Source organism: Diospyros lotus, chromosome 13 (assembly GCF_014633365.1).
Source record: "Diospyros lotus cultivar Yz01 chromosome 13, ASM1463336v1, whole genome shotgun sequence".
In the NCBI taxonomy this organism is placed as follows: domain Eukaryota; kingdom Viridiplantae; phylum Streptophyta; class Magnoliopsida; order Ericales; family Ebenaceae; genus Diospyros; species Diospyros lotus.
In genome coordinates, this window is record NC_068350.1 from 22,952,811 (window position 1) to 23,024,899 (window position 72,089).

Genomic DNA, 72,089 nt, shown 5'->3' on the forward strand with positions numbered 1-72,089 from the left:
CACTCAATCTTATACTTAATGATCGAACATGCCTTTCATGTTTCTCTTGGGACAGAGCTTTAGTCAAGGAATCTACGACGTTGTCATCTGTTGACACTTTCTCTATATATGTCACCTCAGCTGATAATCTCCATTATCATATGGTGATGCCGCAATACAAGTTTGATCTATTGATGAGACCGTGGTTCCTTCGCTTACGCGATGGCTCCATTGTTCAATAACTGTTATTGGATCAACAATGCTAGACACCACTTTAAGTTTACCGATGAACTTATGGATCCATACAACCTCCTTAGCTGCTTCAAAGACTGTTATGTATTCAACTTCAATTGTTGAATCTGCCACTATCTCTTGTAGGAACTCTTCCAAATCATGGCCTCAACATTTAGGTAGAATATGAATCTCGACTGTACATGATTTAAAATCATCATGGTCGGATTGGAAACTGGCATCCGTGAACCCCTTCACAGTAAGCTCTCATTCTCCATATACCAAAAACATCTCTTAAATCCTTCTCAAGTACTTACGGATGTTCTTAACTGTAATCCAGTGTTTCTCACCTGGATCAGCCTGATATCTACTACATATGCTCAAAGCATATACAACATCAGGCCTCGTACATAACATGGCATACATGATCTAGCCAATAGCCAAGGCATATGGTGCTCGACTCATCCTATCTCTCTCATCTTGTGTCCTCAGACACATAGCCTTGGAGAGATGTATTCCATGTGACATGGAAAGATTCCCTCTCTTTTAAATCTTTCATGGTAAACTTCTTTATTACCTTGTCAATGTATGCGCTTTGTGAGAGTGTTAGCAACCTCCTGGATCTATCTCTATAGATCCTTATTCCCAGAATATAGGCTACTTCTCCCTAATCTTTCATAGAGAAAATATTTTGAAAGTCATCTTTTAACTAATTGCAATATGGGAACACCATTCCCTATGAGCAATATATAGTCCACATATAGGATTAAAAAGAACATCACGCTCCCACTAATCTTCTTGTAAACACAAGGATCAACTTCCCTTTTGTGAAAAATCAAACCTTTTGATCTTTTCATCAAAACATTGATTCCAACTTCGAGATGCTTGCTTTAGTCAATAAATGGACCTTTGCAACTTGCAAATCTTATTTGCATGTTCATGGGTAACAAAATCGCCAGGCTATGTCATATACACATCCTCAACCAAGTTTCCATTAAGAAAAGCTATTTTGTCATCCATCTGCCATAACCCAGAGTCAATGTCAGACATTGCCTTATCATAGGTAGTAAGCTCATCGTTCACAGCTAGAAGCACATCTCCATATGCCGATATGAGAAATTCATATCTCTCTTGCTTGCGACAAACCCTTGTCTACCTACGAGGTTCTTGTGTAAAAGGTTGGGGATTGACACAACATCTTGTGTTTGATCTCTCTCAGGTTCTTAGAGGGGAGTATTTGTTTGTGGTTCGCCTCAAATCTCTTTGAGCTCAACATTCCTCCCACTAGCCACAACATCTAAGAATTCATTCTCAAGAAATACCACATGCTTGGCACAAAGCACCTTTTGTTCATATGGATGGTAAAAGTAATATCCATTTGTTTCCTTTAGATATCCCATAAACAAACATCTCGTCGATTTGGGTTTTAACTTATTATTATCAACACGTTTGACATAAGCTTCACAACCCCAAATCTTAAGGAAAGACAGATTTGGCTTCTTTCCTTTCCATATCTCATATGGAGTCTAAGTAACTGATTTACTTGGAACCCTGTTCAAAACAAAGATTGCGGTGAGGAGTGCGAATCCCTAAATTGAAATGGGGAGTTTAGTGCGACTCATCATAGACCAGACCATGTCTAATAAGGTCATATTCCTCATTTCAGACACATTATTCATCTCTGGTGTTCCAGGTAGAGTCCATTGTAAGAGAATCCCATTCTGCTTCAGATGATATAGAAACTCACTGTTCAAGTATTCACCAACTCGATCTGATCGAAGTACTTTGATGCTTTTCTTAGTTTGTTTCTCTACTTCAAATCTGAATTCTTTGAACTTTTCAAAAGCCTTAGATTTGTGTCTCATAAGATACCCATGACCAAAACGTTATCTATCATCAGTAAAGGTTATGAAGTAGACATATCCACCTCTAGCTTAGGTGGACATGGGCCCACACACATTAATGTGCACAAGCCCTAGCACTTCTGTAGTCCTCTCTCCCGTTCATTTAAAAGGAGATTTAGTCATCTTGCCAAGCAAACAAGATTTGCAAGCACCATATGATTCATAATCAAATGTGCTAAGATATCCATTCTTATACAAGTTGGATATGCGAGTCTCATTTATATGGCCAAGGCGACAATGCCATAAATAAGTGCTATTTAAATCACTTGATTTAAGTCGCTTAGTATTTATGTTATTGATAGGAGTATCAACATTAGGGACATACAAACCGTTACGTACTGTTGCTTTACCATAAAATAACTCATTTTTATAAAATGAACAACTATTGTTCTTGAATAAAAATGAATATCCATCCTTATCAAACAAGAATTAGAAATTATATTCCTAGTTAAACTAGAAATGTAGTAACAGTTATGTAATTCCAATACTAGCCTTGTGGGCAATGTCAATAAATGGGTCCCTACAACTAATGGAACAACTCTTGATCTATTTCTCATGTGCAGGTACACTTCTCCCATTATTAGTCTCCTCGTACTCCTAAGCCCATACACGAAAGTGTAAATATGAGCACTAGATCCAATATCTAATACCCATGTGGACTGATAGGAGTAGATAGATTAATTCCAATAACATAAATACCTGAAGTGCCCTGAGCAAAACTCTTCTTACTCTACACCTCCCAGTTTATCACAGTGGAGATAGATTGCATCCTCCTTGCCCTTTCGGGTTTTGGTCTTTTAGACTCTTCCAGATGATGCTATGGAAGAACTTTTCTTTCTTTTGGCTTTCTTACTCTTGGGCTTGCCCCTGTGCGCCTTGGGCTATTCAACTAAGAGAACACTTCCCTTGGCCTTTATACAATTTTAGGCTCGACGTCCCTTAGCATGGACAACAACTCTCCAAGAGTCTCTTTCATAACTGTTTGGGAGGGACTGTAGCACTAAGTCCAGGGTAAGTATCCATACCCAAGTTCAGCTCAGACAACCTGTCGATAAAACCTAGCATCTATATGATATGCTTCTCAACAAAGGATCCTTGAGCCTAACCATGATCTCATAGGCATCATAACTCTTAATGTTGCGACCTATGTTTCGGGTTCATGGCAGCTAAGATGATACACCAAGCGATGATCATATCACCCTTGTGCATCGTCTAGGCCTTATGTGCTACTATTTACCCAACTGGTGGCTTCGCAAGAAGATAGCTCTCTATCACATAGAGAATCTTATCATACGTGAGGACTATTCTCAAGATGATTTTCCAGTCATAGAAATTAGTCCCATTGAAGGTCTTATTGCCCTCGAGTATCGATCTTATCGACATGTTTCCAGACATTCTGGATTAACAATCGAATATAGAGATATAATTATAATCATATTGAATTACGAAATCATAAATTGCAAGAAGTAACATTTTATGATTACTCCCACTATTTTCTACGAGTTCGCCACCCTCAAGACATAACTCAAGAAATCTCGTTGGAAGGTTTCCTAATAGATTAGGATCCCATCTCCCCTCGCACAACCTTGAGTGACTCAACAAATTGTGCTAGGATCGATTAGGTAGGTACTTGCTACCAATTGCACCTCCATCCAACTCCTAGATTCATTGGGTTGATAACTCATTGTCAAGCACATCTTATGTGACTCCTAATCTTTGCCTTTACACTCAGTAAGGCCTTGAGTGACTCAACAAACTCCACCTTTCTAGTTAAGTCGGACCCATCATTCAGGGACATTTAATGGCTCATGAAACATAGGAATCATAGGTGACACATGACCTTGAATGACTCAACAAATCAAGTGCCAGCTAGAAACCTAATGCTTCATAATGATGGAAGGCAAGTTGGCTTAATATTAATGAGGGATTTATTATTTATTTATTTAGGTCTCATCAAATGCAATTAATCAAATTAATAATGCATAATAAACGACTCAAACTGGTGTATGGTATGGATAACTATGGCAAGCCCCCTCGAGCAATAGAAGGGAAGCTAGCGAGTCAAACCTAGATGAAGAATCACAACTTGCTTCTCAAGCACATTCTTCAAGCCTTCGTTGGTCTTCGAATCTTGTCTTCTATTTGGCTCTATCTCTTGCTCTTCATACAAACTATAACTATCACTACTCTATTCTATTCTCCATACATTACATAGAATTAGAAACCCCGAGTTATATTCGGGGGGAGTGAAATGAGAAGAGAATGTACATCAGAGTATAAGAGAGGTAGGACATGCATACCCTATTTAAAAAACCAAATTTACAAGCATTCATTCCCAACATAAAATAAATGATCGACTCGATCCATACCATACATCTACGCAATCAATCACATTGATACATTCACAATTATGTTAATTAATTGTTGCATCTATTTCAATCTTAATGAAATATTTTCAATAAATTAAAAAATTGTATAATTTTGGATAAACAAAATTGTTTTAATTGTGTTGGGCTTGGGCTCCATCCATTAGTCTAATTAACAAGGCTCAACAGGCCTTGGATCAACCAATGCACTTATGGATCGGATAAAAATAAATAATAAATAATAAATAATCCAATTAATGGCCCCGGCCCATTTTTAATCACACCCTTATGGATCGGATAAAAATAATAAAAAAATTATCAAACAATTTGGCCAGGCCCCACCTAAGGGAACGGACTGCACTGGGCCATCGAAGGGTCGGCCCGAGTGCTTCACATGGACCCCAAGGAAAGGTCAAACTGAAGCCCAAGGCAATGGGAGGGGTTGGGAGGTAGCTGGGTAGCATGTCACAAATGCTGCCAGGCCATAAAGGCCAAGGGGCACGGGTGGCACGCTTGGGCCGCGACTGGCATGCGCGAGCCGCTCGTGGGGAGCGTGACAGGGGCTGCGCGTAAGTTGCGGGTCGCACTCGCAGGCCGCGAGCGGGACGTGGGTCACGCATTTTCCCGTTTGTGCCATGCGTGCGCACGGCCACGCCTGTGTGAGGTTATGTGCGCTTGTGGCTGTGCCTGATAGTGCCCCCCACGCACGCAGCTGTGCCTAGCCACTCCCTGTGTGAGCATGGGCCACCCCTTGCATGCCCAACGCTCATGGGCCCCGCTTGGCTGCGTCTTTTGACCCCCCGGTGCATCCATATGCACCCCAATTTTTGTTTTTTGCTTTTTCGTGTCATACACGATCTTTTGCCCTTTCACCAAAAATGTTTTGCAATCTAAAAAAAATACAAACACAATAATTATTTAAGTATTTCACAAATAACAACATAATCGAATCCGCATGTAAGGAATTGAAATATTTCAACGACGACTCTGATACCACTAAAAGTAAAGCAAGATCGCTACGGGGCAAGCAACATAGTTAAAAAATTTTGAATCTTACCCCGATCCCGACGATTGGATCAACGTCGAAGTTAAATCATTCACATACAAATAAAATAAATTTAACCTTTAGATTTTGGATTCGTTCGCAGATTCGGGCCATCCAAGCGTCCGACCTCTAACTCGCGATACGCGGCACGCATCCATTGGGAAGGAAAGCGGAATAGGAGTGCTAGCTCTTTCTCCTTTTTTGCGGCTTGTGTATGTACAAAAAGAATGCCCACGTTTCAAATCAATGCCAAAAAGAAACGGGGGAAGAGTGAACGACAATTCATTTTTCAACTCTTGAAAAACTACACAACCATTAATTCCTCAATTTGGGCAACCCATAAAAGGGTTGTTGTTGCCAAAATTGTAACACCCGGTGTTACAGGTGTTAAAAGAATGAGAAAGAAAGTGAAAAAATTCCAAAATTGCCCTTGAGAAGGTGTTGGATCCCTGAGATTGAGGGTGCCCTATGAGAGGGGTATTTTGGTAAATTGGATAGTGAAACCTAATATAAAGGGTATTTTGGTAAATTGGAAATAATTCCTATGTGGAATTAGGTATGTAAGTGAATAAAATCCCAATTTGGTGTTTATGTGGAGATATATGGGATTAATAAATTCACAAGGAGTATTTGGGAATTTAGAATTTAATTCCATAAAGAAAATTTAATTTTGGAAATAGGAAAAATGGTGGATATTAAATTATTTGAGGAGAATAATTATATTTTTCCTAAGTTATGAATTAATGTGGTAATGCCACTTGGAGAGATGAGATTAAACTTGGAAGCCAAGGTTAGTGTCTTGTTGTGACACTTGGCATTTTGTGGTTCAAGTATAAATGGGAGATTTATTAAATGCAAAAAGAAAGGATAATTGGTTTTTCAAGCATTTAATGAGAGACATTATGGAGTTGGATTAAAGAAAATCCAAATGAAATGGGAAAATAGTCACCATTAATGTTTGAAATTATGGTGAATTAAATAAATGAAAAATGAGGAAATTATGTCTCTCAAGTATGATGGATGTGAAATTAGTCCCATTAATTTAAATGGGAAAGAAATGGAAATTAGTCACTCATTTATGAGTGAAAATGGGAGAATTTATTTAAATGAGAAATAAATAAAAATCTCCAAGTGATCCAAGGGTTAGGATCAAGTCTTGAAAATGGTGAAATATATCCAATGGCTTGGATTAAGTCTTGGAAATGGCATGTAATAGTCTCATTTAAGTAAATGAGAAATAAATGAAAAATGCAAGTGATCTAAGGGCTTAGATGCATTCTTGAGAGATAGAATGAATCCAAAGGTGGGGATTCAAAGAGAAGAGATGGCATGGATTGCCAAATATTAAGAGATGAGTGGTTGAGATTAAATCTTTCAAATTCACTTGGATTGTGCTTTTATTTGAAGGTTGAGATCTCCTCTTGAAAGGTGAATAAAATCCAATGGATGAGAGCAATCAAGACCAAAGCACATGGATTGTGCTTTCTTGTGTGGTTGGGATTTTCTTCAAAAAGCAAATGGAAATCAAGGGCTAAGATCAAGTCTTGAAATTGAGATTTCAAGACAAGAGTAGTATTTAAAGGGAAAGTAAGCCCTTGTCTCAAGTTTTGCCATTTCAAAGAGAGAAAGAAAATGAGAGGAAGGAAGAGTTGTCTTCCAAGAAGAAGAAAGGGAGAGAATGAAAGAAGAGAAAGAAGAAAGAAAAAAAATGAAGAAGTCTTCCATTGAGAAGAAAGAATGAAGAAGAAAGAAAGGTAAGAAAGTATGTGTCTTGGCTATTTTAAGGCTAAATTTCCTTTCTTGAAATTTCATTAATACTTGTGATCCATTATATGGCTAGATTCTTTCAATGGGAAGAGTTAGAAGTGAAGCTAGGAAACTCTTAAAGCTTCAAAAGAAATGGAAAAGGTAAGGGATAGCCCCATGGGATGGTGGCTTGCAAGTTGTAAGTATGATGCATGAATTCTATGTGTGCATTGGCATGTTGTTGTGCTAGGTCCTATGGCCATAAGGTTGAGTGGGGTAGGGTAGATTAAAGCCTCAAACCAAGGTGGTTGTGAGGATGTGGAAGCCCTAACCATGTTGCATACATGCATTGGCATCACATTTATTTTCATGTTCATACTATTGTCATTGCACCCTTATTGAGCTTAATAGCTCATGAGGTTTTTATCCTCACCATGTAGGTATCTCATGTGCAAGAAGGAAGGGATCTTGGAAGGTTAAGCATGCTTGATGAAATGAAGACCCTAAGGAATTCATGTAATTTAGCTTGGGTTTTGGAAGCCTAAGCATGTTGTAAATTATCTTTTTATTTGATGTTTGATGTAGCAAACATATTGTAAAACTATATTTTTGTAAAAGGGAATTTAAGCATCAAGAGGGTTGTGTAAGCTTTGGTTGCAAATAAATGGATGGTTGATGTATGTTATGGAAACATCAAGAGCATCACTTTAAGCCTTAATTTTGGAGAAAAGAGGCAAAAATTAAGGGAAAATGAAGTTTATTTGTTCATTTTAAATTCTGGAAAATTTGGGGTTAGGAGGCCCCAAGAAAGAAAAAAAAAAGGGGGGAGAAGAAGAGAAGTGAAAAAAAAAAAAGGGGGGGCAGCAGAGGGCTGCCAGCAAGCAGCTGGCCGTGGGGCAGCCGCGCACGCGCGCGGCCAGGCGCGTGGCGTGCGGGCGCAAGGCCCGCGCGGGCGCGCGGGCACGAGGCCCCGTGTGGGCATGCGGCCCCGAGCGAGCGCGCGGCCCGCGCTGCGGGCGCACCGCGGGGCCCCGGGCACGCCAGTGGGCCCCGCCGGCCAAATGTTTTTTAAAAAATTGGAATTTTGGGAGAAATTGGGGCATTTCTTAATTGAATTTGGGCCTCGGAGGAATTTTCAAAATAAAGGGATTTTTCGAGCATTTTGGAGATTAATACCGAAATTTTAAAAATTTGAAATGATGAGTTTTCCTCCAAAAATTTGGTGATCCATGAATGGATTGGTTTAAATGGTGATTTTGGAGCCCGGTAAAATTCTTAGTCGGAAAGAATTAAATTCAGTGAGAAAATAATGATTGGGCGTCTTCGCGAGGTTTCTTTTAACCAAACGCGGTGTGGTTTAAAGCCCAATTCTGCTAGTAAATCCTGAGGTTTAAGGGAAGGGAAGGATGAGCCTAGTTCCCACCTAGGGCGTTTCTTCTTGAAACATGGTCCGCCCTTCATCAAAGGCCGGGCAGGGTGGACAATTCGGGTAATTGTTCACGAGTAGCACCCGTAAGTGGGAGCGGGGCGTTACAAAAATACAACAATTTATTTTATTTTATTTTTTTACGTGGGAGAATGTAAGGTGCGTGGTTGACCACGGGAGTTTCTAGAGATTTGTGAGTCTTGAGGGTTCCGAGAGTCAAGTGTCTCGAGAGTGTTGTCGCTAAGGTGGGTTGAGAGTAGAATCTCGTATCCAACGTGCACGTGCGCTGAGGGTCTCGTGACCAAGGTGAGCTGAGGGTCTCCTTACCGAGGTGCGCTGAGGGTCTTCTTACCGAGGTGCGCTGAGGGTCTCATCATCGGGGAGTGCTGAGGGTCTCGTCACTGAGGCGTGCTGAGGGTCTCGTGACCAAGGCGCACTGAGGGTCTCGTGACCAAGGCGCGCTGAGGGTCTCGTCACCAAGGTGAGCTGAGGGTCTCGTGACCAAGGCGCGCTGAGGGTTTGATGATCTGGTGGCTCAAGATAACCGAGTGGCTTTGGATAATTGAGTGGCCTCATAACCGAGTGGCCTCCATAACCGAGTGGCCTGCAAAATGAGAGCAATGTTAGGGCGCGGGTGGGGGTCTCCACGCAAACCCTCTGATGCCTAAGTTCGTTATCGAGAGCCAAAAGTATGGAATTATGTTGAGGGGCCCAAGAGTGCATACCTTGTAATGAAGGCATGGTCTCCTATTTATAGCAGAGGAGAGAGAGGAGACGTACGACAATCGGGGCGAGAATCTCGCAGCCCATTTCGACGATTTTGCGGCCCATCTGAGAGGAAAAGATGAGAGATTGGCCCAAGCCCACTTGACCATGACTGAGTGGGAGGCCACTCGGTCATGACCAAGTGGGGGGTCACTCGGTCATGCCTTCTTTTTCCCTTTTCCTTGGTTCGATTTTGAGTGGTTCCCATACCTCAACTTCATTCCAAATTTACACATTGATTCCTCTAATCTCTCAAAACTTAAAATATGAAACTTATAGATAATTCTCTTATCTTTGCATAGGACTTTGAATCAGCTGAATCGAAGGTCGTATGAGAGAGTTATACTCAAAAAACCAAAGTAGTGTCGTACCCACTCGGCATAACCGAGTGGGTCATGAAAAGTGAGGGGAAATTGGTCACCCGCCCACTTGGTTATGACCGAGTGACCCCCCACTCTGTCATGGTTGAGTGGGTCTTCATTCCCTTGGATTTGAGGGCCTCTTTTTCCTTTTTTCGTGGTTCAGATTCATCTTCGCTCCAATACTTGACTCTGAGCCTTAATAGTGCAGGTTCAACAATTTAGAGCCCAATTTCAGCCTTGATTAAGCCTGAATCTGTAACACCCGAGATTTTGTTTATTTCCTTTCTCGGTTCAAATATGTAATATCCAAGAACTTTCAATTGTGATATATACCAAGGATATTTAAGTTCAGATATATGATGAAATGAGACACTTTCAAGTGGTTACGAAAATCCTAAAACAAAAGCTTAGTTTTCAAAGTAGTGGCAAAATTGTAAATACTAAGTTTCGGTAAAAGCGAAATTCTTGGAAAAACTCGGGCACAAGTGTAATGTTGGTAAACTAGCCAAAATATCAACCAAAAATATCAAGGATTAGCCAATGAACACTCTCCAAGTGTCCTTGTGAGGTGGAAGCATCCTATTGGGTGTTTAAGGATAAGATCAACGATGACGTGGCACAAATCTATTGGCCGAATTTCAATTAAAGTCTTAAGGTGGCTTATCTTGGAAGTTGTAATAATTAACTTTGCCCCAAAAGTCTTAGAATGACTTACCTTGGAAGAAAGAGATTGGCTTACACTAGAAGCCTTAGAATGACTTAGCTTGGAAGTTGTAATGATGAACTTTACCCTAAAAGTCTTTGTAATGATGAATTTTACACAAAAGTCTTGGAATGGCTTAACTTGGAAGACTTGACTTGGAAGACTTAAATTGTAAGAATTGTATTGGCTTACAAAAGAAGTAGAGACTCATCTTGGAGGCCACGTGAGAGTTTGGATTGGAAGAGAATAGAAGCTTGTATGGGAAGCTAAAATCAAAGAAAGAAATATTCAAAGTTTGTAATGATTATTCTTTATCCTAAAAGTCTAAAGTTGGAAGGTTAGGATTGGCTATGATTTAGCTTGCAAGGGAAGAAGATGATAAGGCTTATCTTGAAGGTGTATTTGGTGACCTAGGATTGGAAGAGGAAGAAGCTTGCATTGGAAGATTGAAGAAAATTCAAAGTTGTAATAATTACTAGGATGGAAAATGAGCAACTTGGAGGCCTAGTAAAATCTTGAGGATTTGGGCATTTAAAGGCTATTTAAAGGGAAGGAATTAAGGCCACTAGAAGCTAAGAAAAGAGGAAAGAAAGCAAGTGCAAGGAAAGAACAAAGAAAAAGCAAAGAAGAAAGGAAAAAGAGACTTGATTGGAAAGTGGACAGCCGCGAAGATCTGCCATAACAGTCTTCTAATCGGAGAGTTAAGTATGATTTCTTTCTATAATCATGTATAGGACTGAAATAGGAGTCCGTAGGTTCAAACGGAAGTCGATTCGGAGTTAAAATGAGAAAGATATGGCAAAAATACTAAAGGGTGTCAAATCTGCCCCCAAGACGCGAAAATAGGCGCCACCTCTTCTTGGGGCGCGTGAGGGCGCGTGGAGGCCTTTTTTTCCATTATATTTCACATATAAACCCATTATTTGATTACCTACAATCCAATATAGATTACATGAGTTTTAGTTCACGAAAATACGCGTTTTGTCTACAGAAATACAAATCCAGTAAGGTGTGAAGCCTTAAACATTCAAATCTTGTCCAACCAAGTTGAGGTAAGTACATTATGAACTATTTATGATGTTTAAGCATGCCCATGAATTATGTTATGTGGTAACTTATGTTATTTTATATTCACACAAGTTCCGGGACCGAAGCTCGGTAGCGCTACGCACGAGGGTTCATGCCCCCGTAGTTGGTGGAACCTCTCGTGTCTCCATATGATATGTTATGTTATGTCATGACTTGTTTAAATACATATGATAGTTCTCTTGTACTTACTGAGACTCGCAAGAATCTCATCCCATATTTTTCCCCCCAGGTGATTATGAATGAGGAGACTGGAGAAAGGACGTGGAACATGGTGGCTCCTTTAAAAAGGATTTATGTAAATCTAGTGGCTATTTGAAGATAAATTTTAATAGTTAAAATGACGTTTCTCTCTTCTTGTATTAGAAAGATTTTCAATATTACACTCTTATGATAGATGTACACTATTGCTACACCATATGTTCTTAAACCTTATATAAGTTTATGAATAGAGCCAAGTCTCATTTTAAGTTCGGTTTTCTCGGTATGGATGCTATGATATTTGCTAAGTCCTTCTCTCTTCTATTGAAGCCATGTTTTCAATATCAAACTTTATATTTACACGAAAAATACTCTGAATCTTATTATGTTTGAAACTTTACTTAAGTTTATTAAAGTTTTGTTTCTCAAGTTTTCGTCTGCGCTAAACTTTGAATTTCATATGGATATTATTATTGTTAATCATGCTCTTAAGATTACGGGTGTCACAGAATCTCTCAAAACTAAAAACATGAAAGTTGTAGATAATAATCTTATCTTTCCATAGGACTTTGAATCAGATAAATCGGAGCTTGTATGAGAGAGTTATACTAAAAAAACCAAAGAAGTGTCATAACCACTCGGCATAATCGAGTGGGTCCTCCCCACTCAGTCTCGGCTCGACCTCTTGCTCCTTCGGCTTGTTTCCTTGATCTCCTACAACCCGTTGGGCCTTTGGGCTTCATGTCCATGTCTCGCAACTCTTTTAGGTCTTGTGATTCTCCAAGTTTGCAGAGCATATCAAGGGTATTTATAAAGAAGCCTTCTAGGGTTTCTTAAACCTTAATGTTAAACCCTAATGGATTGAGTTAGCCCATTAATCCTAGTTCAACTAGAATCTTAAGTAAACTTATTCTAGTCTAACTAAAAATATAATTAAGTGGCCCAAATCCATCTATAAAATATTTAGCCAAAATCTAATTAAAGTCCAAATATTTATTATTTAATATTTGGTCCAAATATAATTTAACTTAAATATAATATTTAATATTTGGCCCAAATCTAATTTAGTCCAAATATAATATTTAATTTAATATTAACTTAAGCCCAAATATATTTTATTTCCTATTTTTCACTCTAACAAATAGAAAATTATTAAATTAGAAACTTCTTCCTAATTTAATCAATTGCCGTTTTAGGAAACTCTTTCCATTATGACAACCCCTCGTCATATCGACGTCATTACGTCTCGTTGTTCTTTTTTTGTGAGAACCTACGACTGCACAACTTCTTGCCGAAGTATCCCACTTAACCAAACGTTCGATCTCTTGGTTTAACCCAGGGACCGTGCCTATTGCGTATGACTTATTAGGCTTCTGAATATGTCGACAACGTGTCGGTATGAACACATAAGACAAGATTGGCCTCTAGCAAGGCATCATGCCTACCTAATTATTCAGAAGGATTCATAATCCGCAAATAACATTTCACGAGTATGGTTACCGTGTAATTCGATCCTTTCGTCAATGTATCTTATGTGATCTCAAGTCTGACAATGTGTTGCTTGATTATGATCACATGAGTTTTTCTTCGGTCATCCAGATATCTTTACTTAATAGAAAGTGAATCAATAACTCACTATTGATCTCTTTCACTATGGCCATGGATTTAAAGTGAATATCCACCGAAGGCGCCTTAGATACATCATCCTCTATCAAGGGATAGACGAGTCCCATCTTGGTTATGCACCCATCTCCATAAGCCTCATGATATGCCCAACGATTGACCACGTGTAGCCTTTATCTAGGCCCATCGAAACGATTTCAAAGCATACCGGCCTTCTTATGAGATGACCGCGACAACCTCAGGTCCAAGGATTAGTTACACCCATCTCGTATGAGAATACCATCAACATATAACCAAAATGGATTCTCATGGTGAGTCATGTCCAGTTACACGTTCTCCAACATTGGACCCCTATTGCTATCACATAACAAAAATATAGCATATACAAATCTTACCGCAATTGTCAATGTCCATTCTTGACATTGGTACGACTTGGGACATTTAATAATGTCTAGAAACTGTGATGCATCATCTCACATCTTTATAGATTAATCACAGTAAACATCATATAGACTTATATCTAGTTTCATCTGGTCATTACAACAATAACAAGAAACTAATAGAATGACTTCTTTATGAGATTGAATAACTCCTTATTCAATAATAAACATGATTACTATTTTCAGTGTACAACATGCCCAATCTGATTGGGTCTAGAGCACCTACACTAACAGATTTACCCAGGGCCCTTTCGTAGGAATCCTTCCGAATGAGTGCTTGTGAAGCAACCTGAGAGCAGCCAGTTCGTCCAAAGAATCAATGGCTCTTGCGCTCCCTTCCGAATGACCCTTCCAAACCAACTTACTTGCCTGCCTACCTTCTTACAAGATTCATCATTTTCCTCCCGATTATTGGGGCACAACAATTATTAATTAATTGAGGAAAATCCACCATCACATGCAAATAATTATAAAATACTATAAGGGTATTTTTGGTTTTAAATCGGAATTGAATAGATAATTACTTGACCCATATTAAATGAAATCTAAACCCTAGTGGGTTCATTAATTAATTTTTCTCATAAAGAATTCAGTTTTCCATTTATTTTTCTTTTTATTTGTCTGATTAATTAATTAGTTCAACTTAGGCTAATTAAAATTGTTTCAGTATTGTGATTTAGTCCTCGTGGGATCGAAACTCTTTTCATCACTTTATGCATATTTGACTAGAGTACGCTTGCCCGAATTAATTGTGCATAAATCACACATCAAATTTTGTGGATGATTAAGGGCTATTTGAATCATTTAGAGGCTAGATTTGGTGCTAAAGGGATAAGAATGTCATAGATTTGGTGGTTTTCGGCTTAAAAAATAAGTATAAATAGGGGTTGAAGGTCGAGGGTTTCAAAATGAAAACAAGTTAAAGTCGTCAAAAGTCGTACGCTGACCAATGAAGACTAAATTTGGAATTTTTAATCGGTGATAAGGTATATTTGAAAGTTTCCCACTTCAAAATAGTGATTCGAGGGAAAAAGAAAGGAAAACTAAGCCCAAGATATATTGGTCCATACAAAATTTCAGAGAAAATTGGACCAGTAGCTTATCAAATAGCTTTACCTATAGCATTATCAAATATCCACAATGTGTTCCACATGTCCCAATTGCGGAAGCACGAGCCCGATCCCACGTAGGTTCTTCGAAATGGGACCATTAAGATACGAAATGATCTAACTTACCCTGAAGATCCAGTTCAAATCTTAGATCGAAGGGATTAGGTCTTAAGGAACAAAATCATTCCATTGGTAAAAGTGTTATGGAGAAACCATGACGAAGAAGAAGTCACCTAGGAACGCAAGGAAGAGATGAAAGTTTCTTATCCATATCTGTTTAATCTTGAGAGTAAGTGATTTTGAGGACGAAATTCCTTTTTAGAGGGAGAAGATGTAATACCCAGTATTTTTATATCAAAGGTATTTTAGAAATTGAGGAGTCAAAATGAGATTTATCATTGTTTCGGGCCTATGTGTAAATTCTTAAACATGAACGAAAGAGGTAAGAGGCCACGTCAGAGCAAAGCGAGGAAGATAAAAATGCCCAAGGAATTAGAGTTTGTCAAAACCAAGAGATTCACGAAGATTTGGAAGCAAAAACATGCGGTTAGGGGCATCCGAGCCAAAGTGTAAAATGCATAAATTGCCCGAGGGAGGTCGAAACGATAAATTTTTTGGAAACACTGAGGGGAAATGAAGAGTTTGGAACTTATAGGCTATACTGGAATTGATGAAAAGTTTAAAGGCATCAAGGATAGGGACAAAATGTAGTAGGAAATTATTTGAGGGGTGAAAGTGCAAAAAATGAAAGTTGAGGTGTGAAATCGATCGGCCGCACTGTGATCGTCAGCCATCCACCTTTGGCCGTCGGGAAGGTGGCCTGGAGGCTCGAGGATAGCCTCCAGACCATGATGAGGCATTGGGTGAAGGCCATTGGTCGAGATTGGTCGAGATGTGACCGGATTTAATGGTGGATGTGGTCGACGATTTGGAAAAAAAAATTCTAGGAATTTTGTGGATGATTAAGGGCTATTTGAATCATTTTGAGGCTAGATTTGGTGCTAAAGGGATAAGGATGCCCGAGATTTGGTGGTTTTTAGTGTACAAAATGGGTATAAATAGGTATTGAAGGCCGAGGGTTTCAAAATAAAATCAAGTGAAATTGCTTGCGTTTTAGCTTGAATTAAGCCTCAAGGATAGAGGGCTTTTGTTCTTTGAGTTCTAGGAAACATTTATGGGGAATTTGGGAGAGTTTGGTGTAAGGTTTAAGGTGTTTTACCAAGCTGGCCAGAAAATCGGGCTTTGCCGAATCGAGACTTGCAACCGGCCATTAAGGGCCATTTTGGTGGTGTTTTTCGACGTTTAGGAGCACCCCTAGGATCCCTTGAGAAGAGCTACAAGGCTGTGTAATTAGTTTTGCCATTGGAGATCATCGCAGCCAGCCATTGTCAGAGAAGACAGCCCACGCGCATGTACGCGCGGACTTCACCCTCAGCCACTCGCTCGCCGTGTGAGGTACTAGAAAATTCTAAAATTAATATTTTAGGAATATCTGTGTAAAAATATTTGGTGAAATTGGGTGTTAGGTATTTATTATGAATGTTTTAAGAAAAGAAAGGTTATGGAAAATAGAGAAAAATAAGAAAAATTGAGGAAATTATGGAAAAAATAGAGATATTGATTTCTATAGACATGACAGTAAACAAGAGATGATTTGATTGTTAGAAGAAAAGATTGCATGATTTTTTAGGCCTGACACGCATTACGAGGCATAAATTGACTTTTTTCGAAACAAGGTGAGTGGTTTGATTCTAGTCTTACCCTTTGTCTTGTAAGTGGTTTTTGTGAGTGGTGGATTCAAGTGAGCGGGTCTACTCTCCTGAGTTTAGGTTACATGTGTAAGACCAGTTCCAACGAGTGGTTATCCTTTCTAGAACTTGGGATGTTTCTTGTAAGCGTTTTACTTAAGGATTTTGGCATCATATGCATATTGAACATGTGGTATATTGCATTAACTGGTTTTACTTATAAAAGAGTCGGTGCATGGCGTGTGATTTTCATATCATTGTTATCCTAATTTCATGTCGTTGTTCTGTCATTGGGTATGAGGCTTCATAGCCATCCCTTAACAGCTTACTTCTCAATTCGCAACTGACACCCACCCTTTGAGATTTTACCATACATAATGGTTATCTTTGTCCTCCTCGACAATGTCATCCCCATGACAGCAACGAGTCTCTTACCAAGGTCATTGCATCTTAAATCTCATAGATTGTCTCAACCACATGATCTCAATTTTGGATTAGCCTTTTTCCCCTTACTTTGCCATTCATTGAATAGCTTACTAATCCATGAGAAGCTCCGGCTCCTCCTGGATTCTTCTTAGCAACCATACACCCAAAGCTAGCTTCTTTGACTTCTATCGAGCTCATAATGTTTGGTTGGCAACCACTTTAGCTCTACTGCCACCATAGTCGGCCCAAACGGCCTCAAGCCATCGCTCACCGCTGAGTCCAGCCGTAACAGCGACTCCAAAGCCACCAGTACCATTGACCTGTCACCCTTAACCAATGCTGCTCCTCAGGCCGCTATCACCGGTCAGCGCCTTCGGCTGCCACCAACCACCCTCAGCCCGCCACCGATTAGCCCCACTAGCTGCCTTCTTTCATGACCATTAACCTTTAGCCACGAGGTTAATTCTCATTAATTGCCCATACACTGAGGGCATCCCCCTAGCAATATCACTCACAACTTTCTAGTGATCTAATCATCACCCAAACCCCATTTATGGAAATCAATCTCCTTCTCATAAATTACTCAATCGAGCTCTCATTTCCCATTAGCAAAATCTCAAATTCTCCCTCAACATCCATTTACTCCACCCAATTAGATTTAGCTGAATTGTCAGGCTCGCAACCAACACAACATTCCTCTAGGCACTACACCAACAATCATCATCGACTCTCACTCTGATGAATCTCCACTCACTAGAAATCACCCCAGTCAAAACTGTGGAACTCACACTTCCATACTATGCCGTAGGATTCATCCTCCTACTCAGCCATTTGCCATCACATTAGCTTTCCTTGGGTGATACATTATGTTGTAGCTGTAGTCCTTTAGGAAGTCCATCCAGTGTTGTTGCCTCATGTTCAGTTTTTCTTGGGAACTTATCTCAAGTTCTAACCCAGGCCACACTTAATACTACCATCCTTGATCCTTGCTTGGAAGAAATGCTCAACTGAGTTGCACATTCCTTCTCCGACTAACCACCTTCAAAACTTTGGATCTCTTTCTCAACATCCGACCGATCTGGCTACCAAATCTTGTTTAACCCTCACATTAGTGGCATACACGATAATCAACAAGGTTTTACGTTCACAGTCCTCGAGCCTTATGCTCCTAACATTTCCATTACAGGTGCTATCACTTGGCAATAGATCTTGTGTCACCAGCTAGAAATCCATCCAGTGCTATATGAGGATGCCTCCTTATCATCGCATCGACACATTCAAGATTTACACTCAACTGTGTAACTATGACCCTTCACAAATTCCGCAACCATGCTATAGCCACATTATAACGCCCCACTTTTCCAAATACACAATGATGTGAAATATAATTAAGACATCACCTATGGGCGTTATGGAAACCCTTACCAACGGAAGCATTGGATCGAACCTGCAAGCTTAACTAAAGCTAGATAAAGGGGTTTCCGCTAGATTTTCTTTACAAGTACATGAAATGTATACAACCTTCAATACTCCAAAAAAAAACACAACATTTGACTGCAAGTACAATTGTAGGACACCCGCACACACACTTCCTACAACCTTGAGTATCCTAGCTGCTATTCACAATGCATCATTCGAAGACTTCCAAAATCCAACAAACAACCCTTACCATGTTCATACTACATAGTAACCCCGACTTACACCCTTAACATCATAAAAGGTAAATCTAAGCCTTACATAACCCATGTTTTTACAATTGCGATACACAAGTCTCAAATAAATCCAAAGGTTACATAAGATCCATAGCACATGAACAACATGGAGTTAAACTAAACATCGGCCTCCTCGTAGCCTTTTCTCCTGCTTGTCTTTGGAGTACCTTTCATGCTAATATACTTGGGACGTTGAATGTCCCAGGGGTATGAAACACCTAAGTTAGATAATGACATCTAAGTGAGTGACTTAGAAAATGAGAGTACATGCGTGCAAATGCAATAATGCCATTATGAAATCCACCCCCGTGGTAGCAATGCCAAGGTGTTGCAATCACCCCCGCGGTCATCATAGTCACCCCTGGCTCACCGTAAGAGCACGAGTTCTTCCAGGATGGCCCAACAACTAGCCACAGTCACCAACACAAACATGATATATGACAAAGTAGAAAGAATATGCATAGCTAAGGGAAAATATGACATGTAAGACACAAAGGCATGATATGCAAGCCAACATCCACACACAAGTGAAGCAACAAATGCTCTAAGTGTCACAAACATGCAGGAATCACTCACCTTGATCGGTTACCTTAGGAAGCACGATTTACAATGAGCGAAATGGGTTTTCTCGCAATTTTTCTTACTACTTGGCATGAACTTCGAGAAAGACCCAAAAATTCTATCAAGGCTTATTCTCCCTTGACTTTCTCCCTTCTTTTCGATAGCTTTTCCTCTCTCAAACTCCCTTCTTTTTCCTCATTACTTGGTGCCCAAAATGAATAACCCCAAAGCCTTTATTTATAGGAAACTTTGGCGAACCAAATCGCGCCACGTGTCGCGTCATCATTCCATCCATGAGCATCCAATTAAAATATGCCATGTGTCCCTAGGGATTTGTGCCTCCACATGTTTAATTAGATTTTCAAGATTTCCCATCATTACATCCCACATGGTAAATTACATTTTCTATATTTCCCATCATTACAACTACATCCCACACGGTTAATTGCATTTTCCACATTTCTCATCATTACACTTCAAATCCTATTTCTAAGTGGCCAATGAATGCTTGCCACATGTCCTTAGGGATAAGGTTTGGAGACTTTTGCAAACCTGGAAGCTAAGTAAGCTTTTCCTTAGCCAATCACGCAATGCCACCTCAAAGGGTCATTATGAGCCATCATGTGACCTTATCTTATCTTCCAAATGGCCAATGGTTGATTGTCATGTGTCATTGAAGATAACGCTTCATCATTTCTCCCATGTGCATCCAACCCAAATGCACCACTCGTTTCTTAATTGAATTTAATAGAGTTTGGAATCCAAATCTCCATATGATTTGAATTTGAAATCCATGATACCTTGAAGAGATATTTTTAAGGTTTCAAGAACTACACCTTAGCCCAAACTTTTCGAATAATTTGCACTTTGACCCTTGCAACTTGGCCCCGAGCCATTTTTAATTGCACTTTTTGGTCCCTGAAAAATGGATAAATTACACTTAGCACCCCAAGATTTTAGGTAAATTACACTTTTACCCGAACTTCAATATTTATGATTTTACCACTAGTTCAGAAATTGAACCTTTGCCTCAAGGCTTCTATAATCCCTTGAAATGACCTATTTCCCCAAATATTAAAACCTAATAACCTCAGGTATTACCTCATATTTGAGTTTAAAAATCTGGGATGTTACACACATGTTCAGCCTATCACAATTCACATCACAAGTTTAGAGATCCTTAAACCTGAAACCCTCACACGTTTTAGTATTCTCATCTCATGGTTGGCTTTCATCTCGTAAGTCTTGCCCTCCACAACACTTACTTCACATAACCACTTGGGGCATTTGCCAACTCTTCCCATCATCCTATCATCTCGCATTTCCATAGGGTCACATTGGGTCCACCATCCCAATTTACCAGATTAACCCCGATCAATTCTAGTCATAATTGTGCTAGGACCCTCAACACACACATCCTAATGCATCTTGTCATCATCCCAAAAGACATCACTCACCCACTTCACAAACTTCCAAACCACCATGCCACGCTAATAGAACTACCATGACACTTTAGTCCCCACGAAAATTAGGCTTAGCCCAGACATAACCTACAGTTCGCTCTAGGTCTTCAACGTCTAATCGTCTCCATAGAAAATTGGTTACCCCACATAGAGAGCCGCGATCCCTTGTCATGAGATAACCCAATAGCCACCTGCCATATGCATTCAGTGGTCCCTAGCATTAGACCCGTCACTGGTAGGCATCACATGTAGCATTATTTCATGCTAGAGCCATTCCTCATTCCTTAGGTTCCACTTTCTTTGGACATCTTGAGACACCACATGGTCTCAACATTCGACCAACCATTTTAGCACCGCTTCACTGCTACAATGAACTTAACCCCCACTTAGGCCTTTGTGCACTTTTCCCAACTTAGCCTCCATGCACTTACCCGACTTGCAACTCTCAGCTACTCAACTGAGCTTGTCTTTCGACACTAAGTGACTAATGGCCACGATACGTGAGACATTATCGCTAACTGTAACACCTGGTGTTGCCGGTGTTAAGAGAATGAGAATGGAAGTGAGAAAATTCCAAAAATGCCCTTGAGAATGTGAAAGATTTTGAGATTGAGGGTACCCTATGAGAGGGGTATTTTGATAATTTAGATAGTGAAGTCCAATAAAAAGGGTATTTTGGTAAATTGGAAACAATTCCTATGTGGAATTGGGTGAGTAAGTGAATTAAATCCCAATTTTGGTATTTATGTGGAGATATATGGGATTAAGAATTCACAAAGGGTATTTTGGGAATTTTGGAATTAATTCCATAAAGGAATTTAATTATAAAAAATAGGGAAATGGTGGATATTGAATTATTTGAGGAAATAATTATTTTTTCCTAAATTGGTGGATAAATGTGGTGATGCCACATGGATGGTGGAGATGGAAGTTTGGAAGCCAAGGCTAATGTCTAAAGGTGACACTTTGCAAAGTCTTGTTCAAGTATAAATGGGGTGATTTAATTAAATGCAAAAGAATTGAAATTAGTCTTTCAAGCATTTAAAGAGAGGCATGATGGGTTGGATTAAAAGAAAATCCAAAAAGAAATTAAATTAGTCATGCATTAATGCTTTGGAAATTATGGGATTTATTTAAATACATAAGAAAGTATTTATGTTTCTCAAATGTGATGGGGTGAAAATAATCCCATTAATTTAAATGGGAAAGAAATGAAAAATTGGAAGGATGAGATTGATTATTAGAATTGGAAATGATCTAAGGGCCACCATTTAGTCTTGAAAGTTGGCAAGGATTGCCAACATATTAATGATTTAATTTAAAGACTAATTTTGGATGGCTATGATGAATTCTTTGAAAGGCACATGGATTGTGTTTCCTTTTAAGGGTGGAGATTAAGTCTTGTAAAGGCAAAATAATCCAATGGTTGAAATTTAAAGAGAGGAAATGGCATGGATTGTGTTTCCTTGTGTGGTTGGGATTTTCTCTCATAAAGCAAATGGGAATCAAGGCCTAAGATGAAGTCTTGAAAGTGAGATTTCAAGACAAGAGTAGTATAAAAGGGAATAGAGTGCTTTAGTCTCAAATTTTTGCCATTTGAAGAGTCTTAAAGGAAGAAAGAAGAGAGATAGGAAGAAGTCTCTCATGGAAGAAATAAATGAAGAGAAGAAGGAAAGGAAAGAAGAAAAAGAGGAATGTAAGTATTCTTCCTTAGGCTTGTTTAAGTTTCTTCTACTTCTTTATTTGGTAGCTTAGCTTCTTTAAATTTTTGTTTTAAGGAGCTCTTAAGGAGAAGAGTGGGAAATGAAGCTAAGTGATTCTTGAAGCTTTAAAGAAAAGAAGAGGTTCTTGAGAAAGAGCAAAGGTTGAAGGCAATGAAGCAAGGGGATTTTTAAGGATTCAAATAGAAGAATGAGATAAGGGATGGCCCCATGTGTAGGAGGCCTTGCATTGCATTGTAAGTAGGTTGCATAAACTTTTATGTATCTCTTTGCATGCTTTATTTGTTCATGAGACCTATGGCCATGGGGTGGGAAAGAAATGGTGGGTTGATGCCTCAAACCATGTTGGGTTGTGAGGATGGAATAACCTAACCATGCTTGCATGCATTTGCCATTACATAGACTTGTTATGCTTGTATTTACTTTGCATATGCACCCTTACTGTGCTTTGTGGCTCATGAGATTTTACCCTCCCCTTGTAGGTTGTTTTATGTCAAAGAGAAAAGGGAAAGTTGCAAGCTTGTGGTGGGAAGCTCTTGGTGTATATTTCTTTGTTTGTTATAAATTATGGCTTAAAGAAGCTTAGGCATGTGCTTATTTTATTTGTGACCTTATGGCTAGGAAAGCCCATTTGTTGTATTTGATCATGTGTGGTATTTATACTTGGAGGTTGTTATGTGAGCAACAATAGGTTGTGTAAGGCTCATGTGTGAAATGGAAGGAAATTTTGATGTATGTTGTGTAATATTTAAAGAGGTGGTTTAAGCCTTAATTATGGAGAAATAAAGGCAAAAATTTGAATGAATGAGAAGTATTTTTATTCATTTTAATTTCTGAAAAATTTGGGGTTTAAATGCCCAAGAAAAAAAAAAAAAAAGAAAAGAAGTGTGGAAGGCAACAGTGGCAGCAGGCCCAGCAACAAGTCCCAGGCAGCAGCAGGTGCGGGCAGCGGCGCGCGACATGCCCGGCCAGCGCCCAACGGGGCCCCGGGCGCGCCAACGGGCCCCGCCGGCCAATTTTTTTTTTAAAATTTCGATTTTTGGGGGGATTTTGGGCCATTTCTTAATTGATTTTGGGCCCGGAGGAATTTTCAAAATAAAGGGATTTTTCAAACTTTTTTTGGAGAAAATGCCGAAATTTTGGAAAATTGAAAATTTGAGTTTTTCCTCCAAAATTGGTAATCAATCAATGAATTGATTTTAAATGGTGATTTGCGGAGCCCGGTAAAATTCTTGGATGGAAAAAGAATTAAATTCAAATGAGAAAATAATGATTGGGCATCTTTGCGAGATTTCTTTTTAACCAAATGCGGTGTGGTTAAAGTCCAATTCTACTAGTGAATTCTGGGGTTAAGGGAAGGGAAGGATGAGCCTAGTTCCCACCTAGGGCATTTTTTCTTGAAACAAGGTCCACCCTTCACCAAAGACTGGGCAGGCGGACAATTCGAGTAATTGTTCATGAGTAACACCTGTAAGTGGGAGCGGGGCGTTACACTAACTGTGCTACCCTAGTCCCTTGGTCACCTAGACCTTCACGAAAGATTATCGATCATACGAAACTTAGATCCTTACCCAACACAACTCCTATAGTGCTACTCCAGATCTTTGGCATCTAATCATCACCTGCAGTTCACTATGTTGCTCTGGCTAATAGGCCATCTGCCCTTATCGCGAGCCAACTCATTAGTCCTCTGCCACATGGTTCATAGCATCACCGTCATTACAAGCCTTGGACTCGTAGTAATAATGCCACGACGAAGCCTCTGCGAGCTACGATGGTTCCACCACCATCAAACTGAAGCAACCTCATTAGGTTGTCCTTGCCTTGATAACCCCAAGCTCACTCAATGAGCCTCATTCTTCATGACTTTATCTCTTACAACCCTAGAGAATCTCAAACCACTCTAACTCATAAAGCCTCGTGATCTTACCCCACTAGATTATACCTCACGACTTTTCAGCTAAGATCTAAAAGACCTATCTTTCCATATCAATGGATCCTGATCCATCACGAACCACTTTGCCACCAAGCTCATCCCAGGCTTGATTACCTTAGGTTTTGACACCCATTATCCGGAGCATATGTTGTCACCCTCCAGGTGAGTCAAGACCTCACATCTCATACCCACGTATGCATTCAGTCACTACGCTCAGTTCAACTTTCCTACACGCCTTACTCGAGCTCCCATGACTTTGGAATTACAACCTGGGGCCTCTACATCACTCGCCACACCCCTTCCTACTCGGCATCTATAGTTGGCATTTCCTTCCCGTGCACATCCCATGGTTGTCTTGTTGCCACAATCTCGCCTATCCTTGCACTCGGACCACACACCCATTCTTACCTTTCATTGAGTGACCTCCTCATCACCCCAACAAGGGTCTCGTGACCTTAGGCGTCCTCTCCAACCCCAAGCATCACAATGAGGGTCTATTCATCTCTTATCTCCAGTGACCTCAGGCATCCCACCTAACTTGAAGTGTCATAGTGAGAGTTTGACTAGCCCCTCATCCATCAATCACATGAATGGTCTCCTGGCCCTTCACAACACGGACTGCTAATTCTATGGATTTCACACGCATATCAACACATGCCCAACTCATTAATCCCCGATCTGGATTCCTCTGAATCCCAGCTCGACTCGCTAGGGACTTTTCCATCTCATACAAATGCCCGCTAGGGTCCATTTTCTACACATCTATCATTCCTTAGGATATACCTCGTTTCATCTTGAAACCAACATAACAATACAATCACCTCATACTATATACATCTAACATGCATACAGCACACACAACTCCCCTCAGAGTCCTTTTGTAAGCTACTTACGTCATACCTACACTAGCCATGACATGCATATGCATTAATGCATGCTCCACACAGAGCCTCACTGCAAGGAACCTTACCTTACCCCCTTCTTAGAGCTCGTCACTTGGCCTATTGACTACTCATTTCCTTGTGCTTCGAGCAAATTCCCACTTTAGCTCGCTCTATCTCTAGTGCACAAGCCTTATCTCACCACTTATAAAGGAAAAACTCTATTTCCACATACATGCTTGGCTAATTCCCCAACATAGGAACACTCCACTAATCCCCTCCCAGATTAGTTATGCCTCGGGCTCTTCTTGCCCCCCTTCATGACTGCTATCATGATTTAGCTTTGTGCCCCACACGAGCCTCAACACTTTAATTTCAAGGAATTATCAACCTTAGAATGCTTAATATCCCCCAAATTCTCATATTCGGGTTTCTCGACACTAACACCCACACTTGGGTTTTCGGTTCTTCACCACTCCGACCCGTATACCCTTTAAACCATCACAAGCCTCAACACCTCGACCCAATCCCTAGGGTCCTCGGACCACATGTCCTACCTTCGAGGTCATTGGATCAATCTCACATCCAAACATTGAAATTATGAACAACCGTCCCCAAGTTAGCAACTAAGATATTCCGACTTACATCCAAATCGTGCCAGACATCCTCTACTCAAAATTATGGCAATCGCTCACATTAATCACTTAATCGACCATACACAACACCACCAATGCACTAGCATTCCCCACTCATATTTCCAGCCATACTCTGATACCAACTATAACGGTTTGCTCCCATCCACAGGGCGCTAGTCTTGAATAATCAACCGGATTACTCACACACAACAACCGATAATGAAGAGAGGGACTATGTTTCATCATTAAATACCCTAGGTGGGCACTAGGCTTCGTCATTCCCTTCGCTCTACTCGAGAAATTGGTCCCCCATATAAACAAGGAAACATAGTAGACTGGGACCCGAAACCCGAGTGAGCTTCACCTTCTTCAGCTAGGCTCATAACAAGCCAAAGGTGACCCAAGCATAAAACTAGCACATCAAATATCTGCTAAGTATTGGGGATTTATGGGAACGTTCCTTTTCGATCATTACCTAATCTGAAACTCAGCTCCACCAACTAAAGCCATATACATCAAGCAATCTCACAATCACCTATCACACTATGATGATTACAACAACTAGATACATCTAGCGCTCAACAACATTTTCATTCAATCACATGAATACATATATGAATATATACCACATACAAACTCGGGTGACAACAGTAGTCGCCACATCATCCTCCCGGCATCATCATTGCTTCCATCTAGACATGCATCATCTACAACATGAGGTAAAACCTTATAAGTCATAAAGACTCAGTAAGGGTGCAAATGCATGTAAACAAGACAATATTTCAGATGCAATGACAAGTTAATATGCATGAATGATGAGGCATCACTGCCCTCTGAACCCACCTGTTCGAGGCAATAACCTCCCAAATTACCCTTAGCATGCATCTAGTATCTCCTATGGCCATAGGACTCCACTAGACCACCTATAGAATATGCACAACACGCAACTACACATAACATATATTTATCACTTTTACTAAGAATTCGCAAGGCCACCACCGCCGACCACCTCCTTGTTGCTGCAACTTTGGCCAACACCATCGCACCCTGGTAGCCACTCCAGCTTTGCCCGTCACTACAACTTCCATGGCCATCCGCCTCGCTGCTTCCATTTGCGGTCACTGCCGTCGCCGGCTCAAGTTACCTTTTCTGACTAGCCATCGGCCAACTAGCACCATTGCATCTCTCTCGATCTCTCTCCTATGCTCTCGATCTTCTCTACATCTCAGATTTCAAATTTGAGATAGAATGTCATTGTTTAAAACTTAGCCCCTAAGTTCTCACATATATGTATACTAATTACACATTTACCCTTCCAAACTTTCATTAATTTCACTTGGGAACTTTTATAAATACACTTGGACCCTCCAATGCTTTAATTAATTACATTAAGCTACACAAAATCTTAATTTTTTAAAAATTAATTGTCGGTGCTTACTTGATAAAGGTTGATTTCGTCCCTGCACCTCCACGGGACCTTCCTTTCACCCGAAAACGTTTCAGGGTTGCCTTACTAGCAAAACTGGACTACCCCTAGGGTCCCCTCAACTTCCCAAAGGTCCCATACTACCATTCAGTACCGGCACCCATTCGGGCTTATACAAAATTTATTCCGAAAATTATTCCCGATCGGATTGCTTTTAGCATCATTAGCCTCATATCAAGATGTTTGCTAATCTCATGCCCTCTTCTCGGGACATCCAAGTCTCGGGGCATCCTCTGCAGTCAATTTGATAAATTTTATTAATTAATTACTTGAAATCAACTTCTTGCTCTCCAAACAACTCAAGGTCCTTCAAAATCACTGAAAATTATATCTTTTCAATCACCATGTAATATCGGGTATTACATCCACTTTATTCATAACATGAAAAATCATACTATAGACTTTTCAAATACTTAAATACATGGAGACTTATTTCTCGAAGACAACAATTGAATGCCTCAGATATAATCAAACGATACCTTGAATAACATTAAACCATAACAGTATTACATGATCAAATCTCAAATATCATTCGTAACACATAACATTCTGACATTTAACAAGACTGATCATTAATTAAACATAAGTTTCTCAACATGACTAAAATATAACCTGAATCATTATAAAGAAGTGAATACTGGAATAACTCGCCAAATCCATTGGACACATCATCATGTGTCGTCACCTCTCAACCACTTCCCTGCCTATACTATAAGTCCCAACCAGAATGTTTGAATGTTCCAGGGGCATAGCCCGATTAGAAGATGAATCTTCTAGTGAGTGTTTAAATACAAATACATGAATGCTTGGTGCAAATACATGAACAAACATATGCCCTAGTATAACTTCCTTGGCCCTTTTGCCTGGTACAAAACTCTCGATAGTAATCTTGACCTACTTTTGGGATACTCCCAAATGTTGTTCCATCATTACCCTTAGGGAATTACGGCTACACTATTAGAGCGACATCCCAATCCTATGCACAAGTATCAATATGCCAATAATATCGTGCCATGTGAAAATCATGACTTTTTATGCAATAGTATATGAACAAATATGACAAAATGAACATACAATACATATAACTTAGCCACTTTCATGAATATCATGCTCAACATAACATATATAAGCATTTGGGAAAAACCACTCACCTTTTGCACCAAGTTCAGAACACGTCGAAAAATGTGTGCCACCTTATTTTGCCTGCAAATCCTCCATTCTTGTGACCAGGCTCAGATAACCGCACTTATACTCAACCTTGAGCCTCAATGATCCCATGACTTAGCTTTTCAAGCTTTCTCAGTATGCATGCCCTGACCTCGAAACATGTGCCTGAATAATTTCCTGGCTTTGGAATGCTCCCCTAGCCCCAAATAAATTCCTTAGAATTTTCGGAAGCTTTTTCCTATTTCTTCTATTTTCTTTTCTTCTTCTTCTTCTTCTTCTCCTTCTTTTTTCTTCCTTGTGCGCGCACAGCCCCTCGGCCATCGTCGCCTGGGCCTTCTTCGGTTGCCACCCGCCTCGCTGCCCATGGCGTAACTGGTGACCACCGCCTGCTTCACCATTCATGGCTACTATGTGCTGCCATGGTCGCGCTTGGTTGCTGCAACGACCAACCCTCTGCCGCTCCTTCACGCCGCCGGTCGCCTCTGCGACTGCTATTACCGCTTTCACCCACCGTTGGTGGCACCCATGCACCTCCGCACATTTGCTGGTCCGCTTGTCGGCCGCCTCTGCTCCACTTGAGCTTGTTACGTGCTGCCATGGCCGAATTCGACCATTCCAAGTGACCTCCATCTGTGCCCAGCCACCGCTGCGCCACTATTCCTCGTGGCTGCTTCCATGACCACCATCGCATCTGTTGTAATCGGCCACCATCGCCCCCTTCTTCTTGCTTCTCTTGGCCATCTACTTCCATTTCTTCTTCATTTTTCATTTCTCTCATCATCTCCATCTTCCCTTCTATTTATAGGCGACCCACCGACTTGGCCACCATTCTTTCTCCTGACATTTCTCCCAAATTCTCTGCAATCTCTCATTCTAATGCCCTCAAATGCTACAAACATGTCCCTCAAATGTTGCTAATTTTCCCCCATGTCTCATGTGCATACATACATATATATATATATGAGAAATTTACTCATTAATCCCCATATTTCATCATAATTTCTCTTGGACAATTCTCTAATTGCAATTATATCCTCAAACATCAAATTAATTTGCATTACGATACTGAAATGCAAAATTAATAACTCCAAGATTACTCGATAATGACAATTTCGTCCAAGCACCCTCACCGGGCCATTGTTTCATCCCAAAACCACTTTAGGGTTGATTCTTACATAAAATTAAAGCCCCCTCAGGCTTTCGTTGATTTTTCAAAAGTCTCCTATGACAATTTGGTTTTTCAACCTAAATCATAGTTTTATTTTAGTTGTACTGAAAATTGTTTCTGATCTGATTTATTTCGATACCATAAATCACTTCTCAGAATGCTCGTTAATACTATATAATTTTTCTTAGATATCTCGGTTCCATGGCACTCCCTACAGTTGAGTCAGTCACTTTTTCGGGCTATTTAGATACCAATCTTTCTTGAATTTACCTAAAAACTTCACTTACGGCTCAAGATAAATTACACTTGAGTCTTTTGAAAATTCTCGAGTATTACATAATATAATAACCCGGGAGCCCAGAGGAGAATAGTATATATCAAGGATAAATAAGGAAGGGAACAACACCAGCTGGATACCTTTTGGGCTGAATGTTGGCAAAGAACTCCCAAGTTAAGCGTGCTTGACCCGGGGTAATCCAAGGATGGGTGACCCCCTGGGAAGTTCGTGTAGGCCCATCAAGGTAAGTTGTTTCGATCCTACTTATCGCTTGATGCAGGATGTTACAGGTGGTATTAGAGCTGACCCTTGGAGAAGGCGGTCCGATGAGGGCGGGGAGTGGCGCCGGGGCGCGAGGCCTGATCAAGGAGCGGCTCCTGGCAGGCTTCTAAGATGGCAGCCTCCAAATGGGAGAAGGTCTGGGACCAGTTGTAAGGTCACATGACGAGGACGTCATGTGCTCAAGGGGGGGAGAATGTAATACCCCAGGAGCCTAGAGGAGAATAGTATATATCGAGAATAAATAAGGAAGGAAACAACACCAGTTGGATACCTTTTGGGCTGAATGTTGGCAAAGAACTCCCAAGTTAAGCGTGCTTGACCTGGGGTAATCCAAGGATGGGTGACCCCCCTGGGAAGTTCATGTAGGCCCATTAGGGTAAGTTGTTTCGGTCCTTGCTATCGCTCGATGCGGGATGTTACACATAATGTATCAAGTACAACTTAACTCTTAAGCTATTGGGCATGCATTCCACCTGATCATTAGTTGGGTGGAGGCTTTTCCATTCAGTTTTATAGTTCTTTTGTCCTTCTTGCTTATGTTTACTTGATAATTTGTTGTTTGGCAAACTTTTCTTCGAAAATGTACTAATTGAACATTTTTAGAGGATTCATGATCATGTGGAGTTACTTTTGAAAGTAAAGCAAGATCGCAATGGGACAAGCAGTGTAGTTTAAAATTTTTGAAGCTTACCCCGATCCTAGTGATTTGATCAACATCAAAATCAAAACAATCATATACATAATAAAATAAATCTAACCTTTAGATTTCGAGTCGTTCGCAAATTCGAACCGTCCAAGGGTTTGGCCTCTAACTCGTGATACGCAGCACACATCATTTGACGAGGAGAGTAGAATGGGAATGTTAGCTGCCTCTCATTTTCGTGGCTTGTATATGGACAGAAAGAACCTCCTATTTCATATCGATGCGGAAAAGAAACAGGAGAGAGTGAATGGCAATTTTTTTTTTCAACTCTTGAAAAATAAAAAAATCATTCATTAATGGATATGGGTCGGCCCATTTATCCTAGTCCAACTAGGAACTTAATTAAGTGGTCCAAATCCAATAATAAGTTTAAATAAAATATTTGGCCCAAATATAATTTAAGCCCAAATATAATATTTAATTTAATTTAGGGTAAATTATATGAAACCCCCCTGCACTTAGGGTCATGTGCAACTTACCCCCTGTGCTTTCGATTGCATCTAAAAAACCCCTTACATTTTCAAAATATTGCAATCAGCCACAATTTGTTGTTATTTTTCATAATTTTATGCAATTTACTGGTTAATTAATGCAAAATTTTTTATTTTTTGATATATTGAAATTATATATGTAGAATTATATATTTTGTATGTAGATTATTATACAAAATTATGAAAAATAATGACAAATTATGGCTGATTGCAACATTTTGAAAGAGTAAGAGGTTTTTTTAGTGCAATCGAAAATATAAGGGGGTAAGTTACACATGACCCTAAGTGTAGGGGGTTTCATATAATTTACCCTTTAATATTTAGTTAAAATCCAATTTAGCCTAAGTATTAATTTAATTTAATATTTTACCAAAATACTTTATTTAGCCCAAATATTAACTTAATCCTAAATATATTTTATTTCCTATTTGTCACTCCAATAAATAAAAAATTATTAAATTAGAAACTCATTTCTAATTTAATCAATTGCCATTTTATAAAACTCTTTCCTTTATGACGACCCTCGTCATATCGATGTCATTATGTTTATTTGTTTTGTTTTCATGAGAGCCTATGACAGCACAACTTCTTGTCGAAGTGTCCCACTTAACCATACGTTCGCTCTCCTTGTTTAAGCCAGGGACCGTACCTATTATGTATGACTCATTAGGCTTCTGAATATGTTGGCAATGTGTCGGTATGAACACATAAGACAAGATTGGCCTCTAGCAAGGTATCATACCTACCCAATTATTCAGAGGGATTCATAATCCGCAAACAACCTTTCATGAGCATGGTTACCGTGTAATTCGATCCTTTCATCAATGCTTCTTCTATGATCTCAAGTCTGGCGATGTGTTGCTTGATTACGATCACATGAGTTTTCTTTGATTATCTGAATATCCCCATTTAATAGAAAGTGAATCAATAACTTCTTATTGATCTCTTTCACCATGGCCATGGATTTAAAGTGAATATCAATCGAAGGTGCCTTAGATACATCATCCTCTATCAAGGGATAGACGAGTCCCATCTTGGTTATGCACCTATCTTCATAAGTGTCACGATATGCCGAATGATCGCCCATGTGCTGCCTTTGTCTAGGCCCATCGAAACGATGTCAAAGCATACCAGTCTTCTTTGAGATGATCGTGACAACCTTAGATTCAATGATTAGTGATACCCATCTTGTATGAGAATTCCATCAACATATAACCAAAATGGATTCTTATGGCGAGTCATGTCTAGTGATACGTTCTTCAACATTAGTCACCTATGTACTTGTTTAGGCATCCCCATGCCTATAGGTGTGAGACCCCCATTGCTTTCATATAACAAAAATATAGCACATACAAGTCTTACCACAATTGTTAATGTTCATTCTTGATATTGCTACGATTTGGAACATTTACTGATGTCTAGAAACTATTATGCATTATCTCACATCTTTATAGATTAATCACAATATACATCATATGAACTTCTATCTAGTTTTATCTGATTATTACAATAATAACAAGAAACTAATAGAACGACTTCTTGTGAAATTGATTAACTCATTATTCAGTAATAAATATGATTGCAATTGTCAGTGTATAACATGTCCAATCTGATTGGGTCTAGAACACCAACACTAACAACTTCCACCCAATCATGACCAAGTAGAATTACCTCTACCCAACCATGACGAAGTGGAGTGCACTCCACTTGATCATGGCTAGGTCTTTGGTTTCCTTTGGCTTCTCTTAGACTTTTGGGCCATTTAGTCTTGGATCTCTTGGGTTTTGACCCATGTGTTTAACCCAAATATGTTATCTAAACCTTCACGTATCTAAGCTATCTACAAGGCATAACATCAGGGTCAAGGGTAAAAAAAAGTTCAGAAGTTGGAAAGGTCAGACTGTATGTATACCCCTTAGCTATGAGTGGGACACTTATCATGCGTGTACAGGGGGACGCACGACTCTTCTAGCTTCTAGGCAGTTGCAAGTCTCCGATTGAAAGTAAAACAAGATTGTTATGGGGCAAGCAGCATAGTTCAAAAATTTTAAATCTTACCCCGATCCCGGTGATTAGATCAACGTCGAAATTAAATCATTCACATATAAAGAAAATAAATCTAACCTTTAGATTTTCGAGTCGTTCGTGAATTCGAGCCGTCCAAGCATCCGGCCTCTAACTTGTGATACGCAGCAAGTGTCTATTGGCAAGGAGAGCGGAATCAGAGTGCTAGCTCCTTCTCCTTTTTGTGGCTTGTGTATGGACAGAAAAGAATGCTCACGTTTCAAATCGATGCCAAAAGAAATGGGGAAGAATGAATGGCATTCGTTTTTCAACTCTTGAAAAACCACACAACCATTAATTCCTTCCATTTGGGCAACCCATCAAAGGGTATTTATAGAGAAACCTTCTAGAGTTTCTTAAACCCTAATAGATTGGGCTAGCCCATTAATCCTAGTTCAACAAGAATCTTAAGTGGGGTTATTCTTGTCCAACCAGAAATATAATTAAGTGGCTCAAATCCAATTATAGGTTTAAATAAAATATTTGGCCCAAATCTAATTCAAGACCAAATATAATATTTAATATTTAATATTTGGCCCAAATCTAATTTAGTCCAAATATAATATTTAATTTAATATTTGACCCAAATCCAATTTTGTCCAAATATTAACTTAAGCCCAAATATATTTTATTTTCTATTTGCCACTCCAACAAATAGAAAATTATTAAATTAGAAACTCCTTACTAATTTAATCAATTTCTATTTTAGGAAACTCTTTCCATTATGACAACCCCTCGTCATATCAACATCATTACGTCTATTTATTTTTTTTCTGTGAGAACCTACGACGGCACAGCTTCTTGCCGAATTGTCCCACTTAACCATACGTTCGCTCTCCTGGTTTAAGCCAGGGACCATGCCTATTGCGTATGACTCATTAGGCTTTCGCATATGTTGGCAATGTGTCGGTATGAACACATAAGACAAGATTGGCCTCTAGCAAGGAATCCTGCCTACCCAATTATTCAGAAGGATTCATAATCCGCAAATAACCTTTCACAAGCATGGTTACCGTGTAATACGATCCTCTCGTCAGTGTATCTTATGTGATCTCAAGTCTGGCAATGTGTTCTTTATTATGATCACATGAATATTTCTTCGGTCATTCGGATATCTTCACTTAATAGAAAGTAAATCAATAACTCCTTATTGATTTCTTTCACCATGGCCATGGATTTAAAGTGAATATCCACCAAAGGCACCTTAGATACATTATCCTCTATCAAGGGATAGACGAGTCTCATCTTGGTTATACACCCATCTCCATAAGCCTCACGATATGCCCAACGATCGCTCACATGCAGCCTTTATCTAGACCCATCAGAACAATGTCAAAGCATACCGATCTTTTTATGAGATGACCGTGACAACCTCAGGTCCAAGGATTAGTTACACTCATCTCGTATGAGAATACTATTAACATATAACCCAAATGGATTCTCATGATGAGTCATGTCTAGTGACACGTTCTCCAACATTGGTCACCTATGTACTTGTCTAGACATCCCCATGCCTATGGGTGTGAGACCCTTATTACTATCACATAGAAAAAACATAGCACATACAAGTCTTACCGCAATTGTCAATGTCCATTCTTGACATTGCTATGACTTGGGACGTTTAATGATGTCTAGAAACTGTGATGCATCATCTCACGTGTTTATAGATTAATCACAGTATACATTATATGGATTTCTATCTAGTTTCATTCGGTTATTACAATAATAACAAGAAACTAATAGAATGAATTATTGTGAATTTGAACAACTCCTTATTCAAATAATAAACATGATTACAATTGTCAGTGTACAACATGCCCAATCTAATTGGGTCTAGAGCACCTATACTAACACCGATTGCATACAATGATCCCAGGGTTAGGCATGCTTCGAAGAAACCTTGGTGAGAACTCCCCTTGCCCCCGAGGGAAAGTAAGCTTGAGGAGGCTAACCATGTTGTGATTGAGACAACATGGGGTACATGCTGAGGAGTCATAAGGTGATTGAAGGGTCACCAGAGAGTTACCAAAGAGTTAACCAGGTCATCTAGTGATTGAAGACTCACTCGAGAGAGTGGTTCGGGTTATTGAGAAGTCACCTACGGATGCTCGAGTGATTGAAGGGTCACCCGTAAGGGCCAAGACACTTGATGAACATTTTTAAGAGGGATTTCTCTGGGGAAATTTCCACTAAAGGTTGTTAGATTTGAATAGCAATGGAACTAATACCCAAGGGATGGGTGAATTGGGTTGTTTTAAAATATTGATTGAACTTGAAAATCTTTTTGATGAAAAATAAGATTTTAATGCAAGTGAGGATTATTCAAATGTTTGGAACAATAAATGAAAAGAAAGGCACAAGCAAAGAAGAGACACAACGATATATAGTGGTTTGGCTCAAACCAAGCCTAATCCACTACCTTAACTCCTCACTATGGATTTTCCATCAATCAAATAAAACCTCTTATCTCTCCGAATAGGCCCTCTAGCAACAAGCTAGGAAATTACAATCTCTTGCTTAGATAAGCAAGTCCTCTAGCAATAAGCTAGGTATTTCAACCCCTTACTTCAATAAGCAAGTCTTTTAGCACAACAAGCTAGGAATCAAAATCCTCCTACAAGTAATGTAGGCCCTCTAGCAAAACAAGCTGGGAAAAATAAAAAGAGATACAAGATAAGAGAGGATCTGAGAAACAATATTCTCAGTTACAAATTCTCTCAAAAATAAAGACAAAGCTTGATAATGAATTTAACAAAATGAATACAAAGTCTTGGAGAGAAACTAAATATACCAATGAAGTACAATAATGAGTTTAACACTTGGGAGCTTGTAATGTAATCTCTTGGTTTTTTATTTGAATAGCCCATTTGTCTTGTATTTATAGTGCCTTGAGAGCCCATTCTCGAATCTTGCCATTGGTAGTGGAAAACCCACTTTAGGTGAGTGGAAAGACTAGTCGTTAGGGGTTTCAGCGACACAAACGGTCGACAGATGAGTAAAATTTCAAAATCCACTCGACAGATGAAGAAAATAGTCGATAGATACAAAACTTGCATTTTGTTGGTCGACAGATGGTTTTAACCGGTCGATAGATGGATGGATATCGGTCGATAGATGGATGTCATTTCAAAGACAACCATTTTGCCGATCGACAGATGCATAAGTATCGGTCGATAGCTTGGAAAAAATTTGATTAGCTTGATGATACAATCCATAGCAGGTATACATTACAACATATTTACATTTACTTTAATACATAAATGTCCACATTTTCTTTTATTTATATTTTACCTTCCATTTACTTTAATACATAAATGTAAATAAGAACGAACCCCCCATTTGAATTCAATAAAAATATCTAAAAAATCAAAATCTATAACAATAAGAAAATAGAATTTTGGTTTTAGTACAAATTCAGGATTTAGCAATTTTACCTCTCGAAATACATATCTTCTATTTATTGAAAAATTCACTAAAAATCATTTTAATAACAAGGAAAAGCTATCAAAATACCGGGAGATAGTTTTTCAAAATGAAAACATTTTCTTATATGTCTCTTTATAATGTGTTAATTTTCCAGACTGAGAAAAATAACATTTCTTGGTTCATTTTGATATACAAAATACTATAATACTTAAAATATGTTTTCCATCATAAGTCATATCAAAAATCCATTAGGGGATTGAAATAATTTGGCTAAACAACATAGTCTTTTGCCTTTAAAACATTTTGCTTCATTTATCCAATGATTCAAAACCAATTTGAAAAATCATTTAGGAGATTCTTTTAAATCTTAATACTTGTTTGAGAAAATCTCCATCTATAGAAAATTATAGATCATTTGGTTTTTATTTTCACCAAGGTACTTGAAATTGAGTTTTGTTGAAAACTATAAGCTTGACTCATGACTTAGGGATAAAACGAAGTATTGTTTTTCGTCATCAAAACTAAACACAAGTGTAAAACATCAAAGGTATGGCTACAACACTTCTAAATCTTTCAAACACTTTAATGATTTGCTTACCAAGTAACAAACTTTCAACTTTTAAGTTCTTCAAGTGTTTTGCCATCAAATTTCTAAAGATTAAGAACTTCAAGAATTTGATATGAAATATCAAATAGATAATTTAAACTTTATAGATTAGAACTCAAGAATCATCACCTGAACATTCACTCAAGAACTTGATATGTGCCCATAGTCCTTGGGATGCGTGCCATAGTCCTTAGAAAGCTTGCCCATAGTCCTCAGGATACGTCCCCATAGCCCTTGAGAAGCGTGCCAGTGGTAAGATGTTTGTTGGTCCTAATGATGGCAAATATATCCCAAGAGGGAGGGTAAATTGGGATTCGTATAAATTTTCGATAATTTAAAACAATGATTGATAGCAATACACTATGTTTCGAAATATAAGATATATGTTTCGAAATAAACCTTTCTGTTAAGTAGGTTTCGAAACCTACTATATATGTTTCAAAATATACTTTTCTGTTTTAGCTTGTTTTGAAATCTATGAGGTATGTTTCGAAATATAACTTATTGTTTTGCTTATTTCAAAATTTCTAAGACTTGTGTTTCCAAATAATGATCTTTGGCAAGGATGATTTACTTAGGTAAGAGTATCACAAAAATCTCCAGAATCCTTCCTTTCGACTTGGGGAGCAAAATCCCCTTATTCATTGTGTAACACCTCCTCGACTCAAGTATCATAGGAAGGTATACACCTAACTGCCTAAGAGGTGTTAGGAAACCCTAAATAGCGGAAACCATGGATCGAACCTGCCAGGAAGTTTGAAAGGGTTCCCTGGACTAGCATAAAACGTACAAGCCTTTCACTTAGATAGAGTTTAAATTTGACATAAAATAGTATATTCATCGAACAGATACAACGCTTTTGAATAAGATTACATAAAGCCACAAAATAACAGGAAAATATTAGGCGTCCATAGTTTCCTTTCCATTTGCCTCGCTTTCCTCCTTAGCCCCCGACATGCCAAACACACCTGGAATGTGGAACATTCCAGGGGCATCAACCCAAGTTAGATAACATTTATCTAAGTGAAGTGGTTTTATGAAAGAAATGGAACATGTATGTAATGAACATATGCAAAGTGAAACCCCTTTTTGTGGAAGCCATGCCAAGGTGTTGCAATCACCCCTGCGCACGTCATGCTCACATCAACACAAATATGTGACTCCAAGAGCCACCCATGATGGCCACTAGCTTGCCACAATACCTCATGCCATGTAGTGATGAAACAAGTAAAGAAACATGTTAAACAAGGAGAGCAAGTGAGTAGGTCCACATCCAACACAAGTGATTCAATAAATGATCAATATGAAGCACAAATAATGCAAAAAAAACCACTCACTCTAGCTGTTGGCCCTGCCGGTTCACTGTTCACAGGAATTTTGGCTTGGTTTAGCTACAGTTTCACACAATTCGAGTCACCAATCCAAAATATTTTTACATAGGATGATAGGAAATAATTTAAGGGGTAAAACTAGAAAATTTCAGAGAAAGAGGCCCTGTCACGTGCTCTCATGCGCCACCAGAAGGGTGGCCACGCACGGCCATGCGCAGTAGCAGTTGGCACGTGCGATGCACGTGCTGTCTTCTTCCCTGTTACGGATTCTACAACTAAAAATTAAAAATGTTATAACTTGCTCATTTTTGCTCCGATTCACTCTTCGTTTGAACCCACGGACTCCCTTTTTCATGCTCTACGACCCTACGAGGTGTCAGTTACTTGGCACCACCTTCTTCCTTCTTTCCTCCCTGTGGTTCTTTTCCTCCTTGTTTAACTTGGTGCACTTGATCACTTACTACACTTTATTTTCATGTAGGTCTTCCCCCCCATTTATATAATCTCCCAAGACACCCAAATCTCAAGATATCCCTTAGCTTTTAAGTTACATCATTTTTCTTCCCAAGTCATCATTACTAACCCTTAAATTATCCCTTGAATTATCTTTAATTTCCATTTCCTTCCAATCCCAAGCCTCCAAGTTAAGCCTCAACGTGACTTTAGGATAAGTGTCCATTATTACCATTATCTCTTTTCTTTCCAAGTCCAATCCCATTCCTCCAAGTCATGCCTCCATATGACTTTAGGGTAAAAGTTCATTATTACCATTATCTCTTTTTCCAAATCCAATCCCATTCCTCCAAGTCATGCCTCCATGTGACTTTAGGATAAGGACTCATCATTACAATCATTCCCTTTAGTTGGAAACAAACTAACCCTTTTACAAGTTGTGACATTTTCACTTAGCCCCGATTTCCTCCTTTTCCTTATTACTTTAATGCCCTGAAACTACTTCTGTTTACACTTTAGCCCTTAACTTCCATTTGAAATACTTTTGCCTCCTTAACCATAAAATCCTACCTTGTTAACTCTTTCCCTAGGTACTTCTGACCCCTTTTACATTCGCAATTCAATAGAATTAATATCATTCATTTTGCATCTACAATTTCCATAACAATATCCAAGCTTTATATCAAGTTCTGGGGTATTACACATTGCCTTCATTTTGTCCCAATTTTAGAGCAATTTGAAGCCCAATTTCTCAAAACCCTCAGCCAACCCTCCTTTATTTATAGCCAAAATCGAGCCTCAACTGCTAATGGCTATCTTTATCAGGGTCCCTAGAACCTTCACTCGTCATATATGAGTCCAAAAACCTCAATCAAAGCCCCAAAATTTCGATCACAATGGCCCAAATTTTTGTTTCCACTTTCGGCCGAAAGTTGGCCACTTCCGTATGATAAGGCCGATTATTGGCCAAGAAGCTTTTCTAGGCCTTGCTTTGAGGCTCCCCATCCACTTTCTCGAGTCTTCCATGGCCGAATTTGGCGATGGGATGGGTTGGTCGGCCTTGGCTGTTGAAGGTTTTTTTTGTAAATTCCACTTTTGCCCCTCTCAATTTTAGAAATTTCATTTCAGCCCTTTCTACGAAGCCCCTGGTCTTTTTATCACTTTCATTGAGACCACCACATTCTAAACTTCTCAGTTGACCCCCGAAGTTTCAGAAATAATGTCGTTTTGACCTCTCTCTGGAATTTTCAAAAATTACACATTGGCCCAAAATTATGCTTTGATTGCAAAACCCCCTTGTCTTATCCCGAGACCACTTAAGCATTGTTTCTCATGCAAAATTTGACTCTTTTAAGGGTTTCATTAACTTTTTGAAGCCTCTTACAATAATTCAATTTTTTAGCCGATCCGAAGTTGTACCGAAAAATGTCTTGGTTCTGATTTCTTTTAATTCCATAAATCCTGTCTCAAGATGATTGTCAATACCATGTCATTTTCCTTAAACATCTTGGCTCCAAGGCACTCCCTGTAGTCAATTTGGTTACTCACAACTGTATCAAAAATTACATTATAGCCCTAATCTTCTGGAAATTTCATTTTCACCCCTAAGATAAATTACTCTTAAGCCCTTTGCAAATTCTCAGGTATTACACTGAGGCCCTACTTCAGTATCCCACCATGAGGCCTACTTTCTCTTGGAGGACCCCCTAGGTTGTTTGGTCCTCCGGGGGGGATTTTTCTTAAGCCTATTTGAGTGCTACTAACGTGCAGGTTTATCCCCAACGCCCTATAACCGTATCGAGATTGACCTTCTCTCACCGGGAAAGGTATAACTATTCTATATTTAATGATAGCATGCTTTACTTATCTATTGCACTATTCTCCTAGCCGTACTGACTTAAGCATCGGAAGGCATACGCAAGTGAGGAATCCACGCGTGCTTTCTAACTTGCTCCTGTGGGTGCAGATATACCTCAAGCACACAGGAGGAGACTTATAGGCACTCTCGAGGACACCTTTAGAGGTCCATGTATGACCTCGATCAGTACATCAAGGACCGAAGCTACCCAATGCCTATCTCCACAAGCAGGCCCCTGTCAGCTGTCGACCTCGCTCTATCTCGGCTCTAGCTTTCCCTCACTATAAATTCTATTGTCATAGTTTTCAGGGTACAACATAATCCAAGTCTTTAATGCTTGATATGACCTTTCTCAGCCTCAAATTAGCTGCGCTTAACCTTATGCATTTATTTCAAACAAACACATACAAAATAAACAAGAAAGAAACAAGCATGCAAGCACAAGGCATTTATACTCACCAGTGTACGAGTATGCGCTGTAGCACAATTTAATTTTCTGGGTAAGTCCAAGTCGATTAACTGGGAGATAGTTAATAAAATGAAAATAAAGTCGCGATATAAATTGGGTTGTCAGGCCAATTCATTTGATTTTAAGTGAACAAAAATGAAGTACTGTAACTATAAGAAGTCTTGAGTCAAGGCAATGTTCAGTGCCAATCCCATAACTTCCCAACAGATATATAAGTACTAGAAACATACGTCTGAATTAATTTGAGGTTTTGCTATTAAAATGCATCTCAAGATGATCGTAGTTCTTGGTCTAGCAATCTCCATACATGGCATGAGAGATTCTACGTTAAGTAACTACCATAAATTAAAATACAGTTAATATGCAGTAATCAGATAACCCATTTGGATTTGGGTATGATAGCATCTCCAGTTTAAGTAACCTCCATACATGACATGGAGACTCTAAGTTAGGCTTATGCTCCACTCCAAATTCAAAGATTCAATGAACGTGCAATACTCAAATTAAATCAGGTTTCTGGTAATGCATTTGAAGTTCGGCTATCTTGGGAAATCTATGGCATTGGACATTGTCCTCGCCTTGGATCAAGTTTAAGCTTAGCCACACATCTCCAAAGAAAAAAAAATTAAAGAGACAGGAATTAAAGTTCTGGAATGTAAATATTGAAATTGAAATTAGAGAAATGTAGATGAACAATGAATTATAGTTACAAAATGAAAAGAACAGAAAGGAAAACTACAGAATGTAAGTAACTGAAATGAAGAACACTAGAACAACATGAAGAAACAAAAAACTACTAGAATTTAAGAACAAGAAGAAAGGAATAAAATAGTGTGCTTTTCCCCTTATTCTAATTAAAATGGCGGATTGGGGCTCTTTTTTCTTCTTGATACTCTAGTCTATTTATAAGCCACTTGCAACAAAAACTTTTCAAATCTCCCAAAAATCTTCTAAAACATTCTGCATATTGCTTTTGTCCGTTCTCTGCCAAATTCAGCGTGCTGTCTTGAAATGGCTTTTTGAGGCACGCGAACGCGTGATTTGTTTGGAATAAGTTGTCATGCAAAACATTACACCCTAGCTGCTGTCTCCGTGTATTTCTTCTCCATGGGTTGAGCTGGGCTTTAATTTAACATTCAATTGTGGGCTTCAATTTGATAATAGTGGGCTTCACGCTTCTGGACTTCAATTTCGCTTTCAATGTGCACATGCTTGGGCCCCAATTTGGACTTCTTGATTTGGTCTCCAAGTCAAATTGCTATTAGCCTTACTTCAAATCCACTTATTCACGCTACATACAAAGAATATATGTTATTGATATATTATATATTATATTTATATATGTTATATATTATATTTATTTACTATTTTATTATTATATATATATTTATATTAATTTTTTAAACCTGCATATAACCACAAATTGCATATAAATATTCAATTAAAACCAATTTTAAGATTAAATTAGGGGTATAAATATAATAAAATTTTGACATTTTTGAGCATCAATCACAAATCTCAACCAGTTGCTTCGAAAATCTCTTCCCCAAATTTCCAGTGAGGCGTGGCCATGCTTCTCCGTACATTGCTCGATCTCGGCCATACTTAGCCTTTTCTTGAGCCACGTCCTACCCAATCAACTCCCCACACTGTGGGGCCCATGCTCGTGCCCTCAAATGCCTTTGATGACGCTGGCTAATGGCTAGCCGGTGATGGCCAACGGCCATGGCTACTTCACCTTCTTCATTTTTTTTTTTTTTTTTGTATTTTGACCCCCTAAATTTTTTAAGTCTCTCTTAAGCCTTTCCGATATGCCCGTTGAGTTCCCAAAAATTCCCCTACAACCCTTAGAGTTTCCTCTCTCACAAAATGTACTCCAAGTTTCGTTTTACCATTTTTTTTGGGGCCAAAATTCAAAAATGACACTTAGGCCCGAAAACAATCTTGATTTCGATTTCTTTTAATACCATAAATCCTATCTCAAGATGCTCGTCAATTCCATATCATTTTTCTTAGAAATCAAGGTTCTAAGGCATTCTTTGCGGTCGATTTAGCGACTTATTTTTATTATCAAGGCAATTTTTGGTATTTTAAACTTACTTAAATTACGTGGCAACCTCATGCCGAAATGGGGTATTACAATACTTAGAGAGACCTTCTAAGCAATCAACCTTTCTTATCTTTCCCTCTAGCCTCTAATCCCTTGGGCTACTCTATAAGATCAAATTTTCCTTAATTTTCACATGGATCATGGCTGCTAGAGATACCTATTCGACCAAATTTAGCCTTCATGTGCTGCTTTAACCAATGGCCATTCTCAAATAGACACTTCACAGCACTCCACCCTTTTAACCTAACGGATCTTCCATTTATAAGTACAAGTTTCATTTCTCTCCAAATTTACATAGCTCTATGCCATTCATTTGGGGAAGAATGCATCACCTTTTCTTATACAAGATGTTCCATTTTTCAGCCTATTCCTTTGCGCTCAAACCAGAGCCTAAGCATCCTTCAAACCCAACATTCCATACCTTACTAGTACTTTCTCTTGTGGTTCTATCTATTTCTCATCCTAGGAAACACTCTAAACCTTCTACACCCTTGCTCATTATCAGCTTGATGATTTTATTTCCCTTTCCTTGCTTAGACCAGATTTTGATCAACAATGGCTACACCATATAAGATAACACTTACACCCATCATTTTGCCTCACTATTCACAAGGACCCTCACTGCAAGAGCCAAAGCTATCTTAAACACTAGCTTTCTCCCTCTTACAATCCAACCCAAGTTTACACAATGAATATGATAAAAAAAAAATTCAGATTTCCCTATTTCTATACCCTGGTTCATAGGCTAGTTTCAGACATTCCCAAAGGATTCTCCTTATGGACGTATGGTTAAGTGGGACACTTCGGCAAGAAGTTGTGTCGTCGTAGGTTCTCATGAAAAAAGAACAAATAGACATAATGACGTCGATATGACATGAGGTCGTCATAAAGAAAAAGTTTCCTAAAATGACAATTGATTAAATTAGGAAAGAGTTTCTAATTTAATAATTTTCTATTTATTGGAATAGAAAATAGAAAATAAAATATATTTGGGCTTAAATTAATATTTGGTCTAAATAAATTATTTGGCACAAATAAGAAATTAAATTAATATTTGGTCTAAATTAGATTTGGGCTAAATATTAAATTAAATATTATATTTAGGCTTGAATTTGATTTGGGCCAAATATTTTATTTAAACTTATAATTGGATTTGGGCTATTTAATTAAACTTCTAATTGGACTAGAATAAACCCATTTAATTAAGTTCCTAGTTGGACTAGAATAAATGGGTCAGCCCAATCTATTAGGGTTTAAGAAACCCTATGAAGCTTCTCTATAAATACCCCTTTAAGGGTTGCCCAAATGATGATTTTTTTTTTTTTGATGGTTTTTCAAGAGTTGAAAAATTGCCATACATTCTCTCTTGTTTCTATTCCACATCCATTTGAAACAAGAGGTTCTTTCCATCCATACACAAGCCATAAAAAGGAGAAAGAGTGTAACATCCCAGTAATTCGGGAATAAATAATAATTATTAATTTAATTGAGAATTGTTAATAATTATTAATTTAATCGAGAATAGGAAATATTTAGTAATTTAAATAGGGAGTGGTTAATCATTATTAATTATTATAATTAAGGTGATTATTAAATATTTATAGATTTAAAGGAAATATTAAATTATTTTGTATTAAAAGAAAGAGGCAATTAATTATTAAAAAAAATCTTACGAGTATTTATGGAAATAAAGAAAAATTAAAATAAAATGATTTGGGTGAATTTATGAAAATTTGGGGTGTAAGTGGAATAAGTGAAAAGGGAAGGTCGGGTGCATGTGTAATTAATGGGAATTATGGGTGCTAAAATGTGATTTCTGGAAGCGGCAGAGAATCACCTTAAGTATAATATAATGTGTATATAGGTTGAGGATGGCAAGTAGAATGGGTGGCACGCGCGCGAGGGGCCCATGGGCTGGGCGAGGGATTGAACATCGGGGTAGGTGTGCGTTGGGGGAGGAATTTTGCTGATTTTTACCAAGCCATGGCGCCCGAAACGGCATCGTTTCGTAGCCTAGAGGCGGTCATGAGTTGGCTGCCATGAGACAGTCTTTGGCGCTGTCTTCTTTTCCTTTTTAAATCAAGAATTGTGTGTAATTGGGATGGAGAATTAACAGTGAGCGGTGAAGAACATTTTAGAGAAGAAATAGCGCATGAAAGCGAAAAATGAGGGGAAATTTAGTAGAAATCTCAGATAAATCTGGTTTAATTAAAGTTTAATTATTCAGGTAAGTGGGGTAAATTGTATAAGTAAATCTGTACGGCTGGAATTTAATTTAGGGCGCGATTTTATTAATTTTGATTGAATATACTGTTGTTATGTAACATGTATTAACCCGACGACATATGAGCGTATAAGCACCAAAATTAACTAATTAAAGGCAAGCTCTTTACTCCTTTCATGATTCTCATTCGATTTATGAATTCTATGTCCTCCCTTAACCCGATTTAGTTATAAAAATTAATTCTGAACGTTATAGCTAATTATTATCCGAATTTTATTAAATTAAATTAAATAGGAGACTTTCAGGGTTTAATTTTGTAAATGCTTACGGGGTATTGTATCGCCCTTACTTCCTTGGGAATGATGCCGAATCTGGTTGGGGTTAAGTTCTTAGTGAGTTAGTGGTGGTTGTGGATACCCTCCGGGGTAAGTTGTTGTAACCAAAAGTCCCAGGATTTGCTTGTTTGAGTCGTATGGTGTGGGAAATATAGCTACTAACCGTCAATTGTTGGGTAGTGGCAATTGATGGCTGGATGTATGGGCACTAGTTATCAGCTATAGCGATAGACTATAGACAGGTCGGGCAAGCTGGTACCGCCAGACACCCACCATTGGTGTGTGTCTGTCATGATGTGATTATGGTTTTATTTTGTGGGTGTGGGTGGTGATATCAGGCGGCGTGAGCTGTGATTCGATGAGGTAACATGTTGGCTGGTTAATGACACTGGAGCGAATCGTCATCGAGCCGGGGGCAGCTGTCGACTGGTTGTTACTAGTCACAAACTGTCGACTGATACTTAGTCACTGTCGACTGGCTCTGCCATTATGCGACATATTGCATGACATTACATTGCATGGGATTAGGCTTACATTCATTTGGGATCATGCTTTATATGCACGGGGAAGTGTGCTCATTGGCATAACCCGGTTAGTCTGTTGAGTACCAATTTGGGTACGATAGGCGAGCATGTGCATTTAGAGCATTTCGCTTGTGTGACTTCTTATATGGACGTAGCATGGCCTGATGCTTAGCTTATGGGGGCTTTGCCATCACGTTAATGCTATAAGAGCCATTGCATTTATTATCTGTTGCATCGCATGGTTACCGTTTCACTTGGTATATGATTGTGGTTTGTGGTATGGAGTTGACCCTCGATAGCTATGAGTGTGAGCTGGGCTTTAGATAGCTATGACACGGGAACTTTGGTATGTGACTGTGATGAGAGCTTTGGGCTCATGCGGATCATGTTGTGAGAGCCTCGGGCTCATGGGCTTTATGCCAGCCAACTCATAGCTGTGGCAGGTTTGTATGCTAGGACTTGGGTCCTAGGATGTGCATTTCTTATGTGGGCCCTAGGGACTGTTATGTGCATTGTTATATTTTTATTGAGCACTGGATGTCCTGTTGCACTGTATGGCGTGGCATTTTCATATGTTGCATTGCACTTTGTGTGCGTATATTCTGGGTGAGGGTTATATTCCCAGTTTTGTTATTGTTATGTTGCGATGTGTACTTCGATTATGGTTTATTTCTGGTTTATCATTATCTAGCGAGGCGTATATCGGGTATGGCTATTTTTGGTTTTGGTCTGTCTTACCTGCATTTAGTGGGATGTACTCCAATATGGGAGGTCTATACCCAGCCTTACCTACATTCATTTGTTATGTTTGCTGAGCCTTGTGGCTCATCTTGTTTTTACCATCATTCCAGGTGTAGGAGCTGATGCAGTGGCTAGACTATTTGGCGTGTTAGTTGTAGATAACTGTGTGTACAGGGCAATCTAGACTAAAAAGATCTGTGAGGTGTGAGTTGTGATCCGGGGCTTTGACAACGTGGCTTGTTTGGTTTACCTGGTCATTATGTTGTTATGTATGATTAAGCCCCTGAGTAATTGGTTTATGTTCATTTAGTTTTTGCTATTGTGGTGTGTTGTATGATTTTAGTTGAATTGTAATTAAAAAAAATGGAGGAAATCTCCGGATTGTCATAAAGAGCTAGCACTCCTATTCTGTTGTCCTCGCCAACGGACGTGTGTCGCGTATCACGAGTTAGAGGCCGGACACTTGGACAGCTCGAATCCGTAAATGACTCAAAAATCTAAAGGTTATATTTATTTTATTTTGTATATGAATAATTTGATTTCGACGTTGATCCAATCGCTGGGATCGGGGTAAGGTTCAAAAATTTTGAACTACGCTTCTTGTCCCGTAGCGATCTTGTTTACTTTCAGTATTTAAGTAATTAATGAATAAATACAAAAGACAAAGCTTACCAATAAATAAAATGACCATGAAACAACTAGATATATTACTCAATAAATATATCACATCTTAATGTATCAAGTACAACTTAACTCTTAAACCATAAGGCGTATGCTAACATCAGCTCCCCTGGCCAGTGGGTCGAGCCCCCCACTGCTCGTCTCCTTCGGGTGTACTCGACCTCCGCCTTCTCGCCTAGACTCTGCTTTAGTTGATGCCAAGACAAACAAATGTTAATTATTATAGTCTGACAAAAACACAACATAAATGTATTTGAACCATATTCCTCTTAAACCTCGAGTAATGTTATCTCCTAGACTTGATGTGTTACTCAATTAACACATGTTTTGAGAATTTAGGATATCATCTTAATCCTAAGGATACTGTAACGGCCCGCCTCCTAGAGTCTCCCCGTGCACAAAGAGGATCCGTGAGAGGGTCATTACTTAAATGATATCGAACAATAACATAAACTATAACTCACACGCATTACTTTTAGAAACCATAACTTTTTATATCCCATAACATTTCATCACCGCCTTTACATAATCATTCACAACTTGAGCCCACCTGGGCTTACATTGAAAGTATAGCAAGATCGCTACGGGGTAAACAGCGTAGTTCAAAATTTTGAACTTACCTCGATCCCGGCAATTGGATCAACGTCGAAATTAAATCATTCACAAACAAATAAATAAATCTAACCTTTAGATTATCGAGTCGTCCGCGGATTCGAGCCGTCCAAGCATCCGGCCTCTAACTCGTGATACGCGGCACGCGTCCGTTGGCAAAGAGAGCGGAATAGGAGTGTTAGCTCCTTCTCCTTTGCGCGGCTTGTGTATGAACGGTAAAAGAACGCCCACGTTTCAAATCGATGCCAAAAAGAAACGGGAAGAGTGAACGGCAATACGTTTTTCAACTCTTGAAAAACGATACCAAAAATCACACTTAATTTTGGGCAACCCATAAAGGGATATTTATAGTGTAATATCCTAGGGTTTTTAAAACCCTAATGGATTGGGCTTAGCCCATTAATTCTAATTTAATTAGAATATTAAGTGGGCTTATTCTAGTCCAACTAGAAATATAATTAAATGGCCCAAATCCTTTTATAGGTTTAAATAAAATATTATGACCCAAATCTAATTCAAGGCCAAATATATTTTATTTAATATTTGGCCCAAATCTAATTTGGTCCAAATATAATATTTAATATTTGGCCCAAATCTAATTTAGTCCAAATATAATATTTATTTTAATATTTGGCCCAAATCCAATTTAGTCCAAATATAATATTTAATTTAATATTTGGCCCAAATTTAATTTAGTCCAAATATTAACTTAAGCCCAAAATATTTTATTTCCTATTTGTCACTCCAACAAATAGAAAATTATTAAATTAGAAACTCCTTCCTAATTTAATCAATTGCCATTTTTAGGAAACTTTTTCCATTATGACGACTCCTCGTCATATCGACGTCATTACGTCTATTTGTTCTTTTTCCGTGAGAACCTACGACGGCAAAATTTCTTGCCGAAGTGTCCAACTTAACCATACGTCCACTCTCCTGGTTTAAGCCAGGGATCGTGCCTATTGCGTATGACTCATTAGGCTTCCGAATATGTTGGCAATGTGTCGGTACAAACACATAAGACAAGATTGGCCTCTAGCAAGGCATCATGCCTACCCAATTATTCAGAAGGATTCATAATCTGCAAATAACATTTCACGAGCATGGTTACCGTGTAATTCGATCCTCTCGTCAATGTATCTTATGTGATCTCACGTATGGCGATGTGTTGCTTGATAACGATCACATGAGTTTTCTTCGGTCTTCTGGATATCTTCACTTAATAGAAAGTAAATTAATAACTCCTTATTGATCTCTTTTACCATGGCCATGGATTTAAAGTGAATATCCACCGAAAGCGCCTTAGATACATCATCCTCTATCAAGGGATAGACGAGTCCCATCTTGGTTATGCACCCATCTCCATAAGCCTCACGATATGCCCAACGATCGCCCACGTGCAGCCTTTATCTAGGCCCATCGAAACGATGTCAAAGCATATCGATCTTTTTATGAGATGACCGTGACAACCTCAGGTCCAAGGATTAGTTACACCCATCTCGTATACGAATTCCATCAACATATAACCAAAATGGATTCTCATGGCGAGTCATGTCCAGTGACACGTTCTCCAACATTGGTCACCTATGTACTTGTCTGGGCATCCCCATGCCTATGGGTGTGAGACCCCCATTGCTATCACATAGCAAAAACATAGCACATACAAGTCTTACCGCAATTGTCAATGTCCATTCTTGACATTACTACGACTTGGGACGTTTAATGATGTCTAGAAACTGTGATGCATCATCTCACATCTTTATAGATTATTCACAGTATACATCATATGGACTTCTATCTAGTTTCATTCGGTTATTACAATAATAACAAGAAACTAATAGAATGACTTCTTATGAATTTGAATAACTCCTTATTCAAGTAATAACATGATTACAATTGTCAGTGTACAACATGCCCAATCTGATTGGGTCTAGAGTCTCCCCGTGCACAAAGAGGATCCGTGAGAAGGTCATTACTTAAATGATATCGAACAATAACATAAACTATAACTCACACGCATTACTTTTAGAAACCATAACTTTTTATATCCCATAACATTTCATCACCGCCTTTACATAATCATTCACAACTTGAGCCCACCTGGGCTTACATGACATATATCCATCTAAAAAACATAAAACATTAACCTTAACACAAACACAACGACACCTAAGACCTAGTTTCGGGAGGACTCTGCACTTGCTATCATGACTTGACGATCTGGACCCAACTCTGTCGTACGTACCTGCGATCTCAGGATACTCTTCCCTGGAATGATGGAAAGCAAACGTGAGTCACAAGACTCAGCAAGACTTAGAAATAAAGGCTATAGGTTAAAGACAAAACTCTTCCCATAACACCCCATGCAATTCATGTCAATGCAACGTCATACCATGCCATCTCCAATACCTGCCTTATCCCTAGATGCATAAACATATGGTAAACTCCACATAAACGGTCCTTGGGGCCCACATCAAACACACACTGGCGTCCAAGTCTAACATACAAACCTGTTAACAGCTTATTATAGCTTACTATACCATTTCTCTTACACGCTCCTTCCTATCACTCACAACATAATCTGTTGTCGTGGGTCTCACCCCATGGTCTTACTGTTACTGTGGGTCTCACCCAAGGTCTTATTGTTGCTGTGGGTCTCACTCCAAGGTCTTTCTATGAGCCACTTCCACGGCCTACGCTTCGTGGTGGGTGCCACCCATCACCCATACTCATCATTTAAAATCATACATTCTCACCATGCAATGCAACAAATAGGAAATGCAATGGCTTCTGCAGCATAAATGTGATGACAAAGCCCCCATAAACCAAACATCAGGCCATGCTACACCCACATAGGAATTCACACATGCGATATGCTCTAAATGCACTGACTCACCTAGAGTACCCAAGTTGGCTCTTAGACCATCCGGGTCATGCAAATACTCACGCATCCCATCACACATAAAGCATGTTCCCCAAATGAATGCAACCTAGTCCCTATGCAACACACACATCATAATATGCACAAGCCAAGGCAGGACTCTGGTAGTACCAGCTCTTCTGGCCCGTTTAACGCTTATAGTAACAGTCGATGACCGGCGTCCATACATCCAGTCATGAACTACCACGACCCACAGTCGACAGTCAGTGGCTTTGTACCCCATACCCTTAAGACACACGTGATCAACATTTAATTCATAACTTTTACACTTAACATTACGTAACTGAAGGATCATCTCGAGGAAAACATAGCATGCAACGGAAGCGATTTTTAATCAAAAACGTTCCTCGTATTGATTAGAATCTAGGAAACTTACTTTTCCTTCGGATTACTGGACGGAATGGAGCGATAGAAGGAGGATGAGCGGGAGCTTCTTTGCGTGGTGGAGACGACGGCTGTCCTGCAATCCTTCGACTCCTTCGCATCAGAACTTGAAGGCTCTCTTTCGATCTTCCGAAGTATGACTCGAACTCGTGGCCTCTCTTTCAGTGAAGAAGAGTAAAAGAACCCTAGATGAAAAATAACCAAAGAGAGAATATATAGGGAGAACCCTAGGGTTAAAACCCTAGTGGGCCAAACCCTAATGGGCCAAGTCCATTTAATTAATTTTCTAATTGGGTTCACCCAACAAGCCAAATGTATTAAATAATACATGAGTTATATCGAGCTACCCCGGGGACCAAAAGACAAATTATTCACGGCTACTAAAATGACCAAAATATCCCTGCTACCTAGTAGCTATATTTTGTCATTCTAAGTGTTCCAACTATCACCATATGGTAACACTGACCCCACGAATAATTTTGCATATACAATGTCTTTGACCTACTAGTGTAATGACGAAAATACCCCTCTGCGTAACACCCATCATTTAGAAAGGAATAATGTACTGACACCTCTCTAAATGATTTCTACCATCCTTAGATCACTAGTCCAATAATCTGTGACTACTCGAATGTACTTGCTTATCACTGGGAGCTACCCAGAAGCACACACTCTTAAGTCACGTTCCCAGGGCCCTGGATTATTTGATTATTCTTGGACAATCACAAGGGGGTGAATCACATAAACTATCTTGTATTAGTCTGTCTTAGCTAATTAGAAACCATACTCCCAACTCAAAAGGTTATTGATCTTTGATAGACCTCACCTACAGTGAATCTAAGAATATAGCTCTAGGTTCACTAGACCACCAACTAATACTCAAGTATTAGAGTACTCGTCCACGTAGTAGCAGTGATAGACTAGCTCCATGATAATTAGTACTTTGTCATTAGATTCTATCACAGGTCCACTCTACGCATTCCGAATGCGCTTGTACAATTAGAGTAAACGGACTGTTTACTGGCTAAGGCAAGCCATCCTCCATTAGGATCTATTGCACAATGATCTTATCATGATAGAATGCCCAGTTCTATCAAAAGATCAAGAGTAATATTTTCTTGCTTATTAAGTACCCATGATTCATGCCTAACTGTGAGGAACGACCCATCACATGAATCACTTACTTAATAGTATGGACACTTTTCCAACAATTAAATGCAAATAATATATGTGCCATAAACTGAATAAAAGAAACATCATTACCATAAATTAAACAAAACGTGTCTTTAGGGCATACATTTCCAACAGTAACATCTCTCTGTAACTCTTCACGTACACTGCCAAATAAACATCATAATACAATTCTCATTCTCATCTATTATCATGTTAATGAGCTAATCATTTTTCCCATTAAACACTTTAACATAACCCCGTAATCCATACCAAATCTTCTAAGAACCTAACCCATTGAGTTCGTCATCATTCCCAAGGAAAGCAGAGCGATACGAAGCCCCGTGACGGACGAAGAGAACAACACCAAGACATCACGGCTTAACTCATTCCATTAGAAATAAACCCACTAATAAAATATAAGTCATAGGATGGTTGCCATGTGGATTATCATTATTAATACGTGGAACCAAGTCACGGTGAGGGAGGGAATAAAATACAAGAAACCGCGGTGATTTTCACGGGAAATAAAGAACATGAGGAAAGGGTTGGGAGCTTGTCTTTATTTAGCTGATTCTTGCCCTTTTCGTACTCCCGCTACGAAGTAAAATGTTTAACAAAAAATAATAAGTTTATGACCTATATTAATCAAATCTAACTATATAAAACATATAACTTGACCGTATAAAACTTATAATCTAAACATAAAATACTTGCAGAGGCTGGACGCGTGGCTCCACATTACCCATATATTAACATATTATATATTATGGCATTGATAAACTATATATATATTTTACCTATTCATATTGAGAGCATCTTATGCACGACATCCCGCTCCAAATTGCAATAATTTCTTTTATGTAATTTCTTAATTATTTTATTATATATATAAACACATTAATATTTCTAATATTTTATTTACCTCAAACACTTAATAATCTAAGTCCTAGGAATTCTACAAACTTCCGATCACTTCCTCTTTCAAAAATAAAATAAATTTAATATCCTCTCTTAAACTTCTTTAGGTCACAAATATTCCATAAATCACCAATCACTCTAAAATATCGAAATTAATAATTATTATTTATCTCCAAAATTCCAGATGTTATAGTTGCTCTAAGTACCAAGAGCTCCACATGGCACTTATACATTATGTCTCCACATGTGTAACGACCCGCTCCCACTTACGGCGCCACTGGTAAATAATCGATCGGATTACTCCCCGACGAACCACCACTGAAGGGTTGGACTATGTTTCAATAGGAAACGCCCTAGGTGGGAACTAGGCTTCGTCCTTCCCTTCGCTCCACTCAGGAATCGGTCCCAAGTCAAACAAGAAAACACAGCGGACCGAGACCCCAAACCCGAGTGAGCTTCACCTCTCTTCAACTCGCCTCATAGCAAGCCAAAGGTGACCCAGGCACAAAGCTAGCATAACAAACACTTCGCTGAGTATTGAGGATTTATGAGAACATACCTCGCTGATCTTTATTCGGTCCGAACTTGGCTTCAATCACTAAAGCCACATACACAACACACAGATTCACAATCGTCTATCACACTATTATGATTACAACAACTAAATACCACTAGTGCTCAATAACGTTTACATTCAAACATACGAATACATATAAGAAAATACATATCCACACATCTTAGGCAACGATGCTAGTTGCCACAACAGTCTCCCGGTACCATCCCTGCTTGCATTTGGGTTTGCACCATCTACGGACGAGGTAAAACCTCATGAGTCATAAAGACTCAGTAAGGATGCAATGCATACAAATATGAATATAACCATGTTTATGTATGCTGAATGCATGCAAATGAGACTAGGCCCACACATCCTCACAACCTACCAAGGTTTGAGGCATCAACCTATCAGCCCCCACAACACTAGTCCTCCATATGGCCACAGGTCCACTAGATCTCGCATCATGCAAGTGTTAACCACTACATGCAAATGCAACATAAAAACATTATCAAACACATTTACCAACTTGCAAGGCTACCTCCACATGGGGCCGTCCCTTACCTGGCTCGAAGCCTCAACTCTGCCTCGGCGAGAACGCCTGCTCGCACTTCGAGCTCTTCTAGGATCACTGCCTCCCCAGACGAACCTAAATGTAAACACACACAAACCCAACTCCATTAACATCCGGCATTCAACCAATGCCCTCAACTATGCTGCATATCGCCAAAATCATCCATCAACAAAATTTCAAATAACTCCAACACAGAGTTTAATCCAATGATTAATTATTAACTCTCTAAATAAATTAATTCAAAGAAAATAACTCATTTACCTCAATCCATCTGGAGAAGAAAATCGGACAAACGCCCACATCGGCCTTGCCTTCTTAACTGCCATCTTGCTCTAAAATCTATTTTTCGAGCTTCCGACATGCTCCTCAAACCCCAATTTAATTTCCAGAACTTTCCCCCGTTTTTTTGGAATTTTTCAAAAATTTCCATATTTTTTTCATTTATTTCTAGAATTTATTTTCTTTTTTATTTCCTTTCTTTTTTTTTCTTTTTTTTTTCTTTTTCTCTTATTTTTTTCTCTTCTTCTCCGCACCTCCCATGCGCGCGCACTGTTCACCTTTCTTCTTCCTCGAGCGCGCACGGCGCCTGCGCGCTCGGCTGCTGCCGGCCATCGCCACTGGCCCTCCGCCAGCTGACGCTACTCCAGCTCGACCCACCACCAGTCGACGCGCCACCGCGAGCAGCCATGACCGGCCTCCTGCGCGCTGCCATCACCGCCATAGCAGAACCAGCCTCCTCGGTAACCACCGCCTTAGTCGGTTATGCTCGCCACCGCTTGCTTCTCGCGCCTCCGTGCACGCCACCATCACAGCCATTCACGCTGTTCAAGCTTCGTGTGCCACTGCTTCCCTTGCTGCCCGTGACCTCCTTCGCGCCCAACCATGGCCGTTCCATCTCTTTCTCTCGCTATCTCTCTCGCTCTCTCCCGCGAGCTCCCTCACACTCTCGCGATCTCTCTCTCTCTTGCACTCGGCTCTTCCCTCCCGAGCTCTCTGTTCTTAAATTCAAAATTTGAATTTGAAAATGGAAGGCAGCAAGCAACTCACGCACCTGCTTATATATATACATATATATACACAAATTACTATTTAATCCCTTTAATTTTCCATAATTACAATTAAGGAAATTTAATTACACTTGAGATTTTAATAATAGCACTTGGACCCTCCAAGGCTTAAATTAATTATCATCAAACCACTCCCAACTCAATTTCTTCAAAAATTAATAACCGGCATTTACTCAAAAATATTGATTTCATCCCTACGCTTGCATGGGATCTTTATTTCACCCAAAAACATCTAAGGGTTGTCTTACTCGCAAAATTGGACCACCCCTAGGGTCCCCTCAACTTTCCGGAGGTCCCCTACGACCATTCGGTACTAGCACCCATTAAGGCTTATACAGAATTTATTCCGAAAATTATTACCGGTCGGACTACTTCCAGCATCATAAACCTCGCCTCGAGATGCTCATCAATCTCTTACCCTCTTCCCTGGACATCCAAGTCCCGGGGCACTTCTTGCCGCTAATTCGACAATTTTATTAATTAATTACTCAAAATTGACTCTTGGGCTTCCCGGACCACCCAAGATCCTGACAAAATAATCAAAATTTATTTATTTTCAATACCATGTAATACCGCGTATTACATTCCACCCCCCTTAAAGAATTTCGCCCTCGAAATTGACTTTACTCTACTCTCCTGCCCAAGACAATCACATTCTTTGGCTACATGCCCAATTCTCATGCTCGAGAATCTCATAGCCTATCCATTTCTCACATTTACCTCGGGCTATACCCACCTCGAGGCCTCGCTTAGGCTTTTCGTCTTCCGACTCTCGAGCACATTCATCAACCGAATACTGCCTTGGCCTTCAGCCAAATCGCATTATTGGTCGCTGGTCGTGCTTACTACAACGATATCCATTTCTTGGTGGATTTTCTCTGCCTTGAAGTATCGCTTTGCAGTTTACTTCTCGTTTTTCCATCAATCGAAACAAACTCTCACTAACATTGCATCACTGATCAGTCTACTATGATTTTACGCCGATCACACGAGGCAACATTTCCCACTGCCAATCACACATGGCCACGATTTTACGCTGGTCCAACCAGCAACGTTTTAGCACTAATCATTCGCCGCAATGTCACTTCTAGTGCCCACCAGACACTCTGACACCCATTCCACTATGGCATACTGCCATTAATCACAAGCATGCATAGTTTGAGTCAATCCTCATGGCAACCTCTCATTACCGATCAACTAACCATGCTAGCACTACATGGGAAGCAACCATTTGGCCCACCTAGCCAACTTCGACCATTTCATATATGGTCTTTTTACCTTGACTAGCTAACCCTCTTTTATCGATACGATTACGCATAATCGACATACCCAACACCATACTAGGCAATTTCACATTTTAATCATACATGCGCTACCCGAGTCCACCTCAAGCTAGCGATGCATGCACCATTACAATCTCACCTCGAGCTTAACCATGCTAAGGCCATAACCTTCTCCCAACCAGGAGCTTTCCGCATTAGCACACAGATTACTCTGGCCTTCCTTTCTGGCCAATATTACACGCTAGTAGGGGTCTCATGCCTATACCAGGGGACTCTTCATTGAGTAAGCCCTCCTCAATTCTTCACCCAATTCAGCTTTCACAATCATGCTCCATGCTAGGCCTTACCTTGGCTATCAAACCCTACCGCGAGTTAAGGATCCTACCATTGTGCTTAAGGTCGCGGAACCATTAATTGACCCTCGTCATCACCCACGATGCGTGGCACAAGTGATTGGCTTATTACGATCTGCACAATCACTTATTGCATCGCACCTATAGAATGACTCGTGCCTTTGGTCTGCACCTCAACAAGCCAACATGGTTACACCCCTACTCTTGTAGCGATCTTCTAGCCAGATTTACTCGCCCAGCTTCAATTTCATTGGGACCTTTCAAATTCCGCCATTTCTTGACAGAGCCTCTTACTCTAGAGGCACGAAAAATTTTGACCATCTTAATCAGGTTCATTCTCAATCCACATTCGGCACCTGACTTAAACCATGCATAATGGTTCCCCTTGTCCTTCTCGACAAGGATAACACCATGATAGCAACGAATTTCCCTCCACAGTCGTTGCATCTCAAATTTCACAGGCACCAGCATTTATGGCCATTCATACTCGGCTTCGAGGTCCTACCATGCACAATGGTTACTTTTGACCCTCCTAACATCTTTTCCCTGACAGCGACGAAGACACCGCCATATCATCTCAAAAGACTCGCTGCTTCTTGAATCTCATTGGTCATCGTAACCAGCACGACCCCACTCTTAGGCCACCTTCCTCATATCACTTTAATATGCTTATAGCAGCTAGCTAGTTCCGTGAGAGACTCTAGCTTCTCCCGAACCTTTTATAACCTTTGCTTCAATCAGCTCACACCACTCGGTGAGAGACCACATGGGCTTTAACGTTACAACATCTTCACTAGCCGATTTCCCTTCACAACCATTAACCTTAGACATGAGGTTAATTCTCATCAATTGCCCACACACTAAGGCATCCCTCTAGTTGTATCACTCACAGCTATCAGGTGATTTCATTACCTAACACCATTTCTGAGAACCAATCTCGCCCCATAAGCTCTTCCTTCGAGCTCTTATCACCCATTGGTGACATCTTAAATTCGCCCTCATCTTCCATCTAACCAACTCAATTGACTCTAGCCAGATCGCCCGGCTCACCACCAACACAACCTTCCTCCAGGAACTACACTTGCAATCATCGACTATAACTTCGATTTAAACTCCACCCACTGGAAATCACTCCAGCCAATCCTGTGGAACACACACTTCCACTCGATGCCATAGGACTCCTCTTCCTACTCAAGCACTCGCCATTACTCTGGCTTTCCCTGAGTGATCCCTCCTGATAGAGTTGTAGCGCCTTAGGAAGTTTATCTCATGTTGTTGCCCTATGCCCAACTCTTCTTGGAAGAACATCTCAAGTTCTACCCAGGCCACATTTCAACACTACCATCTATAGTCTTCCTTATGGAGTAACACTTCTTCAAACGGCACAATTCTGCCTTGACCAACCATCTTTTATCCCCTTGGATCTCTTTCTCAACACCCACCTGGTCTAACCACCAGGACCCACTGAACCTTTATGTACACGGTCAATCAACAAGGCTTTACATCACAGTCCTCGAGCCTCACGCTCCCATCATTGCCATCAGGTGCTATCACCTAGCAACTAACCCTGTGTCATCAACCGAAAACCCCTCCAGTGCCACATGAGGATACTTCCTCATTTCGCATTGACACGACTAGGACTAACACTAGACTATGCAATTGCGAGCCTTCACGGATTTCGAACCGTGCCTTAGCCACACGTTCAGCCTACCGCAACTCACATCATAGGATTAGAGATCCCTTTACTTGAAACCTTCACACGCTTCAGCATTCCCATCCCATGGTTGGCTTCCAACTCTTAAGTCTCACCCTTCACGACACTTACATAACATTTTGGAGTCATTTACCGACTCCACCAATCAATCCTGTCTCATGCATTACTGCAAGATCACACTGGGTCCATCATCCCAATTTACCCAATCAACTTCAATCAAATTAACCACAACTATGTTAGCATCCTTTAGCAAGGAGCATCACCACACATCTTGTTATCACACCACAAGATATCACCCAATCGATTCACCAAGCTTTTGTTACCATGACAACAAAGGCACTACCACGATACTTCAACCCTCACAGAAGTTTAGGTCTGGCTCAGGCATAACCTACAACATACCCTAGGTCTTCGGCGTCTAATCGTCTCCATCGCAGGCGGGTTACTCCACATAGAGGGCTCCAGTCCCTCTTGTGAACTAACCGTCTATATCCAGTGGTCCTTAGCATTAGACCCATCAACAGTAGGCATTAACTGTAGCATTATTTCCACGCTAGACCCGTTTCTTTTTCACGGGTTTCTTTCTCAACCATCTCAAGATGCTATAATGCCGTAACATTCACTAAACCGCCTCAAAACTACTTATTACTCGCAGTTGAGTTGTGGGACTGGCCACAACTTTTGTCACCCTAACCGTGCATCTCACAAATCTTTAGCCCCTGACCACCTGCATAATCACTGAGTTACCATGTGCTTTAGGCGAGCCAACACCTGGTCATCATTACCGTGTCACTCCCATACACTGGCCCAACACTGGTTCCCCATTGTGTTGTCCTGTGCTTCAGAGAGCCAACACCGAATCCTCTTTACCGTGTTGCTCCCTTACACTGGCCCAACAACAATTCCCAACATCATGGCTCAGGTTCAACACTGATTTGCTTCGCACCCGTAGCATGACTTTAAGCCTTCTGATCCAACCTCTGATATCGAACCCGGTATGGCTACCCCTGCCACGCTCGCAGCCATTATCTTCACCAAGCTTCCTACTCGGCCACTAATCGATAAGAACGTTATCACGTTCCACAATTTCTCCATAGGACTACCCTAGATGTCCTATCCCTTGCAGAAGACTATAGATCTCATCTAACCAAATCTCTTAAGGTGCTGCTCCAGATTTTCGGCATCTGATTGTCACCTGCAGTTCATTAAATTGCTCAGGCCCATGGGCCACTTTCCCTCAACGCGAGCCAACTCATTAGTTCTCTTCTACACGGTCCATAGCATCAGATCCATCACATCGAGCCTTGCACCCGTAGCACCAATGCTACATAAAGCCTCCCCGAGCTACGATGGTTCCACCACCATCTTACCAAAGCCATCTTACTTGGTTATCCTTGCCTTGATAACCTCAAGCTCATACCATGAGCCTCGCTCCTCAAGACTTTACATCTCTTACCGCTTAAGAGATTCTCAAACCACTTCACATCTTGAGGCCTCATGATCTTCCCCCCAAGATCATACCTCACAGCTCTCACTCAACATTTGAAAGTCCTAATTTTCCATAACGATGGATCCAAGTCCATCATGATTCACTTCACCACCCAGCTCATCTTAGACCTTGATTATCAATCAATCTCTCAATCTACAACCGACAAGCTGAGCTTATCTCAAGCTCCGGCACCCATAACCATAGAGCACCTACCATTACCCTCCAGGTAAATAGAGACCTCTCGTCTCTCCTTGCACCTTCATGAACTCATTCAGTCACGATGCCCAGCTTGGCCTTCCGGCACGCCTCGCTCAGGCTCCCATGACTTGGAATATAAAATTTCGGGGCCTCACATTGCTCACCATGCCCCTGCCCACCTAGGCATCCGAAGTTGGCATTTTCTTCGCGCGCATAGCCCACGGATGTCCTATTGCCACACACACATCGCCCTCGGACCACACACCGCTCATACCCTTCATTGGGTGACCTCCGCGTCTCCCATCAAGGGTCTTGTGACCTTAGCTGTCATCCCGACCCCAAGCATCACAATGAGGGTCTATTCACCTCTCATCTCCCAACCTTAGGCGTCCCACCAAACTCCAAGTGTCATAATGAGAGTTTTGATTGACCCCTTATCCATCGATCACAAGAACGGTCTTTTGGCCCTTCACAACTAGGACTTCTAACCCCATGGCTTTCACACACATATCAACGCATGCCCAACTCTTTAATCCTAAATTTGGATTCCAGTTCGACCTACTTGGGATTTCTATCTCATTCAAACACCCGCTAGGGTTCACTTGCCACTCACATATCCTTTCCTTAGGACAGATCTTGGTTCATCATGAACCCAACTAAGGTCTACTCATACCCTAGGCACATCCTCTCCGGGATCATCATAACAACATGCTCACATCGTACCGTATACATCTAGCATGCTTTCAGTACACATGACTCTTCTCGGAGTCCTCCCAAATGCTACTTACATCATGCCTTCACTGGCTATGACATACAGATGCATTACATGTACGCTCACTATGGAGCCTCACTGCAATTAACCCTACCCCCTTATTGGGGCTCGTCACATAGCCCGCTGACGACTTATTTCCTTGAGCCCGAGCTAATTCCCACTTTAGCTTACTCTATCTCAAGCACACAAGCCTTACTACACCACTTCCAAGGGACAACTCTATTCCCTCAAACATGCTCGGCAAACCCCTGACATAGGGACGCTCCACTAATCCCTTCCCGGACTAGTCATGCTTCGGTTTCGTGTCCCCACACGAGCCTCAACACTTTAATCTAAAGGAATTCCCATCCTTAAAACACTTCATATCCCCGAAATGCCACATTCGAGTTTTCTTGACACCAACACCCACACTTGGGTTTTCGGTTCCTCATTGCCCCGACCCGTGTACCACTTACGGGTATATCATCTCGATCCATGATATTTTCTTATCCCTAGAACATGAATATCCAAACATACCATTCAAACCATCACAGGCCTCAATGCCTCGACCCAATCCCTAGCGTCCTCGGACCACATGTCCAGCTTTCAAGGTTATCAGATCAATTTCACATCAAAATCTTGAGACCACAAACCAACTGTTCTCAACCCTAACTCAGCAATTATGATATTCCGACTTACATCCAAATCATGCCAAACATCCTCTATTCCAAAACTCTGGCAATTACTCACATTAATCACTTAACCGACCATATATGATACCACTAACATGCTAGCCTTCCCCACTCTTATAGCTAACCTAGCTCTGATACCAACTGTAACGACCCGCTCCCACTTACAGCGCCACTGGTAAATAATCGACTGGATTACTCCCCTACGAACCACCACTGAAGGGTTGGACTATGTTTCAACAAGAAACGCCCTAGGTGGGAACTAGGCTTCGTCCTTCCCTTCGCTCCACTCAGGAATCGGTCCCAAGTCAAACAAGAAAACACAGCGGACCGAGACCCCAAACCCGAGTGAGCTTCACCTCTCTTCAGCTCGCCTCATAGCAAGCCAAAGGTGACCCAGGCACAAAGCTAGCATAACAAACACTTCGCTAAGTATTAGGGATTTATGAGAACATACCTCGCTGATCTTTATTCGGTCCGAACTTGGCTTTAACCACTAAAGCCACATACACAACACACAGATTCACAATCGTCTATCATACTATTATGATTACAACAACTAAATATCACTAGTGCTCAATAACGTTTACATTCAAACATACGAATACATATAAGAAAATACATATCCACACATCTCAGGCAATGATGCTAGTTGCCACAACAGTCTCCCGGCACCATCCCTGCTTGCATTTGGGTTTACACCATCTACAACACGAGGTAAAACCTCATGAGTCATAAAGACTCAATAAGGGTGTAATGCATGCAAATATGAATATAACCATGTTTATGTATGCCGAATGCATGCAAATGAGGCTAGGCCCATACATCCTCACAACCTACCAAGGTTTGAGGCATCAACCTATCAGCCCCCACAACACTAGTCCTCCATATGGCCACAGGTCCACTAGATCTCGCATCACGCAAGTGTTAACCACTATATGCAAATGCAACATAAAAACATTATCAAACACATTTACCAACTTGCAAGTCCACCTCCACATGGGGTCGTCCCTTACCTGGCTCAAAGCCTCAACTTTGCCTTGGCGAGAACACCTGCTCGCACTTCTAGCTCTTCTAGGATCACCGCCTCCCCAAATGAACCTAAATGCAAACACACACAAACCCAACTCCATTAACATTTTGCATTCAACCAATGCCCTCAACTACGCCGCACATCGCCAAAATCATCCATCAACAAAATTTCAAATAACCCAACACAGGGTTTAATCCAATGATTAATTATTAACTCTCTAAATAAATTAATTCAAAGAAAATAACTCATTTACCTCAATCCATTTGGAGAAGAAAATCGGACAAACACCCACATCAGCCTTGCCTTCTTGACTGCCATCTTGCTCCAAAATCTCTTTTTCGAGCTTCTAACACGCTCCTCAAGCCCCAATTTAATTTCCAGAACTTTCCCCCATTTTTCTGGAATTTTTCAAAAATTTTCATATTTTTTTTCATTTATTTTCAGAATATATATATTTTTTTCTTTTTCTCTTATTTTTTTCTCTTCTTCTCCGCGCCTCCCCTGTGCGTGCACTGTTCACCTTTCTTCTTCCTCGCACGCGCTCGGCTGCTGCCGGCCACCGCCGCTGGCCCTCCGCCAGCCGACGCTGCTCTAGCTCGACCTGCCACCAGTCAACGCGCCACCGCCGGCCATTAGCACATCCACCCGAGCAGTCATGACTGACCTCCTGCGAACTGCCATCACCGCCATGACTGAACCAGCCTCCGCGACAACCTCCGCCTTAGCTAGTTACGCCCGCCACCGCTTGCTTCTCGCGCCTCCGTGCACGCCACCATCACAACCATTCACGCTGTTCGAGCTTCGTGTGCCGCTGCTTCCCTTGCTGCCCGCGACCTCCTTCGTGCCTAGCCATGGCCGTTCCATCTCTTTCTCTCGCGATCTCTCTCGCTCTCTCCCTCATACTCTAGCGATCTCTCTCTCTCTTGCACTCGGCTCCTCCCTCCCGAGCCCTTTGTTCTTAAATTCAAAATTTGAATTTGAAAATGGAAGGCAGCAAGCAACTCACGCACCCGCTTATATATATACATATATATATATACATATAAATTACTATTTAATCCCTTTAATTTTTCATAATTACAATTAAGGAAATTTAATTACACTTGAGATTTTAATAATAGCACTTGGACCCTCCAAGGCTTAAATTAATTATCATCAAACCACTCCCAACTCAATTTCTTCAAAAATTAATAACCGACATTTACTCAAAAATACCGATTTCATCCCTGTGTCTGCATGAGACCTTTATTTCACCCCAAAACACCTAAGGGTTGTCTTACTCGCAAAATTGGACCACCCCTAGGGTCCCCTCAACTTCCCGGAGGTCCTCTACGACCATTCGGTACTGGCACCCATTAAAGCTTATACAAAATTTATTCTAAAAATTATTCCCGGTCGGACTGCTTCCCGCATCATAAACCTCGCCTCGAGACGCTCATCAATCTCTTGCCCTTTTCCCTGGACATCCAAGTGCTGGGGCACTCCCTGCCGCCAATTCGATAATTTTATTAATTAATTACTCGAAATTGACTCTTGGGCTTCCCAGACCACCCGAGATCCTGACAAAATAATTAAAATTTATTTATTTTCAATACCATGTAATACTAGCTATTACAACATGACACTTATGCATTATGAATACTTCGGATATCTATTGAAACCCTAGAAAAATATGCCTTGTTGAGGATCATAAAGCAACTACAGCTACAACACATCCTAAAAATTATCATTAAAGTTTTCCATAGAATATTCATCATCAAAACATTCTCAAAAGCAAACTTAACACTTAATTTAATTTATTTTGTTTTCGAGGTCCATCAAGTCACCACTTGAGCTATAAAAAAGATCTAGCGAGTCTCTTTAACTTGTTATGAGCTTGATTTCGAGAATTTATTGCCTCAAGCTATTTTCTTTGTTTTTCCTCCAAAATATTTTTTTCTAATTTTATAATGACCCGTTAGAGGGTCCAGAAGTTATTTAAGAATTATTTAATTATTTATTTAATTCTTGCTTAAGAGAATTTTCCAAGGTGACAATTTAGAAATTTTTAAATGAGTTTATAGCATTTTAATGGCATTTAATTATGTGAAAATTAAATGCAAGCACATGATGGTCATTTAAGAATTTGTTATTAGAATTTAAATAATTAATTAGAATTATTATGATTAAGGGATTAAGATGATCCATACAAGAGGAGAATTTGGATTGGAAGTCTCCTAGTTGTATAAGCAGAAGGAGATGTGGGCTTTAGGGTTGCCTCTTAATTATATATATAGATTCATAACACTTAGTTTCTTCACTTCGTGAAGAATAAAGAGTTGAGAAGGCTGCAACAGAGAGTTCAAGCGTGCAGTCCATGAGAATTTCTGTGGGAGTTTTGCGTTGCAACCGTAGAGTTGATCAAGAAGATCATCAAGGCAAGTATCTTCCCTATAATCCCTTCCATTCAGGTTTTTGTTAGTTCATTTTCAGATTATTCAAGAACTCTTGTTTAAAGTTTTCAGTTTTGTATCAATAAACAGTTACGTTTATATACCTATATATATATATATATGCGTATAATAGTGAAGTCATGAACAAGTATCCATCCTTGTAATCCATTCTTACGGGATCTTGTTTTAATCATATTCTTAGTTATTCAGGATTTCTTATCTAGTTCTCAAAGTTTTATCAGTTACAGAGAAGTATACGTATTTATATACATGCATGTAGTTATATTAGCATACAGTGATTTTTGATAAATTGTGCGTGATTTCTTGCAGTGTTTCCTGTCCAATATGATCATTGAGTCATCTTGATATTATTCTATATCGATTGGGATTTGTTCTCCCAAGATTTCTTTAGTGATGGTGTAGATTTAATAGAGTTGATTCAAAAATAAGGTCTATGTGAATCGTTCGTTTTTATCAAAATGTGTTACAAATATTCGAATGAGGCCTTCCCATATTCGGATGGCTTTTAAGTGTTATGTGAGTAGTATTCGGATGGCATGAGTGTTATTCGAATGAGTTTTGAGATATCCGAATGAGTCATTGAAATATTCGAATGGCCTTTGAATTGCATTATCTAGCATTCGAATGAAAATTTTTGTCATTCGAATGACCCTTGTGTATTCCATTCATCTCATTCGAATGGGGTACTATACAATTCGAATGGTCTTGCAATTTCACATCCAATTGCTTGAGTTCTTTCAAATTCATTCGAATGAATTTTGGAGACATTCGAATAGCACTAGTGTGCAAGCCACTCACACCCAAATTTCCATACACTATATTTCATTTGGCAACCAATATTACAAGAACTTCAAAGTTAAGCATGCTCGGGTGAGAGTAGTGATCGGATGGGTGACCCCTTAGGAAGTCTTCATGGGGCAACTCTCAAATAAATAATTAAATAAATAAATATCAATAAATATGGTATTTCAAGAGAAAATACGAGTAATATTGCATTCCAATATTAGTAAATACAACTTGTGCATTTCATACTCTTGTGTAATGTTATGATGTGGTTATATGTGCATACATCTTGCGTGAGCATGGAGCATGTCATATCCTGTGCTAGCATGTATATGAGCATTGCATTACAGTAGAGCCCGCCAGGTGGCTAGTTAGCAAGGATTCCACCAATTTCAGTTATAGTTTAGTTTATGTGTTGCTCGCCTGGTGACTACCAGGGGGCTAGGGGCATATTGCCCACAATATGTGCTTACAGCTTTTATGTTTGCAGGTTTCAGATCAGTCATGTATGTATTACAGTTATGTGGGTCTTTAAGCCAAAGTTGCATACCTGCATTTATTTTACAGTTTATATGCATTACATCTCGTAAATACAACCTTACAGTGTTTATTATATCTCTCAGTACAAGGATAGTTAGTATTTTATTGAGTGTCGATATTCTTCGATTCATCTTTAGTTATTTTTTTCAACTTATTACTTGCTAAGTTTTGTAACTCATCTTATACTCTTCACCATTTCAGATCCTAGCGGGGGAGTACTAGATGTGGGGCCTAGCAGTAGCGGTTAGTAGTGTGTGTACGTGGAGCCGCTCAAGATCAAAAGATGTCTTAGAGTTTTGTTAGTTTTATAATGTCTTGTCAGTTTAGAATTAATTTATATTTCAGATGAGGGATTTTCTCTTAAACAGAGTTTATGGTTTTTAATTTATTTGACTTAAAATTTTTATTTCAATTTGATTAGATGTTTAGTTATAGTATCAGATTTCAGTTTATTATAAAATTTTATTTTATTTTATCTATTTTTTTCGTAACACCTCTTCTCAAGCAATTATAGGAGAGGGGGTGTTACAAATTTACTTCATTATTTTCAAAATATGGGTCTTTGTTGCCATAATGGATACAATTAAGATCTTAATTGCACTTGTAGCTCAAATGAAGTGGAAAATCAATCATTTGGACGTCAAATCAGTCCTTTTAAATGGCTACTATGAAAAGAAATTTATGTTGGTAAACCTGAGGGTGCTGTTATTCAAGGTAGTGTAGATAAATTTTACAAGCTTCAAAAGGTCTAGTATGGACTAAAACATGCTCCTAAAACTTGGCACAACAAGATTAATTCTTATTTGTCCAACCAACGCCTCAAAGATTGAATGATGACAGTCTTTATGTGAAAAGATTTTTAAATGGAGGAGTACTGATTGTGTCTTTATATGTTGATGATTTTCTTGTAACAACTAGTACTCAAGATGGATTGCAGAAGTTTAAAGCCGAGATGAAAAATCATTTTGAAATGATTGAACTTGGAGACTTGAAGTACTTCCTAGCACTTGAAGTTCATCAATCTAAGGATGGAACTTTTATCTCTCAACAAAAATATGCTCAAAGAAGTTTGAAGAAATTCAAAGTGCAGGAATATTGTAGACCACTTCCAACGCCATGGTTTTGAAATTGAAGTTATCCAAAGAAGATGACAGTGAAAAGCTAATGTAACCACTTATAGAAGTTTGATTGGAAACCTACCATACCTAACAACTACAAGGCCTAATCATATGTTTTCAACTAGTCTACGATCAAGATTTATGCAGAAACCTAGTCAGACTCACAAGTTATGAATCTGGTATAGGGGGTTTGAAAATTGAAATTTCAAGGGATTTGTAGATAGTGGTTGGGATGGGTCTGTTGATTATATGAAGAGTACATCAAGTTATGATTTTTCATTGGGGACACGTGCACTTTCATGGAATTCAAAGAAAGAAGAGGTGCAGCACAGTCTACTACTAAGGCAGCATACGTAGCCGCGGCAGCTGCTGCCAACCAAGTTATTTGGCTTAAAAGATCCAAAAGGATTTGGGAATATAGCAGAAAGAGGAAATTGAGAATTGTTGTGACAGCAAATCAGCTATTGCAATTGTCAAAAAAAGTGTTCAACATGGGAAAACTGAACACATCAATATGAGGTTGCATTCTATAAGAAAAGGTGAGAACAATGAAATTAAGCTTGGACAGTGCAGTTTAGAGGTACAAGTTGCTAATATTCTGACCAGGGCTCTTCCGTAAGCAAGGTTTCAAATATTGACAGAAATGCTTGGAGTCTTGTTCTGCTGTAAGGGAAACAAAATATTAATGTTCCAACGAACAATTCTAAATTCCAAGTACTGTCATAATAGCTCTTTATTGAGGTCAAAAGCAAGTCATCAGATCATTCTCTTTGGAAAGGAATTTTAGCTGCAAGGCAGGATCTATGAAATGGAGTACGTAAAATTTTGGGGAATGGGTTATCAATAGATATCTGGAATGAGCCATGAGTTCCCAATGCACCAAATTTTAACCTTTTAAGAAGCAATCTAGCACGACCATGCAATTAAGCTTCCAGTCCACTTTGATCATACCATAGAATCCTAGAAGAAGATCTCCTTGATGCAATTTTTTAGCCTTGTGTTCATTAGAACAAATTCTTAAAATTCCCATTCCCTTTGCTTCCCTAATCCTGATAAGTGGTGTTGGATAAGCAAGGATTTCTGTCCCTTCTGTTCCAAAACTATCTATAATAGCTTGAAGGATATTAATGGCCTTCAACTTCAGTTTTATTAACACAGAAAGATTGGGAATATTTTTGGTGGCTAAACATCGCTGGAAGGCATAAGCTGTTGATATAGAGATCCTTAGTTGGGCTCCTTCCTTTATCTAATCTAGCTCGGATTTTTCCTGTTGAAGATATAAATTGCTTGAAATGCGGGAATGAATAGGAGACTCCTCTATATTTGTTTCTTCATTGTGCACTAGCTAGAGCCTTCTGGTTTGCAGGTTGGGGGCCGCCAACTGATCAAATTTACTTGTCATCATTTGAGAATTGGTTCTTTATTTTGCTGAAGTCTAGTTAGTTTGGAATTTCAGAGCAACCTAACAGCTCTGGAATATTTTTACAGTGTGCTTGTCTTGTGGGGACCATGTGGAAGGGCTGAAATGGGGTTAAGACATTCATCGAAGAGAAGCACACTTTAACCTCTGTACCATGGAATGAGCTACTTCCTTTCTTCTTTTATCGAAATAAATCTTGAATCTTGACGCCGCATTTAAGGACAACAAAAAAGACTGCTGTGGTAAAACTTTAACAGTTTAGCTCAATCCATACTAGAGGATGAAGTCAATCTAATCTTAATTACTTTCATAGAAGCTTGTAAATGAGCTGATTCACAGATTGAATCTGCCATGAAGATGTGCTGAGAACAAGAATTTGTTCTATTCAAACCTATTTGGGGTCTCATCTTTGTTTGCCGCTCGCCGTTTTGTTCATAGAGATGCAAACACCAGGCTTGCCAACCTATTAGCTAGCTAAATGTGCTTTATGCTCAAATTTGACCCGACTTTTTGAACTGCAGAATGAGGTTCTAGCATTAATTTCTGTCAGCCAATAGTTGGAAATGGATATTTAATAAATTTGAAAACTGCAGGACTTGGCCGACAAAACAGTAGAAGGAAAACCTGGTTAAAGGTAGTGTGTGGTCCACGTGTGGGTCACAAAAAGCAGTCAAGTCCAAATCCATATCCGGATGAAGCAAATTTGTACCTCATCAAAATCCAACCACGTTGCAGAAAATTGTTGAAAATAAGAGAGACAAAAACTATCAAGCCACACCGCCCCCGTCATTTTCTTTTAACAGCCCTTAAGAAAACCGTCAATGTCGTCCATATTTGCCTTTTTGAAAGTAGGATACAATATCTCTTGGGTCCTGGATTGGGTGCCAAGCAAGAGACTCAATCTCAAGGTCTCGGGCCCCACTAAAGTGTAATATTACTCTGGCGGTCAATTCACGTTTCCGATACTTGAGCAGTCAATGCGATGGTCTTTACACACAAATGGTAACCCTTCTTCATCGCATTTTCAATTATTATGTGACTATAAGAAGCCAATCAAGGTCGGGCCAGCCAGTACGGGGACTGGCTGCATTTTCAGAGCGATCCATTCACATCAGTGTGGTGTCACCCTGTACTTGACAAATGGACAAAACATTTGAGCCTTGGGGCTGGATTTGGCTGGCCATGTTTTTCCTTGGTGGGTTGTTGTTGTTCATGATATATATATATATATATATGCGTGTGTGTGTGGGTGTGTGTGATTGCTTTAATTGATTATAGCTTAACTTAGTCTTCCTGACACTCACTCTTTGGACAACGCGCATTGATTTGATACGCAGCTTTCTGTACCGTGTTTTCTTTTGCGGTTCCACTTGATTAATTAATTAGAGGGATTAGTTGGTGAATCATTGTCTCAAGGGCCCAATTGTGGGAGGGTATCGATCGGCAAGTAGATACATATATGGTACATTAATCGCACGATGCTTATCCTCAACCTCCAAATACCATTCAATAGATTAATACATAATAATAATTCCCATTTTTGTTAAAACCTTCTTCAATTATTTAGATTTAATCAT